At 40.1% G+C, this 60,948-nt stretch overlaps 2 protein-coding genes across 2 annotated transcripts; one reads left to right on the top strand and one right to left on the bottom strand.

Annotated features, from left to right (window-relative positions):
- Positions 1 to 1,070: 1,070 nt before the first annotated feature.
- SRD5A1 (steroid 5 alpha-reductase 1) lies at positions 1,071 to 15,781 on the bottom strand. Its single transcript, XM_050892010.1, has 6 exons — positions 15,566 to 15,781; positions 13,231 to 13,397; positions 6,820 to 6,921; positions 4,485 to 4,635; positions 1,188 to 1,595; positions 1,071 to 1,088 (listed from the first exon to the last, which is right to left on the bottom strand). The coding sequence occupies exons 1-5, from the start codon at positions 15,745 to 15,747 to the stop codon at positions 1,529 to 1,531; spliced, it is 669 nt and encodes a 222-aa protein (XP_050747967.1). The 5' UTR covers positions 15,748 to 15,781; the 3' UTR covers positions 1,071 to 1,088; positions 1,188 to 1,528.
- A 511-nt stretch (positions 15,782 to 16,292) lies between these two features.
- NSUN2 (NOP2/Sun RNA methyltransferase 2) lies at positions 16,293 to 36,254 on the top strand. Its single transcript, XM_050892009.1, is given in 20 exon segments — positions 16,293 to 16,382; positions 16,457 to 16,614; positions 16,794 to 16,898; positions 17,011 to 17,116; positions 17,750 to 17,821; positions 20,468 to 20,552; positions 21,374 to 21,566; positions 21,971 to 22,045; positions 23,186 to 23,316; positions 25,899 to 25,972; positions 29,000 to 29,130; positions 29,739 to 29,835; positions 30,967 to 31,142; positions 31,673 to 31,765; positions 32,152 to 32,287; positions 33,584 to 33,664; positions 33,892 to 34,030; positions 34,986 to 35,025; positions 35,686 to 35,831; positions 35,834 to 36,254. Coding segments are annotated over 20 exon segments (2,385 nt in total). The 3' UTR covers positions 36,091 to 36,254.
- Positions 36,255 to 60,948: the final 24,694 nt, after the last annotated feature.

The raw sequence follows: 60,948 nt of genomic DNA, 5'->3' as shown, positions 1-60,948 counted from the left end.
GGAAGAAACAACTGTTAAGCAGAAGCTTGGGTCAAAGTCCTTTTTCACTGCCCATTTCCTGAATGTGCTTTTTTAAAATAACATCTAAAATTTTAAAGGTAAAGTACATGAGTTACACTGCTGTAGTAATCAAAGTAATGTAACTCAACAGCAAAGACAGAACTTTGAGCTTTAGACAAAGCTTACTGCAATACCATACTGGAAAACACAGCATCTGGAAAAATTATATTACCAATGTGTTTTGAAGAACATAACCCAACATATACAGTATAAACAGATCACAAGACACTTGGCAAAAGTTTGATTTCCAATGTATATTAGCAGCAGAGTTTTTGGTTTTTGTGGGGGGTTGTTTGGTTTTTTTAATGATTATTATTTGGTTGTTGGTTTGGGCTTTTTTGTTTGTGTTTCTTGGGGTTTGTTTTTTTTTTAATTTTCTGTAGAATTTTAATTTTTTCAGCAATTCTAAAAAATTCTTTAGTATCACAAGCACACAAAGGACACAGATGTGCCTGAAACTCAGAAGTCAGTATGCTTGGGATCCCTTCATGTTTTTGAAACACTTCTGGACTCCTTCAGGAAAAAATGTAGGGAGACATTAATATGTCTGAGATAAATGAGACCTGACATTAATAAAACAAGCAGCACTAGAAGATTCCAGATTTTTTGAATATAAAATCATCTAGACTGTTATCAACAGGAGAAGGAAGACACTTGATTTTTTTTTTTTTAAACAGCATAGGAAGAGAATTTTGTAAAAATCTTAAGGCTTTTTTTGTAAAGTAAGTTAGAAAACATTACACAGTTGTTAAGTGCTAGACTGGCCTAAGTATCCCAAATACAGAATGCCTTCCAAAAATAGTTTTGAGTGAGAAAACACATATTGAATATTGAAATAGTTATCAAATTTGAGAGGTAGATGACAATCCTAATCTATTATTTGGGAAAGGTAGCACTATGACTGTTTATGTAAGTGGCATCTATACAGTGTCCATACCTGTGTAAGAGTGCAGAGGTGGAAGAACACTGTCTCTTACCTAACAGCAACTATATTCATCTAATGTCCTTGGTCTGCATCATCAGTTCTCCTGGAAATGCAGGTTGGGGGAAGAAAGCATTAGGAAGGCAAGGAAAAAAAAAAAATCAACTCCATTTGTGTATGCAGGGAAATAACAGGCAGAACACACCATCCAGATTGCAGTGAGGGCGACTGGGCTCACGGCACAATCCTCAGGTCAGTGTGGCTAGATAGAGTGGAAACAGCAGAAGCCTGCATAGGCAAAAAAGAAAGCACCACAAGTCCTGTACAATACTTTCCATGATATGAATTCAGACACATTGCCTAATCTGTGGTGCTCCACGGTTGGAAAAGCATTTCTGTTCCTATTCACCATGTCCATCAGATTCTGGGTTTTCATTAAGAGGAAAAGCAGTAACTAACAGCAGCACTGATGCAAAGGCTTTGTCACTGTAAAGTGTTAGCTGTTACAAAAAGCATCCATTTCAAAAATGGTGTTAAAAGCACAGCTCAGTACACATATGGGATCACAATTTTTCTTTGCTTTGGGTAGTCTTCAAATTTCTCAAGGTACCATCTGAAAAACAAAGACAGAAATCTGATGAGTATCAAGTCTTCAAAACGCTGTCGAGGAAGTTAAGTAATTGTACAGTGTGTTCAATTTAATCCGTATATTTTCTGGCTACAAACCAAAAAAATTCCTTTAGAACCTACTCTGGATAGAAAACTACCATTTACCACACTCATCCTAACGACATCTAATCACCAACTACAACGAAACAAAGTTACTGCTACCAGCAATGGGAAATCAAACCAACAGATGTGGTAAGAGCAACCAGGGAAGGAATAGCCTGTTGTTGCAAGATGTATGTTGTTATGCATCCTGAGTATTTGCATTTTAGAAGCAGAGGGGTGGGGGTGGGGGGTGGAAATTCAAGGGGACAACATGTCAAATTGTATAATGACTTCATGTGGAAGCAAGGGATACTTCACATACTGGAATGACAGTCCTATTCTGTACAGAAACGTCTTCAGTTCCAGTCAGGATTTGGATAATCAAACTGAGTGTGACAAACATTACACTAGCCTTACTGCTAATCTCCCTCAAAGACCATCACTATTTTCAAATCCAGACAATTTTAAAAGAATAAATGCATAGCACTACCAAATGTTATTATTTGTCTGGTTACCTTATAACACATTTACTCTCATTTTCAAATATTTATTCTTCCACTTCTCTAAAATAAAAAGAATTAACTTCATCTGGGCTCCTCAAAGGTGCAGGTATTCATATTATCAATAGCTAACTGCAGGATCAAAGCTGGAATAAGCAGAGAACAAAACATGCAATGCATGATAACCTGCAGCTGTGGAATACCAGCATTACACTATTTATCCTATTCATTTAGTTTTTCAAACTAAACAGACTACACCAAAATATTTCTTCACTTACATGGATTTGCTATTTTTAGTTGTTTTTTCTGTACCCCCTCTTCCTTTTTTATGGATTTTTCCTTTAATGCAAATTACTTCCTTCAACAACGTTTAGCTTTTCATAATGCTCTGTAAGTCAAGAGCTCCGAAAGAGCTGTCAAGGCTTAAGACAGACAGAAACCAACCATGGAATTTGAGCCTGAAGAACATAATATACAAGGAGAGGCTGAGGAAACTGGCATTGCTTAGTCTGGCAAGGAAGAGACTAAGGGGCTCTGTTATTGCTGCCTACAGGTACTGGAGAGTTACTTAAGACAATGGAGCAAAACTATGAATGAAATACAGACTCTTGCAGCTGGAATGCAATGGCCCCATGCAAAAGTGCAGGCCAGAGACTGACTGGCTAGATAGCAGCCCTGCACAAAAGGACACGGACATCCTGGTGGACAAGTTGAACATGAGTTAGTAATGATCCTTGCAATGATGAAGGCTAACTGCATACTGGCCTGCTTTAACAAGTGCAGAGCCACCGAGGCAAGGGAAGTGCTTATTCTCCACTATTGAGCAGTTGAGAGCCTGCATCTGCATTACTGCCTCCAGTTTTCAGCTTCCTATGCAATAGAGATGTCTGCAAACTGGAGAAGAATCCAGCAGATGGTCATTAAGACAACTGCATAGCTGGAACATATCAGAGGAGAGGTTGAGGGAACTAGGCTTGTTCAGCTTGGAAGAGAAGTTAAGAGGCAGATCGAATTGCAGTCTTCCAATACCTACAGTGATATTAGAGAGAACGCAGAACCATACCCTTCCTGGAGGTGCACAGCAAGTGGACAAATGGCAGGGGATAGAAGTTGCAACATGGAAAATTCCAGCTAGACCCTCTTCCCCATGACAATAAGAAAAATCCTGTTCCAGTGCTTTGCCAGAGATGTGCTGAAGCCTCCACCCCTGGAGACACTCAGAACTCAACTGGATGAGACCCTGGGCAACCGGGTATAGCCTTGCTGTTAGCCCTGGCTGGAGCAGGTCACACCAGATGACTGGACAACCTTCAGATGCTCTTCCCAACCTAAGATAATTCTGTGACTCTGCTCAGTAATAGCAGGTGGTAAAACAAGGAGAGATAGTCACAGGCAATAGGCTTGGAACGTTCAGGCTGGATAGCAGGAAAAACTTGTTCACTGGGAGGGTAATACAGACCTGGAACACCCTACAAACAAGGTGCAGGAAAACCTTCATTTCTAGAGGTTTTCAGGACGCCACTAGACATAGCCATGGCTGCCCTGACAGACTGTTAGCAATGGCATTTTTTTCCAACCTATTTGCTCCATAAATTCATGTTTATTTCCTCTTATGCCACTAAGTTTCTGCATGAGAACCAAAGCAGGAAGCTGAAAATAACCAAAATAAGATTATGTTGTTCAAATTCTTTTAAACATGCTATTCCTTAAAGAGAATCCTTTCAAGAAACAAGTCTTCTCAAACTCTGATCCTTCTGTTAGCAGGAAAGCCACATTATTAATACAGTACATTAGCAGTCAGACTGTTTAATTACAGAGCAGAGACTTTATTAAATATCATCTAGCAGAACTGTTTTCTTATTGTCTATACACTTGATTATAGACAATATGATATAGACTTGACTATAAAGTGTGCCCGTTACAGAAGACATGAGTGATTTTCAAAATGTTAATATTATAGAAACAAGTTTGAGCCACAAAGGAAAATATAGTATATGATCAATTAAGACAATTTTCCCAACTTGTCTATAATCTTTACAGATCCAGGATGAACTATGTTCATTTAAACATTATTTTGACCACCTCATTGTACATCGTGTGTTTACGCTCAGTACTATCCCATTGAAATTCTGCAATGCTTAGTACTACTCAGAGTATTCTGTCATATTCTCCACTGCCATAGCAGTGTCTTTCACAAGACTTGCTCTGCAACATCCCTGTGGCATAAGGCATAACTTGCCAAATGGAAATTAAGTGTGGCATAGAGACAACAGAAGTTAAGACACACTTACTGGTGGTGTTGTTTTGCCCTTGAACCCAAGATGAAAAGCGTACACAACGCAAATGCAAGGCTTTCAATGGTGCAGCAGGCGAGGGCAAACCCAAACCATTCCAGGATCTCTCCAAAAAAGTTGGCTGCACTGACATACTCAAACATTCCTCCTGAAAGCAGGACAGAGTTATTTTAAAAGCACCTTAAATCAAGGAGATCTCCAATGCTATCTTTTACTGTAAGTCAAATAAGAGCTATATCACCAATGTCTCTATATAATTTTTAAAGGCAGCGGAGGCAGTGTTTTTCAGTTCAAGCTGTACTAAGAAGGATCACTTCAGATCTCATTCTAAGACAGACCTTCTTGAGCTGCATTTTTCCTCTTTAAATCATGAAAGAAAAACAGATTTACCAGTATCAGAAGCGAGTTCATGCCTCTAGTTACTTAACAATGATATCAAACTGATATAATTGATCATAAACTAAACCTTTTTTAAAGTATGTAAAAACAGAAAATATGCTCCCCTTTAAGAGTCCCAGAAAATACTGATAGGGTTAGTTAGCATACAATGTTTAATTTCTTTAATTTAAGTACTTCAGAAATTAAGTTAATTATGAACAATATTATTATTATGAATTAAAGTTCCAAGTTTATCCTCTAGCTTAAAATGTGTTGCCCTTTTGTTCTTATCCCCCATCAGGTCTACTGCTTCAGCCCTGACACTCAGTGAAAGAATTAATTGGCAGTCTGCGTTAAATGTGTTTTACAGCCAGTTATGCATAAACAATCAGTACTCTCCCGCTGGGAATTTTATAAAATAAGAACTTTCACCCTAATTCCAAAGTTAGTGTACAAATTGATAACATCTCAGTATGTGCTTTACCAGTGGGACTAAACAAACATGAATTTGCCAAGTGTAATAGAGGACATGTTTTGACCTTTCTTTAATTACTTCGCTTTTGTGACAGAAGAGAAGTGAATTTCTAGCACTTAAACTGGATAAGCAATATCAAAAAGACCAACTCCTCCTGATCGTGCAGCAAATAACATCTTATTTCCTTCAGAACTTTTTTGTACACTGAACATAGTACAGTATGTTCATATTCATTTTTCACACGGGCACTTGGATTTACATCTATTAAAATTATAAAGTTACCTTCTTGGTGAAAAATAACAGTCTACTGCCTTATATATCTAGTTCTTTCAGTTTTATTAAAAAAACATCACTAAAAACTAAGAGAGTGCAACAACTAGGGGAAAAACTTAGAGAAACAGTGGAATTCAGAGGTAACTTATTTTTCTGCTCTCACTGAGTGTAATATACCTGGAAGAGTCTAATGTTTCCAGAAGTGTCAATAAAGCTTAACACTTCAATAGGCTCCATAAGAAGTCCTTTCATATTCCCCATTTTCCCCATGAAGGCCAGAATTTAACATGCCTAACTTCCTTTGGATTTCTGTCCTCTTTTCCCTGTGTCTCCCTTACCACGGTAGTTGTTGCTCTTCGATTACCTAAGATCCCTCCCTCTTCATACATGGGATGACATAAGACAGGCCAGCCACACAGTTGCTGGGTACTTTCTGCCTTCCCCTCCTGCCCCGACACTGGGATGATAATTTAGGTCGTCTCTCTCCACCCACCTGCTGATTCTCATAGAAGTTGTGGAATGCTATGTTACAGTTCTATCACTTTTTAAAAATACAGCCAAAGTTGGTCAAGAAATTCAAAGACTCACACAAGCCACGTGCTATCATGAAACAGATCCCTTAGAATACTTGGCTTAAGAGAAACAAAATAATATGTTTCCCGCACTATGAAATCACTTCTTGAGGTAGACAAACAAACTGATATTTCCAGTTTCCTCATATCATAAATTACTATCTCCGCTAAAATACACCAAGCTTTAGAAGGTCATCTTTACACAGAATCATTTTAGGTTGGAAGGGACCTCTTTAGATTATCTAGTCCAACCTCCCCAGCTCAAGCAGAGTCAGCTAGAGCAGGTTGCCCAGGACCATGTCCAGTTCAGTTTTGAGTATCTCTACAGATGGAGACTCCACAACCTCTCTGAGCAACCTCCCTCTCCAGTGTTTGGCCACTCTCACAGCAAAAAATGTGCTCAGATGTAATTTCATGTGTTTGAATTTTGTGCCCAGTGCCTCTGGTCCTGTCACTGGGCACCACTGAGAAGAGCCTGGCTCCTTCTTCTTCGTTCCCTCCCATCATGTATTTATACACAACAGTAAGATCCCCCTGAGCCTTCTCTTCTCCAGGCTGAACAGTCCCAGCTCTCTCTGGCTCTCATACGAGATGCTTCTTTTGCTATATAAGTTTCTGCAACATTTTTACTCACCTCTTGGTATCTTGTAACCGGTTTCCCCTGGTTTTCTCAGATTTCTGAGAATATGATCAGAATGAATATTGATTGCCATGCCAATCAACCATCCTATAAAACCTGATGAGAAATATTTAAAATACTGTCTTTAATACACTGAGCCAAAGTGCTTGTTCAGAAAACAAGCTACAGTTATGTATCACATATTAGGCATATTATCTCAAAGCACTAGTAATGTAAGCAGTATAAGCAATTCTGGTGACATCCTGCACAATCCCAGTCCCACACTGAGCTCTTCAGTCAGAGCTCACAGTAATCAACATATCTCTAGATAGGAATAGTACTTTAAGTATAAAGTTTATTCTTATGTTGCTAGACTTATATAAATATATGCATGTGCATATATACAGATGTAACATGTATATTTCCCTAACTTCCACATAGAAAAACAAATACACTAAGATTTTAAACACTGAAAGAAACAGCCATTCTCATTCCTACCAGAGGGACACATCTTAGTCTGCCTCTTTTTTTTTTTTACTGACAATATACCAGAGTTTCCACAGCATACTTCTGTGCAATAGAAGGAATAATAAAATTGTGAAGGAATTTATGCACCATTTACTTGTGTCATTCAGCAAAATGGTTTAACCATTTATACCAGGCTTTCATAGCAACTGAGATTGTCACATTCTGCATCCTCATGTCTTGTTGCCATAATTGCATAGGATAAATCAAAAGGAATTTAGGATTGAAATTCAGTATTTTCACCCTTCCATTTTGAGTCTTTGGCTGCACGTTACCTATGTTATCTTGCTTTGAAGGCAGCATTCCTTGTTACTAGGAGCAGACAAGATTCAGGTTTTGAGGGTAGAGCCATTGTATTGTTTTGAATCCACCTCCAAAGTTATTGGTTTTTATTTAAATTACCAAGAAAATGCCAGTGATGTGCTTCTAGAACAAAGTCACTTCACACGCCAGATAAAGAAAGCTTTGCCTTTTTGCACCCATAACTTGAGTCTTTCAGATGGTTCTCTTTCAATACAGAGCAATCCAGTAGTATGACCATCTCAGCAGAGACACTAAGTGGATATCCAGATGTATGAGGCTACGTGGCAAGACTGGTAGGTTGTCAAAGCATACTTTACCAAGACTTAAGCTACATTTCAAAGTGAAGCTACAGATGTAAGTGGACCTTGCCTCTCAAACAAGTTGCTAGATAGGCAGCTTTCTTCTCTCAATCCCTTGCGGGCTGCATTTACCTAAAGGACCTAGCTGTCTGCTTCCACATGGATTAGGAGGAAATGACTGCTCTGCAGAGAAATTGAGGTTTCTGTGTGAAAGCTCTCTCCATATTTACCTATATAAATAAAAAATGTTGTTTGATTAGCTTGTTACAACCTGCTTACATTACAAAACTAGTAGCAGAATTTAGTCCTGTGAACAAGCATGTTTCTTAACCTTTTGTTCATACAGTGCAGTAAGTTTCCATTAGCAATCAAGGCGTGCAGATGCCATACGTAAAGTGTCTTTTGTAACAAAATTTCACCATAATGCTTTTAACTAGATATTCAATGTAATTACATCATTATGAGCTAGATTAGATCACCATAATGAGGAATTTACAGACCAATTTGTATAATGACAACATTCAAAAACACAGGGTGAATAATTCAAATGCTGTTGAATTCTACTTTTAGGAAAACAGATTCTTTTAACTTTTTTCCTTCAAAACAGATCTCTGTCCAAGCAGAGAATATTGGAGTCCCCACTGCATCCAGCAACAAAAATAGTTTGCTTCTCTTAGCATTAGTAATTACGTATAATTCGCTATTGCCAGAGAAGATTGAGACTACCTTGGAAAACAAGGGTTGTTATTCATAAAACTAAATAAGCAAGTCATTATCTCTATCCATACAATAATTTGAAAGGAAATTTCTTAACAAGCACACAGATTACCTCTACTTAAGTGTAAACAATATTTCTACTAATTTACTTCAGTATTAGCATGAGGAAAAAATCTATACTGAAAGTCAGTATCACTAGTATTATTAGAAAGAATAATAAATTTCTCTCAGGAGAGGAAACTAGAGACCCTTTGATTTCTCTGAAATGCCACCATAATTTTGGAGAACGTTACCTGTGTATTCTGTATTGGTATCTGTTTGTAAATTAGCATATGAATTACTAAGAACTTTTCAGATAATGCAAGAAGACTGGAGCTTGCTTTAAGAGTCCCCAGTTACTACAGAAGATCAGTTTGGTTCTGTGCATTTTAACTCCTCCTACTTGAAAACTACCATTTCCTTGTCAGAGGGAAACAATCAAATCTCTCTTCATGGACAACAAGACGATGAATGTAGGCTATTTTCACAGAACGTCTCTTCGATTTGAAGATCTACTTTCCCCTGAAGTACTGCATAACCACGTTCTCTGCGCCTATACTCTGTGGGCACTGTACTCCACTGTCCTCATCCTCAGATTCTCACCATGGCTGAGTCCTAGGACTGCATTCTACAAAGCCAAGAGCTGGTTATGCATCATGATCTGCATGACTTGGCATCCACCACAGGGAAACATGGATATATAAACAGGAAGGGAGCCACAGCATACTCCAGTAGATTCTCAGAACCACAGGGTGCACCACACAACATAGATGAGCTCACAAAACTATTAAACTCAAGAGGCTTTTTTCCTTCATCAGGATAAACCTGGAAATTAAGGCCTGGGTTCATACGAGGAGAACACTTGCATAAGAAGGACAGTAACTAGGTCTATATTACTAAAAGACCTAGTGCAACAGAAGAGCACGTGTGCATTGTTGCACCAGTGCCCTCTTCACCCTTGCCTATGTGGAATCTCATGCAAAAGACCTACTCTTGTTCTGCAGGCTCTTTCAGAGTGACAGTATGGTAACCGCTGTCTGGTTCACCTCCCTACTCCAGGTTTCAAGAATATGCGGTGCAAGATGCTGAATAGAAACAGCAGGAGGCCAGTTTCTGCAGCTGATGTTCTGTCACCTGCACCTTCTGAGTTATAGGCAACTGCTCTGCTTTGCAGAGCTGCTGCAAAGAAAAGTGTTCTGATGCACAGAAGGGTTAGCCATCAACATTAGAAGGAAGTAGTTGAATGGGGATTTAAAGGAGTAAGAAAAGACATATGGCATACTGCAAAGGGTTTGATGAAGCTAAAGCAAGTAAAGGAAAGAAGGAGTTTCCAACTAGGAGTGCAGACAGATTAGGAAAGAACACAAGGGTGAAACATGCAGGTGCATATGCCCCTGTTTGTAGCATTCACCACTTCAGGGTATCATGAGTAGTCTTGATAAGTTCACAAGCTTTTTATTGTCACACATGTGTAAGGTACATGCTAGAGATTATGAAGTTGTTCCCACATTGGTTTGCAAGCTCACGGCTTTATCAAGTGTTGTACTGCATTTGAAGCAGAACACTCCCATTTCCTCTGAAAACAGATGAGGTCACTGCTCTGAACTAAACCAACACACAGTCCAGAGAAACCATGAGGGAACCACATCAAAACTGTATTGCTGCTCCAAATCAATTGCTGGTGGAGATACAAGCTATTGCTTTCCCAGAATTAACTCCTAAACATCTGAAAACAGACAGTCAATCTGTATACTAAGGCTCCACATACAGAGAACACATCAGTTGTTTGAAACCTCCCATCATGATGGTTAATCAACCTCACTTCTCCAAATTTCTGTCTTCACTGCAAATTTATCTCATTTCAGCTTCCAGCTACTGAATCTTGTTTGGCTGCTACTTGTAGACACTCTCCCATTTCTCTTCCACATGTAACTTCATATAGACTGAAGAAACATCTTGTTAGCCCTCAGCAAATACGCTTTCCTGCTATTGTTAGTTTCTAATCTTCTACTCAATTTTTTTTAGTCATTTTAAACAGAGGCTTAAAGACACTGCCAGATGTTTTTGAAAAACTAGAACATAATAGTCCAGTTGTTCAGGGAGTATCCAGTGTACAATACAGCACTTCTGCATTTGAGTTGACCAAAGCTACAAGCATAAACTGCAGATATTTGGAGGTACCTAGCTGGGATGAATACCAAAAAGCAATTATAAATATCCACTATGTTCCAATTATGTTGATGTGCACTACAAAACAAAAAAAAGCCCAAAAGATATTCTAGTTACAGGAATAAAGAAACAAGAAGTCTTAGGTTTGGCTATTTCAAAGCCATGCCAAACTTCATCTAAAGATTTATTGTAATAACAGTCTCAAGCCAACAAGTAACACTATTAAAATGGTTCCTATGTATATAGCAATGCTCTGCCAGCAAGCAGGTGTGCAAGAAGCTGGGAGGGAGCAGAGCCAGGACAGCTGACCTGAACTAGCCAAAGGGATATTCCGTACCATGGAACGTCATGCCCAGTATATGAACAGGGGGGAGCTGGCCAGGAGGGGCGGATCGTGGCTCTGGCATCAGTCAGCAGGTGGTGAGCAACTGCATTGTGCATCACCAGGGTTTTCCTTCTCCGTGCCCCCCCCCCTTTTTTTTGTTATATTCCTTTTGATTACTATTATTATATTTCATTATTACTATTGTTAGTATTATATTTTACTTCAGTTATTAAACTGTTCTTATCTCAACCCACGAGTTCCTTCTTTCCCAATTCTCCTCCCCCATCCCACCAGGAGTGGGGGGGGGGGGGGGCAGGGAGCAGCTGTGTGGTGCTTGGCTGCTGACTGGGGTTAAACCATGACAACCAGGAATCTTCACTTTCTTAGTTTTCAGGTTAACTTTTTAAAGCAATATTTTGACTTAAATAGTCATGAAAGCAACACTTCGCTTATGTAAGATTATTCCAAACTGGTATTATTTGGGGGGAAAAAAAAAGCTAACTCCAACAAAAAAAAAACCCCAAACAAACTCAAACCAAATTAATTCATACACAGAGGTATCCATAACTGAAGGCAAATTAACCTAACTATTATCATTTATACATTTACATCTTTCAGAAATCCTTGAAACTCAAAGAAAAATCCCAAGGAAACCTGAGCAACAGTCTTATTACCTTAATTTTAAGACCTTTCAGCAAGGAGGAATTAATTTATGGCTCCTGCCTCATGATTTGTTTACAGCACTGTATTGAGATATCTTTTGATTTAGGTACTAAACTAGGACACCAGAAACAAAGTCTGCATTGCATCGCAGTCTTCAACAGCTTTGATCAATAGACCTTTTAATCAGTTTTTTTGTTGGATCCAAGTACAAGACAACTAGAATTTCAAAAGTACCAAGAGAACTTCAAATATAGGCAAGTGCCTAGCACGCACTGAAGTCATTCCCTTGTACCTCAATTTCTCCATTTTTAGAGCACAAGCAGTACTGCCTCCTAATCTTGGCAAGAGAATCTATTTCAGTTTAAATTTCTTCAATCTTATAGTCATGACAGTGTTTAGCACAGTGGTTCTCTATTGTCATCCACAATAATACTCTAATAAAGATAAAAACTTATTCTTGCTGTAAAAGGCTTGAGAAATCTGGGAGAAACACTAACTTGCTCTGGCTCCAGAACAACAACAAGAACAGTATTGGGTCAGATCAAGGATCCACATAGCCCACTATTCTGCTTTTAACTGACAAGGCAAAATATTCTTGTTTATCTTCAGATCAAAGAGATCTTTTTGTAAAAGTTTCCTTGAAAAATGATACTATGTTTTTGACAGTAGGTAAAAGTAGATGCCTAGGAAACAAAAAATAGGACAAAGACAATACTTTATCACTAAACATCTTAGCCTTTTAATCATACGCATGACTTCAAGTATAAATGTAACCTCACTTCCTGATAGGAGTGAATCAACCTCTCCACCCCCTTCCTTGTGGGCCAGTTTTGTTCTTTGACAAAGCCCACTCCTATTACGAGGGTGGGTTGGTTGGTGCATGTGGAAATATCCTAACACCACGGACTTTTGGCATTAGAAATGGTATCCTGGTATTTAGCAACTACCCTTACTGGATTTTTACTCCATGAATTTCTTCACTTCTGTTTGACTGCATACAAACCTTTAGCACCTATGACATCAAGAAACAAGGGATTTCAGTTTAATCTACATGTTATGTAGAAAATCTGCTTTGTTTATTCTAAACCTGTATGCTGCTGGTTCCATTTAAGGCCTCAAGTTCCTATACTGAAAAAAAATACATGACTCGTATTTACTTTGGTGTTAAAGAATAAAGATGACAGTCAGCTCATCTAGCACTGACATTGTGAGAAGTGTCAGTTCACAGTTCTAAAATAAAAGGTTAAAAGGCTTCCAGCTACAGCAAACAAGATAATTAACGAGAAAAGCTATAAAATGGGATTGAAGACACTATAAAATTATAATAAAAATAAAGACAACAAAGGAAGACAACACCTAATGTTCTCATAACATGTTTTAACTCACCTGCAATGAAACGTGGATCTTTTAACCAGCCTGAAGGGTATTTTGCGTAGTTGCTTAAGCTTCGGCCTTGCAAGTATCCATTGGAAACACAGAACAGAAACGCTAGCACAAAAGTGAAAAGTGGTGTTGGTTTTCCTTCCCGGATCAGAAGGGGGAATATGAGTGCCCTATAGTGAACAAGGAAAGAAAAACTGTTGCATTAACAAATGGAAAAGATACTTTTTGTGTCCAAAACCATAATCCATAGTCCATATTATCCTGCTTTTCAAATTCTCAGCGGAGTCTTGGATCCCAGTTCAGAAGCATAGTTATGCTTGCTTTTACACCTAAATGTTAATTTTGTTGCCTAATCAGAATTACAAGACCAGTCCTCTCTCCCCTTATGACAGAAATTTTGAACTTTGTATCCAAGGCAACTACTTTAACCAGAGCAGTAACTGCAACTGTTGTTAAGCACAGCATATTTTTGTCCTCCTTTGTTCTGAAATCCTCAGTGGTGTCATCAAGCTTTCTGAAACGAGCCAGGTCTCACAATCCCTACAGCAAATCCACCAGCACTTCCAGGGGGGAAGTCAATCCCCTTGAAATTAACCTAATTGAGCTCAGTTTCCTCTTCGCCCTAAAAGTCACCAAAAACATTAATTGCTTTGCCTTGACAATCTTCGTCTACCCTGACACCTGTTAAAGACAGGACAAATCCACAACTGCCATCCCATTTGGGAAGGGAATCTTGATTGCTTTTCCCAGGGGATTACGCACATAAACAAGTGAGCTCCAAACAAGAACACAGGTGAATATTTTTGTGCTCTGCCCTGTGTCACTAGCCAACTCCCAATCACCTGTCGATTTAATTATGGTCTATAATGACACAGGAGCAGGGTTACTGAAGCCTGAGCATTCTTCACATGTTTTCCAGCTACCCAAGGACTACTGCTTCAAAGGAGCCTTTCCAGAGCAAGCAAAACCATAACAGCTCTCAAGAAAGCATAACAAATTCATTAATATGATTATTTAAAGCCTGCTACATTACAACAAACGGAATTGGATAAGAGAGGTCTCTTCCAGTCTACGTTCACCTACAGAACAGTCCCTCAGTCTGGCAATAGCAATAAGCAACTGGAAAAAAAGAAACTGCAGTACAGCTCAGCTTTCCGTACAAACCTCCGCCTTGCGTTTCTAGCTTTTCCCAGACATTGAGGATGAGTTAACATCCCATGCCAGAGCTAATCCCTTTACTCTTAAGAATAGAAAGAGAGGGAGCAAAGACACACTCCTGAGTTTGCAAAGCCAGTCAGCCATCATGCCCACCATATACTGCATCCCTCTTGGCCGTGAGGACGTGGAATACTTTCAGTCAAAAGCAACAGCCTCTGACTATAAACACTAGAAAACAACTGCATATCAGCCACATGCTCGGCTTAAAATTAGCCTGACAAATCTGTCTCTGCTGTATTAGTACAGTGGCAAAGTTACTTGTGAGTATTACCAGTAGCTATTGTCAATGACTTGGAGGGAACAGCAAAATCTTATCTGAGCTCCAGCTAAGCTGCCTTCTCCTGAGTAGTTTTACAAGATACCCAGATACCACTGACTACATGGCAACATGGGGCACTCAGCCTCAGCTTCGCTGGTATTTTGATGAATCATTGAACATCCTGAGACAGAAGGGACCCACAGTGATCATCGAGTCCAATTCCTGAAAAGAACACTATGTTGAAAGACATAATTGGAAAATAGCTACTGTTTCACAATATTAAAGTTATACCCTCAGCCACAGCTGAACTTTCCTTGTTGGAACACTGTGTCCTTAAGTCTACCAGGTCAAGTCATCGCTTAAACAGGGGTCATCACAAGAGCTACAGCTATAGGGTACGGATAATACCACACGCTGAAAGAGCGCCAAACACTCCATTTTTATGCCATTTCTGAAAGGCACCGTACCACTCCACTGCACACCACACAGCAGCAAAACAAAGCAGCAAGCACCGCACCGCCACAATTACTTGCTCAGCTCATGTAAAAAAATAGACTATCTTAACATAAAGAAGCAGAAAAGACTTTAGTGATTATTATACTAAATAACAAACGTTAATTAACAGCAGAATCTCAATCCCTGCAGTCAGAAAACAGCAGCCAGGCGTTTCCATCAAGATTGACCCTGAGCTGCCACACAACTGCACTTCTCCTGCCATCAGCCACCGCCCCCCCCCCCCCGCCTTTCGGGCAAGCCCGACCGGGAGCGCCCGAAGGGAGGCCCCCAGCCAAGCGCTCCAGCGCAGCAGCCCCGCCGGTACCCGCTGACAGCGGGCCCCCCGCCCCGGCCGAAGGGCCGCACCTGTGTGCGTAGTGCACGACGAAGCAGCCCAGCAGGAGGCGGTTGGGCCAGGCGGCGGCCGCCCCGCCGCAGGCGGCGAGCCCGAGCGGGACGAGGAGGGAGGGCAGCTCCTGCAGCGCCCAGGCGGGGCGGGCGGGCAGCAGCCAGCCGAAGCGCCGCGAGGAGTACCGGCCGTAGGGCATGGGGATGAAGCAGAGCAGCAGGGCGGAGACGGCGCCCAGCGCCACCAGCCCGCAGGAGAGGAGCTCCAGCAGCCGCTGCTCCTCCGGGCCCGACACCCGCCGCCAGAACTCACACATGCCCATGCTGCCGCTACCGCTGCTGCTGCTGCCGCCGCTACCGCTGCTGCCACCGCCGACGCCCCATCTCCTGTCCCAGCGCCTCCATTCATCGGCCGGCCAGCGGCACGCCCACCGGCGCCGCGGACCAATCGGCGCCGGGGGCGTGGCCTCCACCACCCCCTCCGTCCGCCGGTTGGTGGGGCCGCCGCGGGCGGGAGAGGTGCTTAGGAACGGAAGTTCCGCCGGGGCGGTCGGCGGCGGCGGTGGTGCGACGTGCCGCGCCGCCGCCCGGAAGGAGCGGCGGGGGTGGGCCCGCGCATGCGCGCAGCGGCTGGAGCACGCGGCGCCGCAGCGGTTTGGCCCCGCGGTCCCTCTGGCCGGGAGGGACGGGAGCGGCCGCCCCGACGGCGGGGCGCGTAGCGGGGCTCGGCCGGCGCCTGGCCGCCATGGGGCGCCGGGCGCGCGACCGCAGGCGGCAGCAGCAGCAGCAGCAGCAGCGGGGCGGCGACGGTGGCGGTGGCAGCGGGGACCAGGCGGTGAGAGCCGGGCCGGGCCGGGGCGGGGCGGGGAGCGGCAGGGCCGTCGGGCTGACGGTGGCGGCGTGTTTCAGGGCTGGGCCGGCGGCTACCCCGAGATCGTGAAGGAGAACGAGCTGTTCGAGCAGTACTACCGGGAGCTGGGCATCGTGCCCGCCGGCGAGTGGGGCGCCTTCATGGCGGCGCTGAGGGAGCCGCTGCCCGCCACGCTGCGCATCACCGGCTACCGGAGGTAGGGGCCGCGGGGCGGGCCGGGGGGGGCCGGGCGCGGGCAGGGGGACCCGGCACGCCCCGCTGCCCTGGGTGCCCTGGGCTGGCAAGTACCCGCCGGTTTTACCGCGGAGGCGGTCTGCTGTCTGGAGAAGGTGCGTCTCCATCCGGTCTTCTTCTGCGGGTCTCTCTCCTTTGCAGTCACGCCAAAGAGATTCTCCACTGCTTGAAGGAAAAGTACTTCAGAGAGCTGCAGGACCTGGAGGTGGATGGCCAAAAAGTCGAAATGCCGCAGTCGCTGAGCTGGTAAGTGAGCTGGAAGTGAAATAAGGTGCCGGGCGGATTCCTGACATTGAGCCTGAAGAATTGGTTTCTTTCTTTTGCCTCTGCCTTTTTTCTGTCTCTTTCCCCCCCCCAGGTATCCAGAAGAGTTAGCCTGGCACACTAACTTGAGCAGAAAAATCTTACGCAGGTCGCCACAACTGGAAAAGTTTCATCAGTTTCTGGTTAGCGAGACAGAGTGTGTAAGTTTTGGATAGCTCTTGATTTTTTTTCTTTCATATCCTGAGCAGTGTTTTATTTAAATGCATTACGAGAAACTGAGACTGTGCTTTTTCTCTCAGAAGTTGAGTAGCTCAGAAGAATCTGGATTTTATGTTGCTGTTGACAGTGATTCATCCCATGAGTCTGGCACATAACTGCAGTTACAAATATTTCTCCTAAACTAACTGCATTTTTTTTTTGTTTGGGAACGTGAAAATGAGTCCCTGTAAAATAATTAGTTGCTGTTAGACGACAGATGTTTAAATCTGGTGAAAACTGCACGTGTGTACATAACAAGACTTACCTTTAGTGGTGGATGTTTCTCACTTGGTTGAAGGCAGTTTCTCGTCTCTTTTGAGCAGAAACTACATCCGTAGACTTAATAAAATTGGAGTAAATATGCAATTATCAGACATTTCAATTGGGTGAAATACTGTGGGTTTTTTTTTTTTTGTTAAGTGCTAACAAAATTTAATCCAAAGTTTGTAGTAGTGTGGTTTTGATTGCTTTATTATTTTACTACATAGAGATTTTAAAAAATTTATTGCAAAAGAAATGCATTCTTTTGTGGAATAAAAAGGAGTTTGGTTTTGTTGTTTTTTTTTCCTTTCAAGGGAAATATCAGTCGTCAGGAGGCTGTTAGTATGATCCCACCTCTGCTGCTTAATGTTAACCCTCATCATAAGGTAATTCTAGAATATACTGTGTACTAGAGTTTTTTCCTAGAAGATAGTTTGATTAAACTACAAATTAGAACAGCAGTATCAATACTGATACACAGTTCTGTTTTGTGTTGGTATGTTTATGCTTTCTGCACATAAACAACAGCAGTCAACTAGTGTTCACATCACAAATACACTGTCAGAGGAACATCTACTTTTTCAGCTATATGTAATACCCTGTAAAAAACACTTAGGTTTTAAGTAGTTGCATAATCTCACTTTCAAAGTGTAAATGTATTTAGCTGCATCTAAGTTATGTGTTCATGTTTCAACCCCCTTTTAAAGTAAGAGGACTGTTTTTAACTTCCTGCTATCCATCACACTGTGAACATATGTAGTTTTCCACATCCAAATGATAATGTTCTCTACCAGGTAGTTTTCACCCCTCTATGCCTTTTGAAGAAGTTGCAAACTTCTACTCTATAAATCTATTAGGCAAAATAATTTGGGTGAGCTGAAACATGCTGTTGATGGTGGCTAAAGGGTATAGGTTGCTGACTTTAACTGAGGTGTCTAAGGAATGCCCATGATATTTTCTAATGGCAGATTGTAGGAATGGGGATATCTGGTAGCAAACTTCTTCTTCTAACCTTAGTGATGTTTTCATACTCTATGCTTGTTTGCAGAATGAATCTGTCAGGTGGCCTTATTCTCTTAATCTGTTAAGTGAATGAGCTAGTTAGAAGTGCCGTGCTATCTCAAGCAGCCATGTTGTGTACGTCTTTCTTAAAATTTTCATGCTGTATCTTAAAATTTTAAGTTTTTCAAACTTCTGACCTATATGTTTTAAAGACTCATTTGTACATACTTGTTTTTATATTAACATTACTTAGGATACATAACTTTTGTTTTCTCCTACTCTCACCCCAACCCAATGTACGACACAGGGCTGATGGCTATTTTACATGAGGCAAGGTCTTCGCATCTCTCTTAAATGAATAATGAATTGAGTGATAGATTCAATCCTAATGTGTCACAGGTGCATTTTGAGTTTTATCTGGAGTTGAACAGGTAGTGAGTGTGTTTCACTTAATGTAAAACACAAATTGTGAGAATATTTTTGCACACGCCTTACTTATATTGCATATACTAAGCTAGCAGTATACGTTTTTTGCGTTGAATGTTTAACTTTGGTGACTATTTCAGTGAGCACTTTCCAGAAATGTGTGTAAGATTTCACAAATTTGCTCATAAATCAGACTCGGAATAGGTACTTTATCCTCTCTTGTGACAAGCTGTAATGATGCCCTGGCTGTTGTCATTTAGGACCTTTTATGGTCCTTAGTGCCTTATTTTCTGAGCTGCTTGTTATGACCAGAATTGCAGGTTACTTTTCATGCTTAACCAGCATGTTCTGTATGTCATGTCTTAACATGCTGATTCCTGTCTTACACAAGGATCAGCTTGATGACTGTCAAACCTCTCTGTAGTTGTGTTCATTTTTAATTTATTTTTCACAGTTTAGTTTTCCCTCACCATCAGTTTGCTGGACAATTTTAGAGCATGTTTAGGCTTGCTTATTCTTCATTATCTTTTGCATTATCTGCAAAAGTAAGTAGAAACGGGTAGCATCAAAACTGTCGCTTTAAACAGCAGATATGACGCTGTCTTACTGAGTGTGTTTCATGATGCGTTAACACTGCTGCATGGCAGCGCTTATCACATGCTCTCTGGAGCTGTCAGTAAATGCATTTCTCTGGGGTCTCTGCATTTCTTTCCGGTTTAGTCTTGTTCATACCAGCGGCTTGCATGAGGATCTGAGCAGATCCATCCCCATCTTTTATCCTGTTGCACGATTTCAGCTAACTTTTACTGGAGCTAAAGGTACAGAAGATAGAGTCATATGTTTCTGAAAATCTGTAACTAGGCAAGAGGAAAGACTCTAAGCTTCCTTACTTAAAAAAACAGTGTTAGCTGTCAAATGGTTTGCTGTGAAAGTGACTCTATGAATGACTCGATCACAAGCCAAGTTTATGATGAACCGGGAGGGAGAAATATGCTAGAAATCAGGTGTTGATGTCTGTGCTGTTCTGTTCTGCTGCCTGAGGGCGGTTCGAATACTTCCCAAGTGCTTCTTCCAGGATATAGAAACAAGCAGTTTATGCTGCCCTGATTTTTTGCATTCAAATGCAAATGTGTGGGGAGGGGTAGCAGTTCATTTTTATAAAATCGATATAATCAACTGTGTTGGATAGTCTCTGATTAATTTACTGATAGTTAAAGAAAAGTACTACTTGTTCTTGAATGTAACTTTGCCCTTAATGTGTTTGTGTATATGTAAAGTTCCAGTTAACTTCAGTCTCAATTACTTGTGACCTGATAAAAGGACCATATCCCCATATCTATATACAGATTTCTCTTTCAAATTTTTTTTCAGCTGATGTATTTGTTCCCTACAAACCAAAGTCCTTTTTGTATTTTAGACCCTCAGAGATAAAGCATACAAAGAACAGAACTGTATTTTATGTTTTTGCAAATCGGTGTTCAGAACAATGATAATTCTGCAAGTGTATGCAAAACTATTTAATTTAAACAAGAACACATTGTAAATTTCTCATGTACTTAAAAAATACAAGGTAGGACTTTTTTTTAACTTTCTGGTGTTTGTAGATTCTAGATATGTGTGCTGCACCTGGATCTAAGACTGCACAACTCATTGAAATGTTGCACGCAGACATGAACGTTCCTTTTCCCAGTAAGTCTGGAAAAACTACCAAAAACTTTTGTGACTTCAAATTTCTCCTTTTTCTTGTAGAAGATTATTTTTAATATCACAGCTAAGTAACTGCATTTAACTACACATTGAATTCCCAGAGTGGTTGAGTGATATGAGATGGGAAGTACCCCACCTTTTCCTTGAAACTTTGTGGGCTTCCTTGGCTTGAAGGAGAGAGATGGATTATATATATATCTTCACAGTTCAGACTACAGTAGGTGTGATTAGAGCTTAATTTTTTTATATAAATCAGGTTTACTTAGTAGATGATGGCCCATGAGCCCTTGTGTTTTAGTGGTACCCTGCAAACACTGGATTAAGCTGCTTTAGCCTTAAAATGGTCATGTTATTTATCTTTTTTTTAAGCTTCAGAATCTTTACTTTCAGTTAGATGCTCACAGAAAATACTGCCCGTAGAAACTGTGAAGTCGGCTGGAGTGGATTCTTTCTGCGTTCTACTGAAAATCTGCTGATGTACAGAGGTTGTCTTTGGTGGCAGTGGAGGTTTTCTCTATTATAGGGGTTTTACTTTGAGAGTGAAAAGTTGAAGGGCCCTTGGTTGTGTCTTATTGCCGCTACATGGAAGCTAGAACTCTTGAGACTATATTTGACACATCAATTAAACCTAGACATACTTTATGTTATTTTATGTTCAGTAAGGGATCCTCTATTCATAAGCAGTCTTTTAAGTAAAAATCTCTAGTGAAAGTTTACGCAACTTTGAAGATAAGGCAATAAACTATGTAGAATTATTTAGCTGTTGAATAGTAAAGCATCTTCCCACTATTTTATGTTCCCAGAGGGTTTTGTAATTGCTAATGATGTCGACAACAAGCGCTGCTATTTGCTGGTTCATCAGGCTAAGAGATTAAACAGTCCATGCATCATGGTGGTAAATCATGATGCCTCCAGCATTCCTAATCTACAGATAGATGTTGATGGAAGAAAAGAGGTCCTCTTCTATGACAGGATTTTATGTGACGTCCCCTGCAGGTATCTTGCATGTAATCTTCAATACACAGATTTTACTGCACTAAGTGCAGTGCTACAAATTTTGTGTTACTGAATTATGCTTTTTGAGTTGTTTAGTGAGTTATGATTTATAGTAACTTCCAAAACAGGTGAATGCCTTAAACTGTCTTAGGTAAGGGGATACCAAATCAAGGTGAACTTTTTCCATTCCAAGTGGTACTTAAATTTCGTCACCTGAAGGGCTTCAGATTTTGAACTTACACTCAGGATACTGAAATACAAAGAAAGTACGAAACAAACAGTACGGCATAGGAGAACTAGTTAACATGGGAGGGGGACTGTTAATTTTTTGCTGCTATAAATGACTTGGATATGAAATGAGTTTTACCCACAAATAATGCAAATCTGTTCAACCTCTGTTACAGTGGAGATGGAACCATGAGGAAAAACATTGATGTATGGAAGAAGTGGACAACACAAAACAGTTTGCAGCTCCATGGGTAAAAATGCTTATTACACATCTGCACTTCTTTCATTTCTCTCTCCTCCTTTTCCCATATCTTTAACACCTGCATGCATTCACATGTTAATATATGACAAAGCAGAGACTAAGAAGAGTCACTTTTCTCTCAAATCAAGAGCTTATGTGCTATTCAGAGGAAGTGTAGTGTTTCAGATGTGAGGAGTGGAGTGTGTGAATATAAATTGCTTGTGTTCTTATGAATATCTGACATACTAATGTTCATTGAATTAATTTAGACAAGGTAGCTAATAAAACAGGGAACAGATCATTTGGTTGGGATTCTTAGTGTTTAAGCAGGTAAAATACTGTTGGAAAATACAGAAACTTGTAAAATTTAGTAGTAATGTTTTAAAGTCTTTAGAATATTAGAGGTCATACATAAACGGTTTCAGTTACCTGAAATTGGTTTATGTTAACTGATGGTGAATGAGTGCTTAGCCTAGTGCAGGCACATGGTAAAAAGCAGTAATTTAAACACAAATGAAAAAGCTTAGAACATTTTACTGTGCATTTATAACAAGCTGGGAATGCCATCAGTTACTGTGACTAAGCTGACCTACAGTGACTTGTTACTGCTTGGTAACTCATTCATAATTTTAGGTTTTATTTTAGTTGTAAGTATGCGGATAGGGTATAAGCTGGTGATCTGGCTCAGTGACACTTTTCTCAGAAGGCCAATGCTAGCTAAGCTGTGTTGTCCATAATATTTGTAATAGTCAGATTGTTCCTCATTTTAACTAGATTTCTGAGAAGAAGAGTCAGGTTTGGGGTGTTTTTCTAGTGTTGAGTAATTTATAATAAACTTGATGGGGCACTAGAAAGAACAAAATACAGAATGTTGTGTTAAAAGTTATCATGCAGTGGTGTTAATGTTTGACCTAATTGCTGTTTTAATAGGGGTAATCGTGAGTGTGTCTGCAGTATAGGCTGCACTAAGCTGACTTGGTTTAAAACTGACTTTAATTTGTGTACTGGTGACAGCTGTGGAACTCAGTAGGTGCTGGCTTAGTCCATGGAGAGTTATGTGTCTGCAATACAGCTTCACCTGTAAGAAATTTGATGGCAAATCTTTCTGGTTCCTGAATGATACCTGGCTAGACCAAGAGTGTTCTGTTAGATTGCAGTTAAGAATTGCAACCCGTGGTGTTGAACAGCTGGCAGAAGGCGGGAGAATGGTATATTCTACGTGTTCATTGAATCCTATTGAAAATGAAGCTGTGATCGCATCTCTGCTGGAAAAGAGTCAAGGTGAGAATGCGAGCTTGGACGGAGTGGGGAAATCTTTTTTTCTCAGCCCAAAAAAAGACGTGTATTATAGTACTAGTAATAAGCTTAGTGTAGGTAACGTGCTCCTAGTATGCAAAACTGCAGCAATTTTTTGGTATCAGTAGGATTTCATTGGTGTTGATATGAGCAGTCTTCTTAAATGGGCCTAAATCAGGTGCAAATACAAAACCTGAAGAAGTTGTGTTAATGATACACAGAAGACTTCTACAGATCAGTGGAATTCAGTCTGTGTTATCTGGCTTCTGCTAATGTATTCCACTGTTGGAGTCCATGTCTGACATTCATATTTCCTTTGGAAAACAGAGTGTGGGACATTACTGCTGTATGCTATAGGAGTAAAAAGCCCAGAGTGTACTTAAGCAGTTAATGTTGTTGTGCACCAGTAGGTGGGAGTCACTGATAACTTTAGCATCCTTTGACCCACATTTTGACATGCTTGGAATTTTAATGTCTTTAAGCTCATGGGTTTTTTTACACTTTTGACTTGCATATAAAGGCTTGCTAAGTTGCTGTTAAGTCTCCATCATCTGAAGTAACAAGAGGTGGAAAAATTGAGATGAGCTGGGAAGCTGCACTGCATCAGCTTGTAATAGTAGGGTTTAGTAGCCCAAATTTCTGGTCTTGAGCTGATGGACACTGTTTCTTCCGAGTCAGTAACCTGAAGTTTGGAGACATCTAATTGGATTTTGCATGAAAGTTCCACAGACTTTGTTAAGCTGAGCTTTGTACAGAGCTCAACTGCTCCTGCAGCTGAGCTGGTTCTGGAAGTAGAATGCCTGTTCTGTGTAATGTTTGCTTTGTGCCAGTCACTATTCTGGCCCCAAATTACGCATGAAATTTCATTCTCTCAGAAACAGCAGTTTAGCTAAAATGCCTGCAGATAATTAGGAATTTACTATTTAATTTCCACTCAAAGGACATTTTTATTTAGAGGTAGTTTCTTTGGCAGACTGAGTGAAAGAACAACATAGACATGTTTCCAGTAAATTATAGTATGCTTGGCTTATTGAAGGCTGTAGTACACCAGAGTTAAGTTTAATGATGACAAGATTGGAAAGCAGTAAGGACTAGTTGGGATAGGAGCACGAAGCAGTATGGATGTTAAGGGAAGCCAACAATTGCAGCATCTGGGGCAAATTCAGTACTTGGAAGTAAGGATCTTGACTGGCTGTGGCATTCGGATCTTGTCTCTGCCCCGTGGAGGTATTTTGAGGCTTACTTGGAGGCTATGATGTGTCCAAGCGAGTGAATGTTATCCTTGGGGCTTGAACATAAGCGTAGCTAAAGAAGGGTGAGGTAGTGCAGTGGTCTGCGAGGGGCATTGGACCTCAAGGAGTTGCTCGGGTCAGTCCAGAAGGTTTGTTGGTTCTTCAGTGTTAACTTAGTTCCTAGCACCATGTTACACTGGTACTTGTGGAGCAGATCAGAGATTGCTTTTCCCTTAGGGCTGAAGGAGTAAGGAAAAGGCACTTTTGTACCAGGCTTCTACTGGGAATTGTAGTACTTCTGACAGACTATTTAGTGCCTGGTCAGTCTGATGTAGTCTTGAGGCATCAGTTGAAGTCATGCTGTTGGGAGGCAGGAATATTCAAAGGACGGATGCAAACATCAAGTTTAATCAGATTTGAAATGTCATTTTGGAATTTGTCTATGAATTCATGTATCACTTTTTCATTTGTTTGAAAGACTTGCTTAAACTGTCACTGTAAGAGTAAATGGTTAGTCATGTAGAACAGGTTGATAAATTGTGTACAACATGAGGAAAAGCCTACCTAACTGTTCAATAACTAAGTATTCAGAATCACAAAAAAGAAATTTTAAGGTTATTCTTCTCTAGAGAGATCACCTATTTAAACAGTAAGTTTTTATATCATTCTTTCTGGACTTGGGGCAGCTTAAAATTTTTATTCAGTGGATTAAATTATACTCTGTTGATGTTTCTTGTAGTAATCTGACATATTTTAGGTACATAGCCTTTTGTCCTGTTAGGTTGATAGTACTTACCTTACTGTTAAACAGTTCGGAATTTTCCTTTCCATTTAAAAAATAATAAATTATTTTTCCTCTCACACCGGAATATCTCTTAAGATTGTAAGTCCATAAAATGAGAATATATCAAGCATTTTAAAAGGCTTAGTCATCCCAAAAGAGTACTTCTCTGAAAAATACCTAACCAGTGTAGTAAATCCAAATACTAAGTAAGTGAGAATAAAAACTATGACTGCATTGCTTGGAACACTGATGTTTAATGATACAGGTTGTAGAGTATTACTCTGTGCAGCTGCTACAAAAAGTATCTAACCATTATATTTTGGTTAATTTATAGGTTGCAAACTTCTCTAGTTATTATGAACAGTTCTTACCATGTTTCTTGTTAATTTACACAGTAGTAATTGTATAACATTTTGTTCCTTGAAAGATTTAAAAAGCAGTGGTCTTAAAATGGTCTTAAAACTTGAAGGAAAACTATTTTTATAAGAGTTAATTAGGAGCACAACTCTCAAATTCTATTTTCAAGAATGTTTATATTCTTGGGGTTTCAGGTGCCTTAGAACTTGCTGATGTCTCTTCTGAGTTACCAGGTTTGAAGAGGATGCCAGGAATTACAAAATGGAAGGTACTTAACCTGATATTTCTGTGAAGGTCTTGGTCTGTGCTAGAGTGTTAAATTAAAGAAATTTTGAAGCGTAACATTTCAAAACATTAGATTGAGCTGAAGTAATGGTAATGATTCGCTGTTTAGAGTTTTAGACAATATAGCATTGTAGGGGAGAGGGCTAAAAATCTTTCTGACGGTAAGTTCTTGTCTCCTCATCTGCTCTCCTCTCTTTCCTCTAGCTTTCTTTACTCTGTCTCCTATGCTTTCTTAATATAATTCCCTCTTCTATTGTGTGCATGTGGCCTGTAGATGGCAACATAATTTCAGCCACTTCTTAAGTTATCCCTCCTCCTCCGTCTTTACAGTCTGTGAGTGTTACATTCTACAGTTCTTTAGCTGGTCTCTTTGAATCATTTGGAAGTAAAAGCTGTTAAACCCTTTCTGGAAAGAAGCTATAAAACCTGCAGTGATTTGAGTAATCCTAGAATATTAATAGAATCCTGTATTTTGTTCCAGGCCTTACGTGATTTCAATTCTGGAGGCAGACTAGTAGGGAGGGGCAAAAAAACCCAAAGCTTCTTCAGCTTCCTGTTAAGAGTATAATCAAGAAGAGCAGAAGGCCATCCTGTAGTAGGGAAAGAAGCTCTGATTAAATTTTAATTACGAGCTGTGCCTTTGCAACACTATTGGTCTGTCTTCTCTCCCCATTTCACTAGTCTCTTGCAATGGCAGTCTGCAGGTTTATGCCTGTGTGTAGGCTAATGAACAAGATGCATGGAATAAAGATTTGCTTATGTTCTGCCATTGGAAATCCAGCTTAGAAACTAGCTGATTTCTTTCTTCTTACAGTTCCAAAAGTTTAAATTGTATGCTTGTACCTGAAGGATAAATGTAAAATGTGTAACTGTGGCTCTATGATCTTAATTTTACTTTTTTTTGTACTGTATAAAGCTACAAAATATATATATAAAGATCACTAAGAGTATATTGTATTCCCTGTAACATTTATCTCTGTGTTTGCAGTTGAAATATAAGTCTCCCCAATGGGTATTTTAAAAAGTAGGCTAATAAAATCTTTTGAAAGTTTGCCAGACTTTCTTCAGCCCTTATTTGCTGCTACTGTATTTTGTCAAGCCTCATTGGCTAGCTCGTAATTGAATGTATTCGCTTGCTTTGGTGCTGTTTTTACTTGGTGTAGTCTTTTGTTTCCTGGTGAAACGTCTGTTCAGTGGGAGCTCTGCAACTTAGAGATTACATTGAATGTTCCTGAGCATCAGTTGACTGTAAATCTCTGGAAAGAGCAAAATAAAAATAAGATTTTGTTCAAGGGACACTTAGGTGCTTGGCAGTAGCATTCAGTACTCTCTCCTTAAGCCAGACAATGAATGAACTCCAATGAATAATTTCAGAGTCTTGAAGGAAGAGACCTTTTTAACTCCAGATCTGGTAATATACTTCTGCAACACTTTTAGTCTTCATTCTACCCTAACAAGAGGCTAGTGAAATGTGCAATAGAGACGAGTTCAGCATGTTCTTTGATGCTTTGTCATTCTACCAGTTACATTGTGTGGTTAGGCTGGTAAACCAAAACTGGACAGAGCAGGGCTGTTAGGCATTTATTCTAGTACATCCAAAATAGTTCTAGACTTGTTTGCACTTCCAGTTATTTATCAGTTCCATTGTTTGTTTCTCTCAAGCTGAACTCATGATTTCCAAAGAAGAGCAGTTCAGAATCACAGTCTATCTTGTCTCCATCTAGCAATATGACATGTAGCGTATTTGGACTTGAAATACTAATTCTGGAAGTACAGTCATTTCTATGTCAGGAACGTGCAAAGGCACAATATTTTAGGTGTGATCTGGCTGAGAAATGCCAGACTTCATGACGCTGAAATCTGTGTTCTAACATTCTTAGTGAAATTGTAATCTAGATAAATCTTACATTTCAGTTTCCAGTAGAACACTTAATTAAACCTTCAAGTCAATCACAGTGAGATGTATGAAAACACTTCCATCGTACTTGCCAGTCCTGAAGTCACCATCACTGACTTCTCTATTTTGTTGCCTTAACAACAAAAACAGGCCTTCATTTCAGTCACTAATTTTGTGCATTTGCCCCATGCATCCCTGGATGTGACCTTTCTTACAGCCCTAGCATCCAGTACAGAACCAGGCATCTAGAGCTCTGAAGTCAAATTTTCCCTGGGTTTTTTTTTTGTTTCACTTTGGTATTCTTGCTTAAAGAGCATTCAAAATGCCTTGCTACAAGAGTTGTGGCTCTAACCTTCTGCTTCTGTCTTAAGACTCCATCAAAAGCTTTGACCCTTAGACAGAATGAGGTTATGTTAAGTCCACACAGTATTTTAGAGTGGGTTTATAGCTGTGTTCTGAGTCCTGGATAAAGATACAGACACTAGAAAATGCATGGGGACATGGTTATAAAGACAGTAACTTTCCTTGAAAACATCTCTGTTACCTACGTACGCCTGTGTCATGAGGCATTATGCTTACCAAGGTGTTGCGTTGCACTCTTGCATCTTTCTTATGTAATGAAATTGGGATTCCTTGTTTCTAATCTCTATTAGACTGCCGTAACCCTTTTCCTTTGTATACTGCTTGGAAGCTGCCTATAGTGGAATGTTTCACAGCCAGTCTCATGGAGAAAAAGAAGTAGTGTGTCCTGAATCTGATGGCTTACTAATCTTATATATTCCACCACTGTCCTTCCTTTGGGTTTTGGTGTTCTGTATGTTCTAGCAGGTTACCAGAGACCACTGCAGTTGATTCCGCACCAGTCTTTACTTGACTGCACACTTTTTGAAGCATGCAAAGTGAAGCAAAGAGTTACAGCTATCAAGAATCTCCTGCTCTTAAGTGCACACATACAATGCACAAAAGAACAATACGCTTTAAAGAACTTGATTTACTATACCAGAAAATAACTTCTCTTTTAGGCATCTGAACCTTGGTTTGAAAGTATTTTAATTAAAACTTGTAGAACAGTGACCTATATTCTTCACAATATTTGTATTTACTCCTTTGAAGGTAATGCTGAAAGATGGACAGTGGTTTGAAGAGTGGAAAGATGTGCCTTCAAATAGACAAACACAAATACGTCCCACTATGTTTCCAGTAAAAGATGAAGAGAAGCTAAAGGCAATGAATCTAGAGCGTTGGTAAGTTTTCCTAGAGCAGATTTTACGAGGTTTTGATGGTTACCTTGTATGGTGGTGGGCAAATTATAATTAGGTCAGATTAGGAGTGTGTTGCAGTATAGACCTATGCTTGTATAGGTCTGAGTATATTTTGATTGCTTCATATGTAATGGCAGTACACAATATTTAAATTCCAGTGAACTGAGAGAAATTATTGAAAGTTGCTTACAAGGAATAAGTACTCACAGAAACAGGTCAAATTCTTTGCATCCAATAGAGATACATAGCCAAAATTACTGGAAAAGTATGTAAAACTTTAACATTTTAACAGCGTGACTTAGTTGCTATGAAAGACTTTCCATAGCTATTCTAAAAATAGTGTTTAGAACTGAGTCATTAAAGCTCAGATGTGAATGGTGAAATGAATGTGTTGCACTGATGCAAGTTATTTTGCCAGAATGCTCTATTTTAGATCCTGTTTCTAGCTTGATAAATTAAATCTGCACAATCCTATTAGGAATACTTAGTTTACCCTGAAAGTAAATATAAATGTGACACTTCTAGTACTTTGTGAGAGCCTGAATGCTGATGATGAATACACTGCAACATTTTTTCCCCCCCACCCCCAGTCTTAGGATATTGCCACATCACCAGAACACAGGAGGTTTCTTTGTGGCTGTGTTAATAAAAAAATCTCCAATGCCATGGAATAAACGCCAGCCTAAGGTAACTTCTTTTAAAAGAGTGAAAATGTTAACTTTTAATAACATTTCTGTTTTTTTGTTTGAAAGCTTACATAATAGAAAACATACTATAACTGTTTTGTATCTGCCCTTCAGTTATAGTTCAGTGTGTCAATTAAAAATAAATTCCTAAATCCCTTAAGAACTTTAAAAAAAAAAAATCTCCTTTTAAAGTAGAAAACAAAAAAGAGGGAGGGATTTTGAAATCATAGTAAAATAGCAAGATAAAACTTGAACCTAAAATTAAGGCTTTGAAAGAATTACAGAAGCAGATTAGATTGGGTAGCTAAAGCTGTCACTTCCTTCAGCTGTGTGTGGTCCCTCTGCATAAGGCTTTTTTCTGCTGTGTTATAAGCTGATTCTGATTTCAGTTTATCTTACTCTGTGGCTGGTTGCTCAGGAGTGATTCACTAGCAGATTAGTCTAGCAGATCAGCAGCAGGGGGAATGGATGTAAAACTGTTAGGAGCAGCAGCAGCAGCTTCAGCCATCTGACTTTAATCCATTTGTTGTCAATTGTCTTTACAATCCTGTCAACAGGATTTTAAGTTGACGTGATTTATTTCATCTCTTAGATTGTTCATATCTTTGAGAGAAACTTCTTGTGTGAATCCCTTTTAGCTGTTTCTATTTATTTTATTTGCTTCATTAGAACACCTTATGAGTAAAATGTATGTGGCAGTAAGGAAAAACCATTTATTCAGAAGCAAGCATCATCCAAATAGTTTGTGCTGTTCTAAGTTTAATGTTGTAGCACTCTTACAGAAAGTGTGCAGCAGCAGGATGTGTGTGTCACTTTGAGTGCTAGGAGGAAAGCAGTAGATCCTGACTTAAAATAGTCTTCTCTCTGAGTGCTTGAACATGATTTTGTAAATGGTACAAAAATAGCTTTCTTGGACAGTTGGTAAGAAATTGTCCAGATCAGTACTAGAGGTAAATGCAATTTATAATGGTATCTTGATTTAGTAATCAGATTAACTCCCTAAATGGATCTGTTTAAGCACTTACATACAAATTGATAAGAATTAAGCACATGCAAAGAGAGAACATAGGTACCTTTTGTTACAAGTTAGATACTACTTTTGCTTTGTTGAAAATACTATAATTTGAAATAGGTTCATCAGAAATTACCACAAACAACAGGAGATACTGAAGGGACAGCAGCTAATTCAGGTAATGGTTCTGAATGTATTAATGAAGAACCAACACTTGCTGAAAATGAAGAGTCTAAGAAAATGCAAGAATTGCAGAATTCAGACACTGAGCAAAGCAAGAAGGAAGGAGTATGTGGGTAAGAGACCATATCTAAGTATTTGTCCTGTGACAGCTTTGTAATTGCTGAGTATTCTATAGTTCTTTTGTTATTGGACTCGTTTAGAAGTCAGTCAAGAAGAATTGATGAATTTGCTCAGTTATCCTATGTTTCCACATTTTCTGTCTTGTATTTCAGCAAGTTAGGAAAATAACCACTTTTTTTATTAGCATTTGCAAAGTCTGTTAGTCGTTTCTTCTCTGTTAAGGAAAAAACTACTTTCAGAAGTTAACCTTTGGAAGATCTTTACTGTCTTCACAATTTCTCCCTCAGAAATCTCTGTTTACTTGTTTTTGTGGTTTCTGTTTTCGAGCACTGCTTTCACTTCCTCATTTTAAGAACTTAAATTGTGGGTAGTGTTGTCTTAGTGAAGCACAGGAAAATGTCAGTATTCTGTTTGGCATACTATCATTACCATAAGGCAAGTGTTGACTAAATTAACTGAATATACTGATTTTAAACCAAGTACTTCTACTAAAATTGACAATGCAATGGTATTTTCTTTTTAGACCACCACCATCTAAAAAAATGAAGTTGTTTGGTTTTAAAGAAGACCCTTTTGTGTTTCTCCCTGAAGATGATCCATTGTTCCTTCCTATCCAGTAAGAGAAAAATGTTTCTGTTTTGGCATTAAGATTCCTAGTAGTTTAGGAATATTAGTAGTTCAGTTCATTACAATAGATGGGTCTAGTTGGTCATATGTAAAACTTTTTCCCTAACTTTGCACCAGGTGCCCCTCTCCTCAACACTTAAACTCTTCTTAAATGAAAATAGCCAACTATAGTTTACACTGGAAATTTTCGAGTGTATCTTAGTGTCTATGACAGGTTGTTTTTTCTGATGTCATGCATCTTAGAAAATCTAATCTTTGTGTTCTGGAGCCAAAGTGTTAAGTGTTGAGAGATAGCTTGAGGAAATGGGCTAACCCATGCATTTTGAGTATGTAATTTCATTGTTCAGTTAATTAAAAGAAGTATTATGGCCACAGGAAGTTTTATGCATTGGACCCATCATTTCCCAAGATGAATTTACTAACTCGAACTCAAGAAGGAAAGAAGAGACAGCTGTACATGGTTTCTAAGGAGCTAAGGAATGTGCTTCTGAACAACAGTGAGAAGATGAAGGTATGGTTCATCTCTTCAGGTTTTCACAATGGAGATCATAAACATCAGTGGATGTCTCCTTGAACTTTATTGCTGAGCTTATTGTTTATATAGAGGATTAGCCCTCTGATAGGCCTTTTTTTTTAGTCTGAATGAATGTTTTCCTCTGTATCCCTCCTCTGTTAAAGAGATGAAGAATTGTCTCTGAGAGGTAAATAACAGTCTCCAAGATTAAAATCGGTATGTTTTTTTGGCAGATGGAAGGGAACTTAAAAGTAGAGGAAGGGAATAACTAACTGCTGTGTCTGTACCAGCATTTTTATGTGGTCTTCAGGTACCTTCACAAGTTTACATTGACACTGTTGTATTTATGAGCCCCTTAACTATAGAAGTATTAAGAGCTTTGAAAGCCTACCAAAAATAACAGATAACTTAAGCTGAATTTTTAGCTGTGTTACATGGGGACATTGTTTCAAAGTAATTTCAACATCTGAACATTTTGAAAAGTTGTTAAGCTAAATGATAATGGGATAAGAAGTAGTTTTTGTGAATTAGAGGGGAAAATGATATTTTTTTTAATATGACTCCCCATGGAAAATGCCTTGCAAATGCTAAAGATTTGTCTTAAAAGACGTTGAATAATTTAAGTTAGAATGAGGTCATCTAGTCCAGCTTCCTTCCTGCCCCAAGCAGAGCTAACTTCAAAGCTAGATCAGATACAGTTCAGGGCCTCATCCAGTCAAATCTTGAAAATTTCCAAGGATATTCATTACATCTTTGCAACAGATCTTTGAGATGGATAAATAATTGTCCTTTTATCCCACATGCAGGAAATGGCTACGTAATTGACAAAATTTTAAGAAACTGGTGCATTGTATTAGGTGGTGAGACTTTGGGTACCACAAAGGATATAGTGTCCTAATATTACGCACTTGTGCGTTTTTAAAATCCCGTCCTTGACTGACTTTCCCAGAATCACCCAGAAAATTCTTAAACTAAAATTAAAATTAGATCTTAATACTTCATTGCCCTCATTTTAAGACTGCCACTTCCTCACAGTGTTCAGTTTTCAGCATGGAAAGGAGTAAAAGGTGTTTATGTTGAGAGAGAACTATGTTTTGATAGTGGGAATTCCTTTTTCCCTTGAATGAATTTTCACATGAATTTAATTCCCTGTCCAGTGCAAATGAACAAACGTTACGGCAGAATTAACCTTTCTTCCTCCTTTTAGTCAAACGGTTGAGGAAAAACAAAGTTCAGAGTGGTAATTTAGAATTTGTACTTCTTAATGATGCTTATTGGCTTTGCCGTTTGCAGGTTATTAACACAGGGATAAAAGTCTGGTCTCGCAACAGTGATGGTGAACAGTTTGGATGTGCGTTCAGATTGGCACAAGAGGTAATTACATAGCATTGTATTTTCAAAGGAGATACTTTGGTTTCCTCTAGAGCCTGTAGCACAGCTGGCATTAACTTTGTCAGATTAATGACAACTTGCATTTTCAGTATCGTTTAAAATGTGAAAATTGTTTTCTGATATTAGCTAAAAGACATACTGTTTTTAACATTTTTCCTTCAGAAAGTAGAGGTTGCATTTTGAAATAATAATATTTATTTATTAAACAGGGGATTTATACTCTGTACCCATTCATTCATGCAAGGATTATAAATGTCTGCATAGAAGATGTTAAAATTCTGCTAACCCAGGAAAATCCATTCTTAAGTAAATTTAGCAGTGAAACACAGAAGAAAGTCAAAGACATGGGTAAGCCTTCTAATTTGTGCTATGATAAAATGATTATTATACAGTACACAGAAGACTATGAAAATCCTGTCACATAAACTGTTTGCTAAAAATTTTTGACTAAATTTATCTTAAATATACTTGTTAATTATCTAAGTAAGCATTACTGAAACTCAGTGTGCTACTAGAAACTGTAGTCCTTTCTGATCACAGCCTTTAAGGTTTACGAACTCCAGAGAACAGAAGAGTTGCCAAACTTGTGACTTCTGTGAAGCAGTGCTGTGAGGCAGCATTTAAAATATCTGATGAACAAAGATTTTATGTATGCTACTGATCTTTATGCCTGTTAGTGCTCCAGCTGAAACTGTTTGTTTGTCATCTGCAATTGTTTGTCATGATTTTATGTATCAAATATAGTTATTCAGATTTGATTTTCTTAAATATGGGGAGTAATGTCTGCTCATATTAAATTTTTATTTTCTCTATGCTGGATGCTTGAAGAAATGAAGACTGGTTTTCAGTCTTTTGTTTATGTTGTTTTATTTCCAAGTCATTGCTGGTCCTTGTACTTCAGTGTTTGATGAGACAAAATAGGAAAAACAATTTTTCTAAAGCTTGGGCTGGCATACTCTTATGTTCATTTTACTTAAGAAAAAGTTCCTTGCTAGATTCACTGACTCAATTAATCCACTGTGTGTTTTGTATTTTAATTTGTTTGTTTGGGGTTTGGGAGGGGGCAGGGTTGGCAATTGTTTTTGTAACTACATAAATACATTGGTCTGGGAAAAAAAAAAGGAATAAAAATTGGTATTGTCTATAGTTTACTGTACTGATGTAGATAACTGCTAACCAGCTCGTGGTGTGTGGCTGTCTAAAAACTTGTTTTCTTTAACATTTTCAAATTACAATAATTTTAACATTGTACCAAGTAACACATCTGGTTTGTTTTTGTTCCCCCCACCCCCCTTCCCTGTAGCGATGGGAAGTATAGTTCTGAAGTACGACCCAGACCCTGAGTAAGTAGATGTGTTGCTTTCCATTTATGCAGTTTTAAAACTTGGACAAGAATTGATTTTCACTCAGCAAAAACAGAAGTGGAGGCACAGAGATGCAGTGAGGTCAACAGTAAAGCCAGACAGGATACAAAGAATGTAACAGGGACAGAAGCTATCTTGCCTGTGTATTCTTAAAACAATTGTAGGATTTAGCTTTATAAAGGAGAGCTGCCAGAGGTCCACAGTATCACTGCATGTGATTCGTTTGTTTGTTTGTTTGTTTCCCTGTGAAAAGTCCAGCATTTGGAATAGAGAAAGTTAAACTTTTTCATTGTTCATTTTTGTTGACATAGTATTAGAAGCTCTTGAGAACTTTTTAAATGTAAAGTTTCATCGTGCTGTTGCTTATATTAGTTTTGAAACCAGAGCCAGAAAATTATTTTGCGTGTTGCAGAAATTTAATAGCATTGAGCTTTATTTTTTTTGCTTGCTTGCTTGTAGACAAGCAGGTACCTGTTTAGATACTGAAGTTAAGACCCATGTACTTGCATCTTCTATGAATAGTTATAAAATGCATTCGCTATTAGAGATTGTGCACTTATTTATCAGGGTATGGCTATAAAATTAAGTTTTGAAGATTAACTTTCTCATAGTTGACTGAACGTAACTGCTTGTTTGTAGAAAACCTGATGATCTTCAGTGTCCTATAGTGCTGTGTGGTTGGCAAGGAAAGACATCACTCCGTGCCTTTGTGCCCAAGAATGAGAGACTTCATTACCTGAGGATGATGGGAGTTGAAGTGTTTAAAGCAAAGAGGAAAGAGGAGGATCGGAAAGTAAAACGGAGGACGAAGTTCAACATAGGCTGGCACAAAAAGAGGAAGGAATGGATGTGGAAGATAAAGAACATGATTTAGTCACAAAAATGGAAGCAGAAATAGGTGAAGAATCTTTCCACAGTCCTGTGGAAAGCAGTGCTATGGAAGTAGAAAATAAAATTGAGGATTTAGATCAACCTAGTAAAAATGCCAACAGTCATGTAAGCCAAGAGAGCAAAGACACGGATACGAGTAATGCGAAAGATTAGGTTTCTTTCTCTATTACTTGGCAGCTTCTGTGAGGCTCACATCCAGACTTTTGCTTTTAGCATGGAAATGTATTTTAAAATTTTGGTTGGAATGGGATGTTCCTCTTTTAAAGTTTTGCCTATTTTATTTTTTAAATGAAAACTATAAAGAGATTTCTCTTCAAGCGTGTCTTCTTTTTACCATTTTAAGTTCTGTATTACTGGTGGGTTTGTGTGTCTGTTGCTGGCAATGGACCATGCACCAGTAAAATCTAAAGCCCGTGTGTGAAATGGAATAATGGTATGTACAAATGAACTGCCTGTGTAACTGGTCAAGAACTCCTTCAGAAGAAAAAACTGGGATTTCATTCAAAGCACGTAAGTTCTAGAAAAACATTTTTTCTCTTAAGATTGCTTACCCCACCTGCCACCCAATCTGATTACTACTTACGCAGGTTCTTTAATGGATAAGGGAATCAGTGTGAGTATGCATACAAATGCATGTATAGATATCTAACTAACAACCTGGTTAACATTTATTCGAAATAAAACCGTGCACAGCATCCTGGAAAAGAAAAATGCAGAATACATTGTGCTAGAGACTGATGTCTGAGATTCTTCTTCAGAGTGATGAATTGCTTGACAGGCACAGCTAGTAAATGTCGTTAACTAGATCTTCAGGTACGCTGAGCATGCTTCAAACTCATGTCTTGAAGTGTGCCCATTTAAGAGTCTGTGACTGTCCCTCAAACCTACTGCGGTCATCTGTTTCTCTGTCATTTCTTCAAGTGGGAATCGTCTCTAATTTTTGCAAGATACTTGTTTATAGCTGAAATAGTAGTTAAAAAAAAAAGTGTGGTGGTATATATATTTTTGTATAGTAGATGTTTAAAAGAGGTTATTCAGGTCCAAAAAGGTAATTTACTTAATCTAACTTTAAAAAAAAAAAAAATTAGTTGGCCACCTCAGAAACTCACAATATAAATTCCATCCTTTGTGGCTTAGTTTCAGTGATAGTCTTTGTACTTGTATCAAGTTGACCTGAAAGGAAAGCAACCAGTGGTACAAGGTATTGTTCTGTTCTAGGACCGTGGTGATGCAAATATTTGTGTTGCTTGTCAGACTGAATTTTACCATGTGTATTTTTACTGATGACGTCCTAATGTGGCTTGGATCTGTTTGCTGTACCTTGCCACAACAGACTTTGTGATGCCTGCCCTTGAACTACTTCATCAAAAGGAGTATTCTTGAGGGAGAGACGTAAAAGTGAAATAATGCCATGTACTCTGATAAGACACTAGTCTCATGCAGCAAAGAACCATTGACAGGACTCATTTTCCTCTTGAGAGTCCGTAAAATAGGTTAATAAAAAAGATCAGTTCTTGCCCTTGTATTTTGCTAAGGTTTGAGTTTGTTCTTTGAATTGAGAGCTGCAATTGGACAGGTGCTTTTTTGGCAGCTCCTCAGGCTGAAGAGCAGCATAGCAGAATTTTCTTTTGAATGGAGATGTATGCAAAGTATAATTTTTAATTCTTAAAGTATATGAGGAAAAAAATTTTAGCAACTTGAAACTTTAAGCATGAAACTTAACATTGGTTTTCATATCTTTGCATTTATTCTGACATATTGGGCATATGACATGAAGGGTGGAAGACCAGTGTCATTTTTAAGTCCTCATCACCATCACAGTCTGCAGTACTCAAACCTGAGGATGACTGATTTTAATCCATTTAATCTTTTTATGCTCTAGTGATCTCCATAAATTATCAGAAGGTCAAATGTTAAAACTTATGTGAAGAAACCAGAATTTGTTTTGAATTATGCCTGCTGTTACTCTATCTACTGATGTCCCTGAGCAGCAGTTTAAGCTTCATTTCAGTCAGTGACTGTGCTGAGGATACAAGTTTATGACAAGTTAAGCTGGTAAGAATACTTGTTGATACAGACAATCCAGACAATTAAATCAGCACAAAGCTACCTGTATAGAAAATGAACAGTCCTGATTATTTTTTTTGACTGAGCTTACCACTGGCAGACTAAAATGAGAGTAGAAAGCTTTTATCTGGGAGCTAAAGAAAAGTAGGTTCTTGGATCATAAACTGACTGAAATTGGGTATAACTTTGACTTGTAATAGAATAAGAGCCCACATCTGCATCATTTTAAATCCTTTGAGTAGTCCCATTTTCCTGCATTATCTATGAAATTTTGCTTTGCTCTTGGCTTTTTGGAGGTTTTTTTTTTCCTGTCAAGTGCAAGTGGGAGATTTCAACCAAGAAACTGGAAATCTAATTTTCTTGTGCTGATCAGCAGTTTTACTCTATCTCAAAAAACCCCCAGAGAGCGCAGATTTTTTTTTTTTTTTTTTTTTTTTTTTTAAATACTGCGAGTTTGTTTACACCAGTTGGTCTGTCCCAGTTACTCTTGCCTTGATTGCCAGAAAGGAAGATGTCTAAAAATCTAGGTAGTGGCTGAAAACACTGTCCTAGCTTCCCAGGCTGGGGGCTCGATGACACAGGGTGTGTTTTGTCTGTCTGTCTGTGCTGAGCTATGTGCTACTGCGACTCTGATGGTCAGGTGCTGAACCTCCGCTTGGGCTGGTTTTGAATGTGGGTTGCTGCAAATAATTTAAAAGGAAGATGAAAGAGAAGTGACATGCAATTGTGTTAAGTTTGAAAATGTGAAGTCTTAAAAATCACTAGGTTTGAAGTTCATGAATTATTAAGTCTATGCTTGTAAGCAGTCCCTATTAAATGTGAGAATTCTCTAGCTAACATTGCTGTTTTTTAGAAACACAGGACTGTAGATGTTGGCACTGATGGCAGGGGGTTTTATATGTGGTAAAGGGCAAACAAGAAAAAATTTCCTGCATCTAAATGAATAGTCTGTTTATGTTCTGCTTAGAGGTGCCCTCAGGAGAAGCTGCTGGAGCCTTCAGAAAATAATCTGTTGACTGAAAAACCTAGAAAGAAGAGGAGGGAAAACACCACATGGGATACTCCTTTGTAGCTTTTTCTTCAATATTTACCTAATGTTAGGCATTGCTTTGGAAGTTCGTTAGAATTTTCATACTTTAGTTCACCACAAAACTAATATACTATAATCTAGTGCCACTGGGGTGATTTATTTTTTTCTTAAATGTCTGAATCCTATTAAAAGTCAATGAGACTTCTCAAAGTATACAGACTCCTTGAAAAATTCCTGCCTGTAAACTTCAAATTTAGACTTAGCAGTAAAAGAAAGGAATTTAGCTCCTGTAACGACCTCTATCCGAGGCTGCAGCAAAGGGAAATCAGTGCATTTCTTTTTTCCAGTGGGAAAACTCCACCCTGGAAAACAAGCGGTGATGTGCTCGTGCCACGTTGCTGCCAGAGCTGAGCTGGGCACGCCGGCTTGCCCTGCTGTCTCTCCAGGACAAATCTTGTAAACAACCCCCAGCAAAGCGGCGCGGATACAACAGCAGTTCTGTTATTCCCAACAAACGTCCCGATAAAGTCGGCTGGCGCGCTCGTAGCACCGCATGTTTTTGCCGTTCCGCTTTGCAGCTGGCGTTCGGGAAAGTCAGTCAGCCAGCAAGCTGGGGGGGGGGACCTGCAGCCTGCACGGGGGTGCGAGGCACCTCGCTGCCTGCGCCGAGCACCGGCAAGGGCCCATTTCGGAGGGACCGAGGGCAGCGCGGCGCTGTGCGTACCCTCGAGGTGCAGTGTTGCTCGCAGGGTGTCTGCGCCGCTGTCACTTCAGGTGGATTTTCCACACCTACCACTGTTCCTTGTATCAAACACATGGTTGTATTTAATTATTATTTAATTTGTTGCTCTGCGTTTCTTAAACAAACCTGAGTATTGTTTTTTGACTAAAATCGGGTTTACTTCTTACGGTGTGGCTGCTTGTGTTACGAATTTAAATTAAGTTTCTTACTTCTGCACTTGGTATTCCTATTCAGTTACATTTAAGCAGGCTGTTGGCTACATAGGTATTTGCCTATAATCCTGCTTTTTTCTTTAAATGAGTTACCCATGCGTGGCTTTGGCAGGATGGGTAACTCCAGGCACTCTGCCACCGGACCATCCCTTGGGAACGTGCCTACACACTCCTGCCTTACCTGTATACCTCTTTGTATTTCTGATGCTTTGCGTCTTCCACTCCCATTTTCCATTTGTCATCCCTTGAAATTATTGACTCCTCCCCAGTTTTCTTTTTGTGTAGCTCAAAGGCTTTTGGGTGTGTTAGCAATGGACTTTTGCCTGTTCCTAAAGGGAAAACCAATGTGAACAGTGGCCAAAACAATTCTTACTATTTATATAAGAACAGGGCAAACATACAGTGATCCTTGCCCAGAATAGTCTCCCAGACTCCAGGGGTTTCTTGGAGCAGAGATGTTGTCTTTGGGTTCATGGTCCTTTGTATATTTCTCCTCCATTAATTTGCCAGTCGCTCCCTGAGACGATGTGAACTTTTAGTGCTGATAACATCCTGTGGCAGGGAGCCCCAAATCCTACCTGTTGTGTGAAGTATTACCTCCTTTTGGTTATTTTGGCTCCTAATAGTTTTGTTTGATGATCCCCACTTCTTGCATTAAGAGACAACAAGCAACTGATCGCTGACTAGTTTCTTCAGGACACTTGATTTTATTGTCTTCTTGTCATATCCCTTATCATTCATCCTTTTTCCAAGCTGAAGAGTCCTAACTTACTTGTTTGTTCCCTGTACAGAGACTACTCCAAACCTTTCAGCATCTTTATCAAATATTTCTGAACTTTTCTCAGTTTTTATGTCCTTTTCCAGGTGGGGGAACCAGAACTGCACATGATGCTTAGATTGTGGCGTTTGTGCAAGCGTGTGCTCTCTGTTCTGTCCTCCAGTTGTCTGGTTGGCATTTTTTAATGCTACTAAATATCAAGCTGATGTTTCAGTGGAATTGCCTATCATAACCTCATTAGTATGTTCTGAGCAGCAGTTGAGAACCTGTTGTTTTACATGTGACGTTAGCGTTATTTTTCCCCACATAAATCACTTTTATCTGTATTGAGTTTCATTTGCTGTTTTATCACCCAGTTGCTCAGTCTTGGAAGGGCCTTCTGCAATTCTTTGTAGCTGGACCTAAACCAATAGCTACTGATTGAATTGCATGCTGCCCAGAATAGTTTTCTGGAAGTCTGCAGGTCCGTGGCAGCTCTGAAGGGATCCTGAGCTAGTTTTTTTTCATTACAACAAGATCATAGGAGAAGAATTTCACATCAAAATGCTGATGAGCAGGATGACCGAGCACCAAAGACAGTATAGTATTTTCTTTCTAATATTTAAAAAAATTAAGTATCTGTCAACAAAATACTCTTATAGAATGCTTTTCCTCTGGAAAATACCAGCTTATTGGAGGGAAAAAAGTGTCCTTAGGAACACAGCAGTCAGACTTCTGGCAGCCTCCCCTGAATGTTTTCCAGGGCTCCTCAACCTAGAAATCTGTCTGGGAGGCTCTTGAGAACCACCCCCTGAACTCCCATTTCCTATGGCTTCTCAGGCTTGAAATTCACCAACTCACTTTTGCAACACGGTGATACCCTGAACATTGTGTTACCAGGATTTCTTGCCCTTGTAGGTCTGAATGTGTCCCTGGCCAGCTGTCAGTCTGGTACACTGTCCAGCTGTCTGCCCATATCTAGGGCAGCGAAGAGGGAGTTGGGGAAACAGCCTGAAATACTAAAAATGTCTGTTTCAGATGTTCCAAGTGGATTTTTAAAGCCATTTTACCCTGTAGAAAACTTTGCATTTTCAACTCTTCATTCTCCATCATCTGAATTTTTACAAATGCAAAATCTCCTAAGGAATGAAATTCCAGGTCCTGCATGGTAGCAAACAGCATCATGAACCTAACACTGTTGTAACATGGTAGCATGTCCCAATAAGAAATACAAATGTAATGACAACCAGCATAGTTAAAACTTCCTAAAATATTTTTGAAACCCATTTGCTAATGTATCAGCATTTGGTTAGTTTCCTCACCCAAAGAAAAATGCAGAAGGGGGAGAAGGGAGGACAGAACAGAAACTGTTCAGTAACACCCATGGTGCTAGATGCAGGTACATAAGATGTAAAGCCAGGTGGTGGGTAACTTAAATGATTCAAGGTGATCTAGCTGAAGGATGGTTCTCAGCAGCTATTTTTGAAATGTTACAGGAATTGTATGTTCAATTAGGCAGCCTTGTAGGTTCCACATACTCACCACGAAGAGGTGAGCCAGTCTGAGCTTGCAGATGAAGACCTGCTGCAGACAGCAGCTGAGGACAGCACATCAGGAGCCAGTCAATCACGGAGAGTTTTTCTGATTGTAAAATCACAGAAACACAGAAGGATTTAGGTTGGAAGGGGCCTCTGGAGGTCACTTAGTCCAAACCCCTGCTCAAACCAAGGCTAACTTCAAGGTTGGGCCAGTTTGCTCCGAGCTTTGTCCAGATCAGTCTTGAAAATCTTTAAGGATGGAATTTGCACCACCTCTCTGGACAAGCTCTTCTAATCCTTAATCATTCTCATGGGGAAGAAGCTTTTCCATATTTCCAGTTGGAGTTTTCCCTGCTACAACTTCTGCCTGTTGCCTCTTGTCCTATCACTGTGCACCCTTGAGAAAAGTTTGGCTCCATCTTCTCTGCAACCACCTGTTGGGGTGTTGAAGAGAGCAGCTGAAACCCCTTTAACAGTCTTTTCTCTAGGCTACACAAACCCAGTTCTCTCCTCCCCTCCTCAGTCGTCATACACTGTAGCCTCCTAGCCATCTTGGTGGGCCTTCACTGGTGGGCCTTTCCAGTTTTTTGGCCGATCTTCTAATGGGGGACCTACGCTGGACACAGTACTGCAGATACAGCCTCACAAGCAAGGAGCAGAGGGGAATAATTGCTACCCTCAAACCCCTAGCTACTTCATGACTGTTTTAAATTTCAGGAAGTTTATGCTGCTGCATTTATTCTAGAATATTCTTGGTGGGTTTCCGTGCCTCATAACTTCATTTTCATATTCTAATTTTTCAAATTGCTTTTCTCTTGATAACAGAAAAAATCTATGCAGCTGTGCAAACTGTGCCGATTTACTGAACAAGAAGATATAACTAGCTTTGTGCAAAGTTCTCTTGAATACAAAAAGAAAATAAGATGAAATGCAAAGATTTTTCATTAATCATTGCTTAAGGGTTTTTATGTGGTGACACACTCATGATGACAATGTAAATTATTTTGAATGATGATTTTAAAAAATATCTTATTTAATGTGTGGATCATCTTTAATGCAAAGATACATACCTTCTTTTCTGACTCAAAATACATACCTTTTAATGCAGAAAGGGACTGGAACTCGTGGGAATGCCTCATGATCTCCACTCAGTGGACCAATAAATTGTTGTAGAAATGTGAGCTATGGAGGCAGAAAACATTTCTCAGTTCTGCCTGCAGTACAGAATGGAGCCAAAGGGCATAACTACATCATGGTAAAAAAAGGAACAGCCAGAAGCTCCCAGCTTCGTCCACTGCCTACACACATATGTCCTGCAGGCAAAGAGTGTTGGAGTGCTTTGAATCTTGCTCTCTGGGTCAATGTATAACGGATCTGCTCTTGGGGACAATCTCAAAGTACTAGTGAAACAGCAATGCAAGCTGCTTCTCATCCCCTCGTCTGAGGTCCTGTCTGGATTTCTGAGGGGGGCTCTCTGCCTTAGCTTGAAATACTCTTCCACCTGCAGGTTAGGATTTTAGATAACGGAGTTTCTGATCCCAAGGAGGGTTGAATACAACCAACTTCTTCCCTCTCCTAGAAAAGAATAATTAACTGAAAGGATAACTATGATAGAAGGATGGGTGGAAGATAACGTGTTTTCTTAGGTTTGTTCCATTGCCAAGAGGCCTCTAGATAGCCAAGGTGGCCACAGTACGTGCACCATTTGGTGTAAGGCCCTCGCAATGCTAACAGGTCTCTCTGTTTGCAACAGGTTACCTATCACACTGACGAAAAAACTCTCTAAACTGCAGAGAAAGAGGAGATCTTACTACTTTGAGCTTTCACCTTCTCCAACAGATAACAGGTGGAGCTGGGTGTTAGTGGCCCATAATCAGATATCCACCTTTTCTGAAGAAACCTCCCTCTGTCTTCTGTAATGTAATTTCTTAGTGCCTATAGGATCTTAAGCACAAATCCACAGAAAAGATGAGTTGACACCTTCTTCCTGAATGGCTGTTTACAAGGACAAAAAGAAACCAACCCCCCACTTTCCAAAACAGTTGAACATTGCTACTTCTCTTGTGCAACTTTAATTGCTCCTATGGACATTTTAACACCACCTTGAGTTTTTCAGTCTCAGTAAGTCTGTTCTCTGTTTTAAACCTGTCATTTGCACAGGCACAGACCTTATGGTGTTCATAGTAAACTTATTTTTTATGTATGTTTCTATATCCTATCTTTTCCTAGCTTTGAATCTGAGGGGTTTTTTAAAAGTGTAGAGGGACAAGTGCACTCAGCTGATCTGAAGTGGTCTACACCTTAGAAATATGTGTTCTTTTACACCTTAGTAATATATTTTCATGGGGAGTTTAAATTGATTGCTGCAAAATCAGCTTAGTTTATCTGGATTTATATTTTTTATTGTTATGGTAAAAATAATTTAGAACTTGTGAAAGGTGCCAGATTGACAGCCTTGAAGTTAAGCTGATTGTTCTATTATTTCCCAGCTTCTCTCTTTCAGCCTTTCAAAACCATCTGCTCTTTTCTAATCTCCCATAACTCAGTTTTTCAGATGACTGCTAAGGCTTCTGAGACAGTGAGAGCCACTTCTCTAGGTATCCTTAGATGATGCTTATCAGGCTTGTCTAATTTGAAGATGTCTAATTTATTTCATTAGGTCTAACTTATTTCATTACTCTCTATCTTGTTCTTTCTCTGGTCCCTGAGACCTTTTCATCGGTATTATGTGCATGAACAGCCTCATCTTTTCAAAGGGCTAGTTCATCTTTTTAGATACATTAATTATTATTTAGAGAGGGCAGATTCAAAAGAAGTAATAGGCAATCCAGCTTGAAGTCATCTGCTGATCCCTTTCCCTTGAATGTATTTATCAGTCTTTTCTCTGGGCCATTCAACAAGGTAAGAACAAACCACAGAGAATGATTTCTTGTTATCCTGTAATTCTCCTGCTAAATTGAACCTCATTTTGCACTTATTTCTTCCTTATATGCATGTATTCTTTTACATTCACTTTAGCAAACAGAAGTTTCCACTGTTTTTATGAGTCTTTTTTCTGCTTAAAAGTTCACCAGTGAAGGACCACCAACGTGGTTAGGAGGCTGGAGCCCATGCCCTGTGAGGAGAGGCTGGAGAAAAGGGTTTGTTCAGCCTTGTGAAGAAATGGTAGGTGAGATCCAATTGCTATCTTCCAGTAAATAACAGGTGGCTACGGAAAAGACAAAGCCACTTCTCAGGGCAAAGTAACAGGGCTCACAGCAAAGGATACAAGATGCAGCAAGGGAGACTCCTAGTTGGACATGAGGAAAAAATTATTCCCTGCCAGAGGAGTTGAGCACTGGGGCAGGTTGCCCAGAGAGGTGGTGGATCTCCATCGTCGGAGATCTTCAAAACTTGGCTGAGTGAGGCCCTGAGCGAGCTGATCTAGCCAGGAAGCTAGCCCTGCTTTGAGCAGAGGGTTGGACCAGCTAGCCTCCAGAGCTGATTCAAACCTTAGTCTTTTTCTGATTCTAGGATCGCTCCCCGGGTGAATGCCTTCAGCGATGTACAGACACTCACAGCCCTCTGAGACTCTTCTGCTCAACACACCTTCAGCCACCCTCTGGCTATGCAGACATTGAATTATTGCATTTAGCGATTAGGGAAGCACATGCACATGCTTAACTCAAGTCAAACCAGGGTGCAATGGTTCAACAACAGTCACTGGATCCCCTGCTGACTACGTACAGTAGTTTAATGTTGCTAGTGCTTTTCATTTACTGTAATTCAAGTTAATTCAGTGGAATCTGCCAAAATGCAGTAGGAATAACTTTATTGTTAATTCAACTATATCATAAATCAGAGGATAAACAAGGACTGAGTTGAAACTGTTGATGAAATTGTTAATGTTAGATTGCTATGGTAGAAACGAGCCTCCACCTTGGCTTTTTGTAACACCATGCCATACCATTACTTCAGTAACACTACAGAAAGTACAAGGCTGGTGAATTGCGTCCTGTGTTTCAAAATGCTGCATTCCTAGCTGAAGGAAGCTGCAGTACATGAGTAATGTGAAGCATCTACAGATCTGAATTGTTCCTGTTTTCATTAAGTCATATGTTCAGCTGTAAATGTTACATTGTCTCTAGAGGCAGAGGATGAGTTGTACATAATGACTATGAAGTTCAGATAGAAAGGGCAGATCTGAGCAATTTTAGAACATTTTCATTCCCTGCAAAAAAAAAACTGAAATGAGGGCAGGATTATCTGGTTACTAGACGGCACAGGAAAGCCCACGTTCCTTTCGACTTTGGCCAAGAGATGGCCACCCACCCAAACAAGTGCCACCCCAGTACTGTGCCCAGGCCTGAGCTTTGGCCAGAGGAGATGTAAGACATTGCCAACTGGCATGTGGTAAAACCAGGGGCCGCAGGAGATTCAGTTTCTCGGTTATCTCATTTCAGAAAGGAAGGGTCGGTACGAAAGGAACGACAGCCTGTGAGGCACTAATCCTGGCGGGGCTACGGTATGTTTCAAGGAGGTTGGGAAGTTCCTCTCTAGGGAAGAAATACTGGTGGAAGGTGTTGATAGCAAGCAAGTTCTTGCTTTGTTCTAGATGGCTCATGAGACCATCTCAAAAACAAACGGTCTGTGGAGAGAAGTAATACATGTGTGTGCTGATGGGCCTCCAGTAGGTCCTACGTGATGTCGGCCAGTCCCATGGAGATGTTTCCGATGTTCTAGAACATCTTAAAGACAGTCGGAGACGACGTTAAGGCAACTGAATCTTACTTCCCTGTGGGTGGGACTTCAGTGTTTGGCTAATATCAGAAGCAATTCAGTTAATCTGGGTTTTCTTTCTGAAAAAAATGTTGTTTGGTGTTTTTTTTTAGTGAAGCCTTTTCAAGCAACACTGGTATGTCTTGCACTGGAAAAAAGATGAGCTAAAGAAAAACCTAGAAAAAGTGCGTCAAATAACAAAAGTAGTCATCACAACTGACACACAATTTATTTGCTTCTTATGCAGAATCCAGTTATTGTGCTTTTCACATCCAAATAGGATTTGAATCCACATCCGGTGTTCAGGAAAACTCACATAATACCTCACTCAAAACCCTAAAATAAGAACTAACTCTTTAATGTTTCCTGTGGCAAATTGCAACAGGTCATGGAAGTGACATGCTTTATTAAGAACTGATGTCATACAAAAGGGTTTCCAGGGTTAAAATGATATGAAATCTCTGATCATGCTATTACAGAGATTGTGCTGTTCCCTCTGAGAAGAAATAGGAGGGATAATGTAATATTAATGGTGAAAATTTTTTTTTTCTGAGGAGTCTGAGCAAAGGGCAGAACGTTAACATTTTGTACTCCAGTCTGTCTTGGTACAGCGCCGTGATAACAGGGTAATGCTGTTGACCTCTGTGAACTACATTGAAAGGAGGGCCGAACTCAGCCCAATTCTTTCCTGAAGTTCATAGAAAAGCACGTTAAATCAGATTTAATCTGAAAAGGTAAACATCATGAAACAGGGTATTTTCCCTGATATATTCTTTGTAGCATGCTAACCATCTACAAAAAGCTGACGTAATTTTCCGTCTCTCTAGATTAATTTCCGGGCTATGCTCTGAGGCAAACGAGACTGTGTTTCAAATCGATTCTGTCCACTAAACCGAGAATGCAGGAGCATGGAAACAGTAGAACAAGTTGGGCTGGAAGGGACTTGGGGAGGCTGCGCAGTGCAGCCCCCTGCACCACGAAGGGCCAGCTTCAAGGCTGGAGCTGGTTGCTCAGGGTCCAGGTGGGTCTTGGGAATGCCCCAGGGCAGAAGGTCCACTGCCTCTCTGGGCAACTGCTCCAGTGCTTACCCACTCCTGCAGGGAAGGCATTCAGCGGAACGTAGCTAAACAGAAGTCAGCTGGCCCTTTACACAGCTGTAGTGAAATACTATTTTCCTGAAATACACTATATGTGTTTAACACACACAAAAAAAAGGTGAGTACATGGGAGAACAGAGAGGTCTCGGTAGGAAATGAGTGATTACCAACAAATTACCGTTGATTTACAGAGAGAATGTACAGAGATTTATACAAATGATACCTTTTGTCAGGCTAACTGCTGAAACTGCCAACAGAGGGGCCTTACTGTGCAAAAATGAACTGTAGATGCTGATCATAAAAAGAAGTTAAAAGTCTCAAATGGCTGGTAAGGACAACACTTGAATTTATGGCTGGTAGCACCAAGCAAAGCTGTCAACTGTTGTTTCCAAGCAAGATCTGGGGACCGGAGTCTAACAAATGCATCATGATTACTGGAAATCCACTGTATTTGCCTCCAGACCCCTGACTGAGTTTGAAGGTCACAGATTGAAAGATTGGCTCTAGCCCTAGAGCTGCTCGCCCCCTTATGTGTGGAAGATGTGTGCTAGCAGCAACAAATTGCTTTCATATATGGCATATGTAAGGGACGGCCCAGAAACAACCTGTCAAAAGAAGCCAAAGCATATGCAGCCTGTGATAACAGCTCCGCAAGCTCTCATTATATAAACGTTCTTTGGACAGGGGTGACCTTGTTCAACAAACTGTTCAAAAACACTGTCTCCCTGCACCCCTAAGGATGTAGGATGGGTCTGCAGGAGCCCAGGACGCTGAAGAAGCACTGCAGAGTGGAGCAGTGTGCATGAGCGATGCTTCGTCAGAGGTGAGCAAGCAGAACCATTGCAAACACTGAATAAAAGTGTTTACTTCGGGGAGAAGTAATAAACTGGATGGGAAGTGGGAAGGCAAAGGATAAGCACTAGGAGAAACTTGGGAAGCTGGGGAAGATTGCTGGGAGAAACAGGAATCCTGCAACGTTTGGAATAATAAGCAAATGAAGAAATTGCAGCTGGCTGTGGATAAGAGGAATGTTAGAAGGATTTTGAAGATCAAATATCCAATGTTAAAAGGAAAAGATGTACCTGGGGCATTGTGTGTATGCATAGCACTAGAACAGTGGCTTTCCAGGAGTGAACAACACATTTAAGCACTGATGCACTTACTGGTTCCAGCTCCTGAGGGAAATGTGTCCGTGCAAGAGCTGATCTCTTGACTGCTTAAGGGGAGCAATTAAGGGCGTTGCTAGCAAGCTACATCATTACTTAATTGCAACTGCCTCTGCAGACAGTGTTGAAGACAGGCCAGTTCTGGGCTTGGGAGTAATGATGAAGTCTTATGAGGATGGGAAGTACCAGAACAAACTGGCGAACAAAATAGTAGGTACCAAACCAAAATGGCACATAAAAGAGTAGCCTGTTCCAATAGAACCAGTTGGTGTGTGTTCAAGAGCTTGGAAAGGACATAAGCCTGACACTGAAGAGCTGCAAATGAAATTATGTTATAGTATATAACACATCATAAATATTAATGCATACTCTATATTCAATTTTTATTAAATACATATACTAAAATCAATTTTTTAATTTCAATTTATGTTAAATGCTTATGTTTCATTTATACTTTATTATTTTTAAATTTTATTTATATTATTATTTATAAACTATACGTATTATATATTATAAATTATATTACATACACTATATACTGTATATGTATATTGTTATGTATTTATATAACTCATAGCATATAATATATGCATGTGTTAATATAATTATCTATTCATAGATTATATACTATTAAATTACATAATAACATAATATCACATATTATTTAATATTATGTTTTATATAGTATATAATATAACGTAAACAGCTTTCCTAGACACATTTACATATATTGTATTATACATTATATCTATATAAATATGTATTACATAATGTATAAAACAATATATATTACATATTTAAAAAATTTAATTTCTCACTGAAACCTGATTTTGTGCTAGAGGGTTAAAAATACACACAATGCTGTCTGTTTTGTCCTGGGTTTTTTTTCAGATTAAAAAAAAAAGCTTTCTGGGTGATCCAGAGAATCAATAGCCAGTAAACCTTGTACCTGTAGCTGGCAAATAGGTTTAATTGATCATTTAAAATTAAAAAAAAAAAATTAAAAAAGAACAGATAAAGGACAACATAATGTAATTAATCATTCAAAAACCTTTGAGGAAGTCCTTTCTTAGCAGCTATAAAAATGCAGAATCTTCTTACGGCTACAAATCTGGCCATGATACAGAAAACAGAGTAGGACTGAGAAATCAATTTTCAGGATGGCAAAAGATTAGAATCATCAAAATGTTTAAAAACATTAAGCTTCAACAGTTGATCTGCATAACATATTAAATACTTGGCAATTTGGAAAAAGGATGTGAACAGTGAATTAGCAAAGTCTGCAGAGGCCACATGGCTATTTGTTTTAGTTAAAACCTGAGAATATGACAAGGCAAGTCAAATGAAGAAGAACCTAATGAAAGACAAGTAAATGGAGGATACCATGACGAACGGTCCTCCATAGTGAATACAAAGGAAAGAGCACTGGAGGGAAAAGATAAAACTCTTCAAATACTTTTTTGAATTTTAGATGGAGACCACCAACATGGTGGTGAGATCTGGGCGCTGCTGTATGCAGCTCAGGGGAGACCTCTGCTTGATGGGTGATTCCAGGTGGATAAAACACCGAGATGTCACGTTGAGACAAACTGGGGAAATGTAACAATTCTTTTCTCTCTTTTTGAACTTGTTTTATTCGCTTCTCCCAAATGCGGGCTCCTCTCAGAGGTGCTCATGAAAGAAGACCAGCAGCCATGATACTAGTCGGACAGGAGGAAAAGGTCAATCTCCCAGAGGGTGACTAAGCACTGGAACAAGCTGCCCAGAGAGGTGGTGGGATGTCCACCTTGGGAGATATCTGGGACTCAGGTGGACAATGCCCTAAGCAGCCTGATCTGACCTCAAAGTTGGCCTTTTTTGGAGCAAGGGGTTGAACGAGATCATCTCCATTCCAGCCTGAATCATTCTGATCCCCAGGACAAGAGTCTGACACTTCCCTCTGAGCTGCCAGGATACAGAAGTAGATGACTGTCTCATCCAGCTGGACAATTCATTTGTACTGATCTCAACATTTCTGTATTATATCAAAAATACAAACCAGATGTCTATTTCAAATCTTGCCTAGCACAAGATAAACCAGTTGTTTTTCTTGCACGTCATGAACACAGAATGGAATTTGCAAGTAATATTGAAAGATTATGAGATATAATATATAAATATCATCAGGCATTCTTTAGGAAAAGCCTGTATGTTTGTACAGTGTGTTCAGAGTCTTCAAATGCCCTGGCAATAAAGCGACCGACTAGCCAAAGCTGCCCCACACATAACAATACGAAAACTAAGATTCCTTTTTGATCAGCTGTGAGCACGTTGAAGTTCGCAGTGGGGTCTGGTGCAGTAATAGACAACATCAGAGCTCACTGCAAACTGTGAAGATTTGGTGGATGAAAAGCTGGACATGAGCCGGCAATGTGCGCTCGCAGCCCAGAAAGCCAACCGTATCCTGGGCTGCATCAAAAGAAGCATGGCCAGCAGGTCGAGGGAGGTGGTTGTCCCCCTCTACTCCACTCTCGTGAGACCTTACCTGGAGTACTGCGCCCAGCTCTGGGGTCCTCAGCACAGGAAAGACATGGACCTGTTGGAGTGGGTCCAGAGGAGGGCCATGAACATGATCAGAGGGCTGGAACACCTCTCCTATGAGGAAAGGCTGAGAGAGTTGGGGTTGTTCAGCCTGGAGAAGAGAAGGCTCTGGGGAGACCTTACTGCGGCCTTCCAGTACCTAAAGGGGGCTTATAAGAAAGATGGGGACAGACTTTTTAGTAGGGCCTGTTGCGATAGGGCAAGGTGTAATGGTTTTAAACTAAAAGAGGGTAGATTCAGACGAGATATAAGGAAGACATTTTTTACAATGAGGGTGGTTAAACACTGGAACAGGTTGCCCAGAGAGGTGGTAGACGCCCCATCCCTGGAAACACTCAAGGTCAGGTTGGACAGGGCTCTGAGCAACCTCATCTAGTTGACGATATCCCTGCTCATTGCAGGGGGGGTTGGACTAGATGACCTTTAAAGGTCCCTTCCAACCCAAACCATTCTATGTTTCTATGATTCTATGATTACCATGCTTTTCAGTTGCTTCCTGAGGGTATGCACAGCTCTGAGGCAGTGTGAGTGCCTTCTGGCATCCTTCAGTCCAACAGCCAGTGCTGTGGCATTCAGAGCAAGCTGGAGAAGCCATCATATCCTCCAAATGATACATGGGTCCCATGGAAGTGCACAATTAACTGTTACTGATTTCCACAGGCCACTTTCCACTTTCTGAAATAGTTGGATCCCTTTAGACTAAGTAAAAGGTTATTTTCATTTGAGTAAAAAGCATGCTTCTGACTAGTGCTGACGAAATTGATGGTTTTTTTTAAAATTACTTTTGTCTCTGAAAATAGACAACAAGGTGAAACTTTCTTTTAAGTAATTTCTCAGGTTCGATCCGAAGTGTTACATTGCTCAGGAAGGAAAAGACTGGTGTATGAAGGGAGGGCGAGGTATTTCCTATGAGCTGAGATTTAATTGTGTGAGTCCCTTTTATGGATTTTTGCCTTACTGATAGAAAGCGGCAAACAGAGTGCAGAAGGAGTGACATGAAGGTGGTTGTCTGTCTCAGCGGAGTTCATCATCTTGTCAGCTGATCATCTGAATTCGCTCCCTTTGGCTGGATCGGTAACACTTTTGCTGGTTGCTCAGTGTTAACTTCGCTTTCCTTTCCTCTCCCCTTACCCTGCCCGACTCTCCTGCCTCCATTTCTACCCCATCACAAGGAATCTGGTAGGTTTATCCATTAGGTAACAGCAGATGATTCAGTTGGAGAAGTCAAGGAAAAAACTGGGAAGAAAAAATCAATCTTTTCAATAAGTAGCCCGTAGACAGAGATCTCTCTGGTCAAGGAGCTGTGAAATAAAAAGCAGTTTCCTATTGCTTATTTCCTCCTGAGTTCAAGAAGGTAAGACTTTGTATTTTCTTACAAGTGGGTGGATTCCATTAAAGATACCTAAATGCTTCTCTTCCAGATTGAAAGAATTTAATTTAATTGAAATAATGCCTACAAAGGATTACATTTTGACTAGTTGCTTGCATCAAAGAGGTTAATCTCTTATGTTACTGATGTTGACTAAACTTTGCCAGTGTTGTCATCCGCTGAGCAATGATATTCCTGGTTTGGCTGAGTCTATCAGGGAAGCAGGGGCAGGACAGGTCTGTGGAAGCTGGAAGCAATGCACAGTGGCAGGGGGTTCTGTTTAAAAAAGACTGTTTGCCCTTAGTGTAAACCTAGCTTCCATAAGAAGTTAAGGACATTCCTAAAGATCCTTTGAAGACATTTTTCAATTGGAAACAGGGAGGTCCTATCCTTTTACTAGTTTTTTCTTATATAGAGAAAAATCTGGCCAAAGATTTAAAAAACGTTTGGCGCTTTGCCCTGGTCAGTGGAAGCTGGATATGCCAGCTGTTTAACTTCATGAGTTAATGAGTAAACTTAAGCTTTCATAATTTGTTTTACAGCATCAGTATTAGAGGACAAAGGGATGTAGGCACTGGGAAATAAAATGCTGCTTCAATTTCTCTATTACATTAGAGCTATAGTTACGTGACATGTGACAAAATCTCAGATCACTTGAAAAAGTGTCCTGAAGAGAGAATTTATTTCTTGAAATTAATTTCAATGACAGAGATGGCATGACCATGTTATGAATCAGGGCTGTCTACTCTTGGATTCATACATTAGCTCTAACAGGAAATAGCTGTCACTATTGCCCTGATCTAGCAGATCATAACTTTAAACCACACAAAGGCAGCAGCAATGTTTATTTGTGCCCGCTAAGCTAAGCACACACTTCAATTTACTTGTTACACTGGCAACTTCTTACTTTCTTTCCAGCTGGTACGTTGCACAAAACTTACCTAAAAACATATCAAATCAGATATAGCTCTGCAAAGTAGGTATGAGTCATGCAAGTTACAGATGCCTGCTAGCTGAGGACAGAGGGAATACACAAATATTTGTGAGTGCTTTCCCTCCTACTAGAACTTGCACCTTTTTATTTAAAAGGAGTCCACGCTGGCTCATGATGGTGTCAGTGACAAGGCCCCTTGGGTATGACCCACATGTACTCCAAATCTCTTGGGAAAACACTGGGAAGGTGGAAAGGTATATTTAACTGAATGGCTGCTCCGGGCATGTGAAGTAATGTAGGAGAAAGAGGTATAAAGAAGAATTTTCTGGTAGTCTTTCAAATTTCCAGGCACCCCCTGACTTCTCATCCTTCCCAGTTTGGCTTTCTTTACTGACAGGAATTTATGTTCTTCTCTGTCAAAAGAAGATTTCAAGAGAAATCAACAACATAAACTGAAGCTTCTCCTTCAGGAGGCTGCAGTAACTTCTGCTTTTTCTCCTTCCAAAGCACTCTTAAGTTCTTCCAGGAACATGGTTACCTACAATAATTTATGGTCACCAGGTGTACTGGTGCAGACTTTTTCTGACTCCTCCTTTCCCAGCTTCACAATGGTGGATCCTCACCACTCATACCCCAGTTCGCCTAGTTACATTTATGCTTTTTCCATGAAGAATTTACCATGGGTATTATGGGCAGTGTCCAGCTGTCTCTTTCTGAGAGCTGGTGCATGAATTGTAGAGTAGATAGCTCCAACTAGCAAGAAGATCATGTCATCTGCCAGTGAAATTCATGTCAAGAAATACATTCTCTCTTCAGCGCACTTCCAATGGGCAGGAACCTTTGAATTTATTACTGCCAGTGCAGAAAGAAGAGCAGAAATGGCCTTGAGATCAAGTTGTCATTTATACCCCAGTGCTGCAGAAGATGTATATGTAGTTATGCTCCAGGTTTGAAAGCCTTATGGGTGTTACGGTGGAAAGAATACCAGAACAGTCTGTTTCAGCTTTGGCCTTGATTTGGGCCCAAGTTTCCCCTGTATATATATATTTTATAAATATATGTAAATATAAAATAAAAATACATATAAAAAATTAAAAATACATCAATAATAACTAAGTGCCTGTAGAGTAACTGTCCAGAAGGTCAGGCCAAGAGTCAGATTTTTTTCTGCTTGGTGATGGAGGAGAGGTGACAGGCAACTCAGCATAGATAGACCTTGTTCGCAAGAGACCCTGTAAAGGCTGGGCACCACCTGTGCTCACTGAAAGCAGCAAAACTGCTCCTGCAATGTTTAACATTCCAACCGACTGCACTTCCAGTATTACTCCATTTTGCGCCGGGCAGAGGATAAACGAGCCGAATCACAACACTATTCACTGTTGCAATGTTAACAGCTGTGCTCTAGAGCTAGTCACTTTGAACACATTAGTCCTTTGTTCGATCCCTTTGTTTTTCCAAGTGCTCTGACTGCGCTTGTGAGGGAGGGGTACTTGACAACACAACTTTCTCTCAGAAACGGGGTCAAAATAAGTGCAATCAGAGAAGGCTTTCCTATCCAGGAACAGTGATGCAAAGCATACCAGGGAGCAGGGAAAGAAAGACAAATCCAGGTCCTTACACTGGCGGTCTTTGACTCTATGAGGTGGACAGGGGAAATATGTGTATTGACCAGACTGGGATTTGTTGTGCAGCAGAATGGGGACATCAAACGCAAGCAGATGAACTGTGCTGTGATATATTCCAGGTGAAAGTCCCTGTCAGAAATGCCACCAAAATCCTTTTTGCCTCAGACGTTAATTTGCAGAATGTTTAGAGGATGCGGGTAAAACCAGGGCAAGATTGAGAATGAGCTTTGGCCCTAGGAATTCAAGAATAGCTCACCTTAGCAATCATGAAAGTCTTTCAGTGATGTGAGACAACTTCAATTACAGTAACTTGCTTTCCAGAATTTAGAGAATTTTCCTGCAGAAGATCCATCTGTAAGCTCCAGGCTTGCTTTACATGGTTTCCTTCCTATTCTCTCTACCGAGGGAAGTATTTTTCAATCTTGCATTGCAGGGAAACAGACAACATGAAAAACCTGTTAAGCTTAAAGTTCCTCAGGGAAAACAGAATTAGAAGTTCTCTCAAAACACCTATTTACATGGAAAATATTTATAACAGTGGACTGGTAGCTGGTGTATGCATGCAAAAATTTTAGTGTGGATATGCGAATTAGTGACACCTTCAACAGGTGTTTGCACAACTTTATACACCTACATCCATGCAGTGAAGTTAGGTTAGCATAGGGTGCATGGAAGGGGGTAATTTACACTAAGCAGAGAGTCATGATCAGCTGGCCCTTCCTGGAGGTCAGCAGCTTTATGAATCAGGTAGAGCTTCACAGGCATATTTTTGGCCATGAAATTTGTTTCCCCAATACCTCTGAATAGCAAAATTTATAATGTAAATATTATAATAGAATCATAGAAACATTTAGTTTGGAAGAGACCTATGGAGATCTCTCATTCAAACTCCTGCTTCAAACAGGGCTAACTTCAAAGCTGGATGAGGTTACTCAGGGCACTATCAAACTGAGTTCCAAAAATCTCCCACGATGGAGATTCCATTATTTCTGGGCAACTTACTCCAGTGCTTGCCTGCTTGCGTGGTGAAGAGGTTCTTTCCTCCATCCAGCTGGGACCTTGCTTGCTGCAACTTGTGTCTGCTACCTCTTGCTCTTTGGCTCTTCATCTCGGAGAAGAGTACGGTTTCATCTTCTCTGTAATCTCTTTCTAGGTAGTGGAAGACTGCAATCAGCCCCCTCTCAGCCTTCTCTTTCCAGGCTGAGCAGAACCTGCTCTCTCAGCCTCTTCCCGCACATCACAGACTCCAGACCCCTAACTGTCTTGATGCCCCTCCACTGGATTCCCTCCAATTTGTCAAATCTGGGGGGCCAAAACTGGACACACTACTCCAGATGTCAACTCACAAGTGATGAATAGAGGAAAAGAATCGCTTTCCTTGACCAGTTGGCTACGCTTTTGCCAGCGCAGCCCAGTATGTGGCTAGTCTTCATTAAGACAAGGGCACACTGTTGATCCCTTGTATATCTGCTGTCCACCTGGGCCTCCAAGTCCTTTCCCGCAGAGCTGCAAGCTAGCCAGGCAGCCCCCAGCCTGCACTGAAGAATTGGGTGGCTCCATTCAAAGCAGAGGGCTTAGCACCCGTCACTGCCAGGCTTCATGAAGTTCCTGTTGGCCCATTCCTTCAGCTTGCCCAGGTCCCTCTGAACGTGAGCCCTGCCTTCCAGGATATCGATCACTCCTCCCACTTTGGCGGGATTATAACAAATTCTATTAATACATTATAAAATTACATTTATGTAATAATTAAATAATAAGAACAATCTCGTCCCGTATAAGCCATTACCTGTGTTTGTATTGTTATCATACATTCTCAGAACTAAACGATGCTGGCATAAATGAAGAAATGGTTTAAATTTCTCTTAAGAAAGGTCTGCTTTCATTCCCAAGATGCATGTTAATTCACGTCAGCATGGATTTCGTGCTGAATTTGAAGTCTTGGTTTTGTTGAGAACTTCAGAAGGGGAATCTTTAGTAAAAGTCTACAGATTATGTTAATGCAAATGGCAAGTGAAGAACTCCTCTAAATCACACAGACAACTAGATTTGGTGCAGTTACATTTCACTGATTTTGCCAAGAGGACCTGCAACATACTTCAAATATGTTTACTTTAAAATACCACAAATAATTTAAAACACATGAGGTCACTGAATAAGAAAACACAAGAATATTTGACAGCAGAAGATAATGACTGCTAAGTGTGGTGGCAAACACTAAGTATAAAATGCAAAGTTTTCAGAGGGTGAGGAGTTATCTCTGAATTCCCATTTGGTGAAACACAACTGCAATGAATATTTATTGCCACCTTATTTAGCAGCATGAACAAAAGGAACTGTTATAAATAAACAACACTATGGCAGCTTCACTGCTGTTAGCTTGATGTTCTTGACTGAAGTCAATCAAACTGAAAGACAAAGCAATCAGGGAAAAGACTAAGAAGTCAAACATCCAAATTACACAGTTTCTATTTTTGTGTTAACTACCATCATCACTGATTTGTCCAAGACTTACTAGTGTGAGGAAGCTGTTTGGTGAAATTTGACAGGTGTCAGCATGGCATTTACATGCTTCTAGACTGAAATGCAGGCTTTAAATGTAAATTTACATGACTTGTTTTAACGTTTCCTTAGCATATCAGTAAAACTTTGAAGTGATATAAAAGCAGAGCAATGTACATTTAAGAGGATGCAATTAAGCAGTCAATAATACGGGGGGCGGAACAGAGAGGCAAGCTCTGTCTTTGTAACTTCTTGCAATGTCCTACTGGCTGCTCTTGCTGCAGCACCTCACCTCTACCCTTTGATGTACAAACGAAACCACGTCTCCAGTGCAGCTGTGCTGATAATAGCAGGTGACTCACTTTCAGCCTATTTGTCCTCAGACCTAGTTTGACAGCCACTTTATTCTTCAGAGTGAGCAAAGAAAAACTTTAAATGTGTCACTAACTTACATGAAAACCTCCAGTGCATATTTAGGAACCCATCTGCTCTGCAAATCTGAACTCAGGTCAGAGATGTACTGAACTCTTTGACTCAATCCAAGTAATATACACGTTTATAAAGTATTTGCATGATCGGTATATGAATACAAGACAGGATGCACATTGCCTAGGTAAGCTCAGAGGCTTGTTGCCCCCAGCTTCCCACAGCTGGCACTTTGCAGGGCAGTGCATGCTCTTAGTGCATGTGCACAGCCCTCCTGGTCTCGCTCATTCACTTAGATCAGGGCTGCACCTTCCCCCCAGGAATGCACCAGGAAGGCTGGAGGAGATACGTACCCAGGAGTTTTTCTTCAGCATCTCTACTGACTGTCATCTTCTGAAATGTGACATCTGTAGCAGACTATTTAATATAGGTTGGTGCTTGTCAGGGAGGGGATACGTAACTGGGAAATTATATTGCACCAGCAGGCTGGCCTGCTTAATTCTGTTTGTATCATTCATAGTACAGTTTGAGAGGAATCTTCTTCATCAGAAGTTACCTACTGCATGGAAGAGACAAACCTTTCACACTGACTATGCAAATGCTTCCCCATGTAATTTCAGCTCAGCTTTCAGATGCCTAAGCATGCATCGCATCTGCCCATGTAACACTAAGAAGTAAATCCTCAGTACATCAGACAAGCTGCACACCCAGGCGTTCAGCTGGAAGACAGTTATCCTCTAAAAACTTCATCAACAATAAGTGTGTTCATAATCGACCACCTCGTTGGAGTCATGTAAATAAGCACGCTGGCCGTAATGCTAGTGTAAAATGAAGACACTATGGCTCCATGTCTGTGCCTGAAAATCTTGCGGGGGGGCAAAAAAGTAAAATGTAGCGAACAAAACCCTGAGATTTAAATCCCAATGCCAGTTAGTTCTACAGCATTTTCTCTGTACAGTCAGCCTATCAAGAATAGATTTCTGCAAGTTCCTGTGGAATGGAAAGTACATACACATCAGAGCACTGGCCATCACAGCGATCACTGCTTGGCAGCTGTGACTCTGAATGTCTTTCTAAATGAGTTTTCTAAAAGTATATATATTACACAGTCATATCACATGTATCTGTTATACAAGAAAGGCTTTGTCCCAACCCTGCTATTTATGCAAGAAGCTCCATTTTAGGATCTTGTGTACTGCTTTGGACAAGGAGAATGAAGTGAGTCTTTTTTTATATAATACAGTGTCATAGCGCCAAATAAACAGACCATACCTATTATCTTTCTTTGGATTCGGGACTGAAGTTTAGGCTGGAATGAAGGAGACACGCTGCCTTTGGGAGAGAAAACAAGGCAAGTTCAAGAGGTCTTTGACTGCTGAGTTTTTGATTGTTGAACTTTTAGGACCAATTTCTAATAACACAGAAATACATTCTCATATAAATCATCAGCCCTGTTCTTTGTGGAGATCTTTCAGTGTTTAGGTATTCAGAGACAGCTTTCTTCCTTTATCATAAGCTTTCTTCATTCAATGCCTGTATTCAGTCAAGTAGCTTTTTCAGACTCAAAGAAGGTCCTCCAAAAGGACATATTTGAAAAAAGCCAGGAAGTAACTCCCTAATACAACTTCACACCTCCCCAGATGCCAGTTTCAAATTAATCATCTGTTCTGGGAACAGCAGATGGAAAATAATATTCCTGATAAAATGGGTCTAATGAGAGCTGGAGGACCTTGGCGGACTGCTAATTTTACAAGAAGTCCGAAGGAGATTTTTGACTGGATAAAGGAGGAATATTGATGTTTACTGTCTGCAAAAAAAATCCTCCCACTTCTTTGATATTGAGGAACTTTGACAAAGCAGACAACTGGCCAATCTATTTTGATTTTGGCCTCCTCGAGTTTAGGATCTGGGAATGACACTTGGCTTTATTTCTCAGCCACAGAAGTGAGGTGACGGTCTGATTTGAGTTCCACACCACAGCTCCAAATCTTAACATCCTTCTCAGCTGCCAGGAGGAGGACAGAACAAGGAGGAAGCACATACCACTTTCTAGGATGCAAACAAAAAGGACATTATAGGATCTTTTTCACTGAAGCTCCCTCAACAGAAAGGTACCTGGAGCAGCTCTGCAATCAGCCCCTGCAGTAGGTCCTACCTAAACTGCTGTCCTTCAGCCCTCCTTGTTGCTTTTCCTGGTACTGTGCTGTGCTG

The sequence above is a fragment of the Gymnogyps californianus genome, chromosome 2 (assembly GCF_018139145.2).
Source record: "Gymnogyps californianus isolate 813 chromosome 2, ASM1813914v2, whole genome shotgun sequence".
NCBI classification, from domain to species: domain Eukaryota; kingdom Metazoa; phylum Chordata; class Aves; order Accipitriformes; family Cathartidae; genus Gymnogyps; species Gymnogyps californianus.
This window is presented reverse-complemented; position numbering and strand designations above follow the sequence as displayed.

Bases quoted from the DNA above. Each gene is read 5' to 3' on its own strand.
- SRD5A1 (XM_050892010.1), bottom strand. From the start codon at position 15,747: ATGCCCTACGGCCGGTACTCCTCGCGGCGCTTCGGCTGGCTGCTGCCC. The intron at 4,636-6,819 runs GTGAGTAAAAAT...TCCTGCTTTCAG, and splicing joins CGGTTACAAGATACCAAGAG to GAGGAATGTTTGAGTATGTC. The intron at 1,596-4,484 runs GTAAGTGTGTCT...TTTGTTTTTCAG, and splicing joins AGGGCAAAACAACACCACCA to ATGGTACCTTGAGAAATTTG.